Genomic DNA, 72,089 nt, shown 5'->3' with positions numbered 1-72,089 from the left:
TGTTTACTCGACGAGGCGGGCAAGCTATTCGAAAGAATAATTGCCGCCCGCCTCGTCGAGCACCTGTCGCGGGGTGGTCCCGACCTGAGCGACAGCCAGTATGGATTCCGGAGGGGGCGCTCTACAATAGACGCATTAGAGCGTCTGCGCCTCCTCCGGGAAAGGGCTGTCGCTCGGGGCAGGGTGTTGATGGCTGTTTCGTTGGACATATCCAACGCTTTCAACACCCTGCCCTGGTCGGAGATAATGGGGGCCCTGGACCATTTCCAGGTGCCCCCTTATCTCCGGGAGGTGGTCGGCGACTATCTCCGCGACAGGGAGGTGGTGTTCACCGGCCGGTATGGCATGGTTTATACGAGGGAGACGCACCGCGGGGTTCCACAGGGGTCGGTCCTTGGGCCACTCCTGTGGAACCTAGCGTATGACGCGGTGCTGCGGGTTGTCCTCCCCCCGGATACGGGTGTCATCTGTTATGCAGATGACACCCTGGTTTATGCCGAGGGGGAGGACTGGAGGAGGACCAGGCACCTTGCTGAGGCCGCCCTGGACTGCGTGGTCGGGCGAATCCGCAGAATGGGTCTGACGGTGGCCGCCGCAAAGACCGAGGCGATCTGGTTATACGGATCGTCTCGGTCGCCGCGGCCACCCCGTGGTCGGGACCTGTGGATTCGCGTCGCTGAAACCTCCGTCGCGATCGGGCCCAGGATGAGGTACCTGGGCCTGATCATAGACGGCCGCTGGCGATTCGATGGACACTTCGAGCTCCTCGCCCCCCGACTAGAGAAGACGGCAGCCGCATTGGCGCGGCTGCTGCCGAATGTCGGGGGGCCGGATTTGAAAGTACGCCGCCTCTATGTGGAGGTGGTGCGGTCTATAGCCCTGTATGGGGCCCCCGTATGGCACCGCGCGCTCGAGGCCAGCACGCCTAGCCGCAAGCTCTTTGAAAGAGTGCGGCGGCGGCTGGCCTTGCGGGTCATACGGGGGTACCGCACCATCTCCACCGAGGCGGCGGGACTCCTCGCCGTGATTCCACCCTTCACTGTGGTGGCGGCGGAGCGGGCGAAGCTATACCACATCGCCCGCTCCTTCCGCCGCCCGCCGGGGGTGGAACTCACGCGCGAGGAGGAGGAGGAGCTCGAGGGCCAGAATCGCCAGGCCCGGACGGAAAGTTTATCGGAGTGGAGGGCGCTGCTAACGCCCTCCACACGTCCGATTGTCCGGGCCCTCCTGCCCATATTTTATATATGGTGCGGGAGGCGGGGAAGGTTGACCTTCCGCCTCACGCAGGTGCTCTCCGGCCATGGCTGTTTTGGAGAGTACCTGCACAGAATGGGGCGGGAGCCGACGGCGCAGTGCCACCACTGCGGCGAAGATGTCGACACGGCGCGGCACACTCTGGAGGAGTGCCCTGCTTGGGCCGGGCCGCGCCGTGTCCTGCGAGCCGCAGTGGGCGGGTGGGACCTCGCGCTGCCGACTGTGGTCGACCACATGGTCGACAGCGTGGGGTCGTGGAATGCGGTGGCCTCCTTCTGCGAGGAAGTTATCAAGCAGAAGGAGGCCGCCGAGCGGGCCCGGGAACGGGACCCGGGCTCCGCGAGGAGGGTGTGGGCGCGGGGACGACCCCCGCGCCGGCGTGTGCCCCCCACGAGGGGGGCGGTGAGGGATGGGAGGGCGCGGGGGTCTCCCCCGCGTCAACCATTGCCCCCGGGAGTGGGGGGCGGAGGGGGTTTGGCGCGGGGAGTATCCCCGCGCCCTGTTTCGCCCCCACCTGTGGGGGCGCTGAATTTGGGGGCCCGGGGTGCGAGCTGACCCGGGCCCCCGGGGGGAGTGTAGCTCCCCCCGTGATTGGCCGACACCCCCCGGGTTAGTTTCCCGGTTAGTGGGGGGTGTCGGTCCCCCCTCCCCCCGATAGGGGAGGGGGACCGTGGGGGGTTTTTGGGGAAAGGAAGGGTCGGGGCGTGCCGGATCGCGCCTCCGACGGCCCTTCCTTCCGGTGGCGGCGTCCTCTTGCTCTGGCCGGGGCTGGTTCCTTCGGGACACCGGCCCCGAGCGGGGCACGAGGACTCCGGGAGCTGTGGGTGGACCGAGCTGGGGCTCGGGAAGCTCAATCCGAAGGCTCCAGGGATGGGGACACCGGGCGGGTCCCTCCGCCCGGGGTCTTATAGCGTAGGCAGTGGGGGAGGTTAACCCCTCCCCCGGGGTATGATGATAGCTGGGGGGTGTCCTGTTGAGTACTCGCGTGATCCAGGCACCTCCCGTGTAGCTTAGGTGGGCGTGAGGTTTTAGTGGGTAGTCTCCGGGGGCTCGCCCCCGGGGAGAATCCCACATAACCCCGGCTTCCCCCAGGGAGTCGGGGTATGTATAAAACATTTCCTCACGATAAAAAAAAAAAAAAAAAAAAAAAAAAAGGGTTAGGGTTAGGGTATCGGGCCCAGGATGAGGTACCTGGGCCTGATCATAGACGGCCGCTGGCGATTCGATGGACACTTCGAGCTCCTTGCCCCCCGACTAGAGAGGACGGCAGCCGCATTGGCGCGGCTGCTGCCGAATGTCGGGGGGCCGGATTTGAAAGTGCGCCGCCTCTATACGGAGGTGGTGCGGTCTATAGCCCTGTATGGGGCCCCCGTATGGCACCGCTCGCTCGAGGCCAGCACGCCTAGCCGCAAACTCCTCGAAAGAGTGCGGCGGCGGCTGGCCTTGCGGGTCATACGGGGGTACCGCACCATCTCCACCGAGGCGGCGGGACTCCTCGCCGTGATTCCACCCTTCACTGTGGTGGCGGCGGAGCGGGCGAAGTTATACCAGATCGCCCGCTCCTTCCGCCGCCCGCCGGGGGTGGAACTCACGCGCGAGGAGGAGTCGGAGCTCGAGGGCCAGAATCGCCAGGCCCGGACGGAAAGTCTTTCGGAGTGGAGGGCGATGTTAACGCCCTCCACACGTCCGATTGTCCGGGCCCTCCTGCCCATATTTTATATATGGTGCAGGAGGCGGGGAAGGTTGACCTTCCGCCTCACGCAGGTGCTCTCCGGCCACGGTTGCTTCGGAGAGTACCTGCACAGAATGGGGCGGGAGCCGACTGCGCAGTGCCACCACTGCGGCGAAGATGTGGACACGGCGCGGCATACCATGGAGGAGTGCCCTGCTTGGGCCGGGCCGCGCCGTGTCCTGCGAGCCGCAGTGGGAGGGTGGGACCTCGCGCTGCCGACCGTGGTCGACCACATGGTCGGCAGCGTGGGGTCGTGGAAGGCGGTGGCCTCCTTCTGCGAGGATGTTATGAAGCAGAAGGAGGCCGCCGAGCGGGCCCGGGAGCGGGACCCGGGCTCCGCGAGGAGGGTGTGGGCGCGGGGACGACCCCCGCGCCGACGTGTGCCCCCCCGGAGGGGGGCGGAGAGGGTAGGGAGGGCGCGGGGGTCTCCCCCGCGCCAACGTGTGCCCCCGGTTGTGGGGGGCGGAGTGGGGCTGGCGCGGGGAGTTTCCCCGCGCCCTGTTATGCCCCCACAACTGGGGGCGGTGAACTCGGGGGCCCGGGGTGTGAGCTGACCCGGGCCCCCGGGGGGGAGCATAGCTCCCCCCGTGATAGGCCGACACCCCCCGGGTTAGTTTCCCGGTGTAGGGGGGTGTCGGTCCGTCCCTCCCCGATTGGGGAGGGGGATCCGTGGGGGGATTGGGGAAAGGAAGGGTCGGGGCGTGCCGGATCACGCCTCCGACGGCCCTTCCTTCCGGTGGCGGCGTCTTCTTGTCTCGGCCGGGGCTGGTTCCTTCGGGACACCGGCCCCGAGCGGGACACGAAGACTCCGGGAGCTGTGGGTGGACCGAGCTGGGGCTCGGGAAGCCCAATCCGAAGGCTCCAGGGATGGGGACACCGGGCGGGTCCCTCCGCCCGGGGTCTTATAGCGTAGGCAGTGGGGGAGGTTAACCCCTCCCCCGGGGTGGCATGTATTAGCTGGGAGGTGTCCTGTTGAGTACTCGCGTGATCCAGGCACCTCCCATGTAGCTTAGGTGGGCGTGAGGTTTTAGTGGGTAGTCTCCGGGGGCTCCGCCCCCCGGAGAGAATCCCACATAACCCAGGCTTCCCCCAGGGAGTCGGGGTATGTATAAAACATTTCCTCACGATAAAAAAAAAAAAAAAAAAAAAAGGGTTAGGGTTAGGGTTAGGGTTAGGGTTAGTTTTCGGAGGGTTAGGGTTAGTTTTTTGAGGTTGGGGCTAGGTTTTGGAGGGTTAGGGTTACGTTTTGGTGGGTTAGGGTTAGATTTCGGAGGGTTGGAGTTAGTTTTTTTAAGGTTAGGGTTAGTTTGGGGAAGTTGGGATTAGTTTTCCGAGGGTTAGGGTTAGACTTTGGTGGGTTAGGGTTAGTTTTCGGAGGGTTAGGGTTAGTTTTTGGAGTTTGGGGCTAGGTTTTGGAGGGTTAGGGTTAGGTTTTGGTGGGTTAGGGTTAGATTTCGGAGGGTTGGGGTTAGTTTGGGAAAGTTGGGGTTAGTTTTCGGAGGGTTAGGGTTAGATTTTGGTGGGTTAGGGTTAGTTTTCGGAGGGTTAGGGTTAGTTTTTGGAGGTTGGGGTTAGTTTTCGGAGTGTTAGGGTTAGGTTTTGGTGGGTTAGGGTTAGTTTTCGGAGGGTTGGGGTTAGTTTTTGGAAGGTTAGGGTTAGTTTGAGAAAGTTGGGGTTAGTTTTCGGAGTGTTAGGGTTAGGTTTTGGTGGGTTAGGGTTAGTTTTCGGAGGGTTGGGGTTAGTTTTTGGAAGGTATGGGTTAGTTTTTGAAGGTTAGGGTTAGTTTTTGGAGGTTGGGGTTAGGTTTTGAGGGTTAGGGCTAGTTTGGGAAGGTTGGGGTTAGGTTTTGGAGGGTTAGGGTTAGTTTTTGGAGGGTTAGGGTTAGTTTTGTAGAGTTTGGGTTAGTTTTTGAAAGGTTAGGGTTACTTTTGTAGAGTTAGGGTTATTTTTTGAAGGTTAGGTTTGGTTTTGGTAGAGTTAGGGTTAGTTTTTGGAAGGTGAGGGTTAGTTTTTGGAGGTTGGGGTTAGGTTTTGAGGGTTAGGGCTAGTTTGGGAAGGTTGGGGTTAGGTTTTGGTGGGTTAGGGTTAGTTTTTGGAGGGTTAGGGTTAGTTTTGTAGAGTTTGGGTTAGTTTTTGAAAGGTTAGGGTTACTTTTGTAGAGTTAGGGTTATTTTTTGAAGGTTAGGTTTGGTTTTGGTAGAGTTAGGGTTAGTTTTTGGAAGGTGAGGGTTAGGTTTTGGAGGGTTAGGGTTAGTTTTTGGAAGGTGAGGGTTAGGTTTTGGAGGGTTAGGGTTAGTTTTTGGAAGGTTAGGGTTACTTTTGTAGAGTTTGGGTTAGTTTTTTGAAGGTTAGGGTTAGTTTTTGTAGAGTTAGGTTTAGTTTTCTGAAGGTTGGGGTTACTTTTCGGAAGGTTAGGGTTAGGTTTTTGGAGGGGGTTAGGGTTAGTTTTCGGAGGGTTATGGTTAGTTTTGCAGGGTTTGGGTTAGGGTTAGTTTTGGAAAGGTTGGGGTTAGGGTTTCGTAGGTTACGATTATGTTTCCATGGTTATGGTTAGGTTTTCGATCGTTAGGATTAGATTTTCCGTGGTTAGGGTTAGGTTTTCCATGGGTAGGGTTAGGATTTCCATGGGTAGGGTTAGGATTTCCATGGTTAGAGTTAGGTTTTCGAAGGTTAGGGTTAGGGTGTCGGTGGTTAGGATTAACTTTTTAGGGTTAGGGTTAGGTTTTCGATAATTAGGGTTAACTTTTAGGATTAGGGATAGGTTTTAGGGCTAGTGTGAATGGTTAGGGTTAGGTTTATTGTAGGTACGGTTAGGTTTTTTTGTTGGTTACGGTTAAGTTTTTAGGGTTAGGGTTAGGACTATTGTGTGTAAGGAAACTTCTCTGTAGGAAGTCATTAGAGAAGAAAGTTAGTTAGAGTTTTGATATTGCATAAACCGCGAGTGGAGTAGAGTAGAAATATTGAGGAATGAACAATCTCAGTGTTTCTTAATAATTTTCTAAAGAAAATAAAATAAAGTGGTATAGTAGGGAGTGATATCAATACACACATCAATAGTTTATTAATAGCTACCAATTGTGAGCGGGGAAAAAAAAAAAAAAATAAAAAAAAATTTTTTTTTGCGGCTACGCATTGTCGATGCTAAACCAATACGTCACGGCGTAGGAGGTCGGAGGGAGTAAGAAAAAATTTCCAAAAAGTGCTTAGAAATAGCAGGAGGATGCTTTTTCTCGGAAACGAAGGATTTTAGGAGAAAAAAGGAAGGGGTCGAAAAGAAGGAGAAGGACGCACAGATGAATTTAAGACTTGTTTCGGAAGATTAGGCCCCTCCTCGGCGCGAAGTCGCTGCATCGCGGCGACTTTGCGCCTCGTCGGCTTCGCCGACTCGGCTTTTATCTCTCCTAGAAGCTAAAAAAAAAAAAAAAAATTAATTGAGAAAAGCAGATTAGATTTCTAAACTGGAGGGGGTAATCCGGGGCAATTCGGCAATGAATTCGGGGTGCGTTGGTGTGGACTGGGGGTATTCAATTTCGGGGTTGCAACGTCGCTAGATTTCCGCGGGCGAAATTACAACTGTGGGCCCGATGTTCACCGGCCGGGGACAGTCGGATGGTCCCGCGATGCCACCTTTGTAAGTCCACGTTTTATGACAGTAGGGTTAACTGTTGAGGGCGCGAAGAAAATTCTACTGGGCAATTAAGAAAGGTTTCGTGAAGGCGACTGTCTCAAAAACAGCCCTAGAGGCCCGTGTCATAAAACGTGTTGACCATCTGCACGTCAAATGTTGGGTCGTGCCGATTTTTCAGCCGCGAGTAAAACGATAAAGCTACTGTCAAAGGGATCGGTCCCTGGTCCCACCTTGAAATAGCGGTGCCGCGGATTTTCAAGGGGATCTCCCGTTAACTCGCGGCTGAACAGCGAACTTATAAGAATTTCTTCAGGGGAAACACAAATAGACAGGGACAAATTAAGAGTGGAAAATATAAGTTCGAATATTTAATTAAGTACTAATAATTTATAATTTTGCACTTGGAAAAATTCTTAAAGTTATAAAATAAGACTAGGGTAGATATAAAGTAAATATAAATAGTAATCAGTAAGAAGAGCTAGAAATACTAAGTTGAAATATGTGGTATCACGTATAATTAATTATTTATTTATGGAACAGAAAAGAAATAGACTTACGTGTACAATAGTTGCGCGCTTAAGTACTAACCGTTAATCTAAACTACACGACGACAACTATACAACTTCAACCCTCAACTTCTTACAACTTTCGGATAACGACTACTACTTTCAGACAACGACTACGACTGACTCCCCTAACTCATCCCTCATCTAGCAAGACTCGGTTCATCCCCATTTAAATTAATTATGAATAAATATATGTCGTAGATTTAAGCGTTTATTAGGTTAAGCATTTGCCGTTAGAAGTTGCCGGAGTGGGTTGCCGAGTGCTCGCGCGTGTATTTACATTGTAGCGCGGCCGAGACGTTTGATCGGCCGCGACAGTTGGGATCGGTTTCCATTACACGCGGCCGAAACGTTTGAGCGGCCGCGACAAACAAAATCGGCTTCTTTGTAATGCGTACATGTGGATGGAGTTACTCTGCGGAGTGGGGAAAATGGGAGGCAAAGCCCTCGATGGCCCGAGATGGGGCAGCAGATTTTGTTTAGCTCTCGAGGAATCAAGAGTGTCTCCGCAGAGTGAACCTGTCAGAGTAACTCGACAACTCGAACTCGACAAAATGAAGCGCACGAACACGAGGACGCGTCACAATGTTCATGAAACGACATATATAAATAGTTTATAATATGGAACGTATAAAATTCGTAAAATTTTAGAATAAGAGTAGAGTAGTTGTATACAAATAAGTGTAGAAATCTTGGGAAATGGGGAGATTAATCTCTTCGAAACACGTTGCTGAATACTAATATATTTAGAAGAAATAACGATATATAACGCTGACACGATTAACGCTCTTTCTCGCAAGGCAGTCGCAACTCTACTCTCTCCGCTCTTACCGAACATCCACGCTTTATAGTCTTTCACCCCCTTGCATTCATCTCGCTTGCACGCTGTTTCTTGCATCCATCGCTTTCATTCATAGAAATACACAAACTCTCCTATCACTTAGACCTAAACACTTTTCATTCACGCCTCTTCAGTCACTCGAGTTTTCCAAACATACCGGCGCCGGACCGTCGCAACATGATCCGGTCGCCCGCACGCACAATGAACTCCATTCATCCCACATAAGTTTAGACAGGATACAACAGAACAGTGCCGGTTTTAATGTGGAAAAAAAATGTAATAACCGCTCATTCATTTCTACCCCCACATACACATACACTCTTCACACAACCGCCATATTTATTTATTTCATAATTCCTACAATAGTACATTTAAACATTTTGTTGACCTAAGACACTGTCTGTAATTCATCGCTCATTCGTAGCTACTACATGAGCACACACACTCGTGCTCTTCTATGTGTAAGTAACGACTATGCAAAGCACATGGGAAATCACATATCGATTAACTAACAGTCAACTCGATAACATCGACCGTGAACCTATATGCATACAACTAGACTATGCGTCCTGCGGCCACTAGAGCCGAATATTTTACATCAGCTACTCTCCCTTAGCATTATTTATAATAATATAATAAAATTCCATCACTACCGCATCAAAGGAACATGTGCTTTTAAGGCACGAACTAAAGTGTCCGAGATGTGAAACGGTACCCAACCGTGTAATACCTAATGGCTCACCCACACGGCAACGCACGGCCATAGACTATACACCTGACAGAACCTGTATCAACTTTTTAGCCTGGACCAGTAATTGCATCATCTTTTTAGCCTGTATTAGAATCTGCATCATCTTTTAGGCTGGATCAGAGCCTACATAGAGGAGCCTCTTTTAACATAGAATTAGCATTCACTCTATCATTATTTGGAATCCGCTGCTCATGATGCAGGGAAGATGATGCAAGTTCTGGTCCAGGCTAAAAAATGATGCAGTTGTTGCGTCGCAGTGTGGTGGGATAGGGACTTTTGTTGTGGGTTCGAGTGCCCGTGGAGCGCTTGTAGCGTGGCCAGTTGACCACGCGAACATAGCTAGATATATATATAGCATCGATTAATGGCGCGGAGAGGGAAATTTAAATATAAGACGTAATCGCGTATTTCATACATACGTATTTTATTTGGGCGCGATAGTTTAGAGTAGGTAAAGAAAGACCGGGAGAGTTCCATAGAGATCCTTGACGAAATTCGAGTCGGCGAGACTAATTGAGGAATTTAGAGAAAGTCACGCAGCCTCTTAGAGTAGCTTCTCCAATTCTACATAAATTAGGGATAGTCGAAGTCCGGAATCAGTTAAGGACAAGAGGTCATAAATTCCGAGTCAAGGACCTCTTGGAACTCCCTCGGACCTCTCTCTCGTTCGGTCCCACATGGCCCCACGTCCCTTGTTTTGGCGGGGCTTCACCCTCATGCGTACCCCACTCCCGTGCGTGCGCTATTAAGATCCATCCACTGCCAATCACCATCAAGCAGCAACCGGAAGACGAGTGATCCGACGAATCAACGCCTAGCCAGAAGATCCCAATTTTCCTATTGGCTAAGGAAGCGAGAAGGAAGAAGCTAAAAAAGGGATTCGAAGCTCCAGGACGACAGAACTCATTATAGAACCGAAGGAGTTACATCTCCAAGACTTTCTAAATAAATCTCTAACAATTATTTTCGCCATTTTACTCTGTGTACGAAGTTATTTGTGAACCTCCACGAGCAGAGCGCTTCAGCGCTCCACGGGCACCCGAACCCACACCAAAAGTCCCCATCCCACCACACGGCGACGCAACATAGCTAAATTTTGGTGACAGCGGTGGGATTTATTAAAAAATTTTGGAAAATCAACTGGACCATACATTTGATGCCGGCTTGTGGAAGGCTCTGGAAAGGTGCAATCTCTCTCTCCTGGGTTTTCGTACGGTTTCCCCAGGAGCTTGGGTAAATACCGGAGAGCGAGTGACGTCAGCGGCCGTACAAGACACCCTGCCTGTCACGTGCACCCTTGAGGAATTCAAATCATCGAGAGGATCCAACGATAAGGAGAATCCAGCCGGGAGAATTCAACGACGGGGAACCGGAAAGGAGAATCCAGCCGGGAGAATTCGACGACGGGGAACCGGAAAGGAGAATCCAGCCGGGAGAATTCAACGGCGGGGATCCAGGAAGGAGAATCGAGCAACAGCTGGATAAGGAGACATCGCAAGGCCAGGAAAGCGTGATTGGTGGTGGATCATATTGGTGTAACCCGGGCAGCGCATCCCTCGTAAGTCTAGAACATAAATTTTATTATTTTCGCCACGCGTAGAATGTCACGTAGCTTTAAAATGTCGCGTAAGGGTAGGAAAGTGCGTAGGATTAACTTGAATAGTAGTGGTAATTCCTTTATTGTTGACGATATAACGTTTGTGTCACCTTCAATAGAAACTACGGTTGCCCTCCCTCAAGCAAGCTCTTTGCCATCTCATAATACTGTTCCAATACAGAGTACCCCGACTAATTCTTCTATCTTTTATGATACAACCGCTTCCTCGAATGGTCCCGCAGCCATCGAAATAAGTCCTGTTAATGAATCTGAGCGTTCTTTTCTGCCACTGAAACTTGCTATCGACCTTATACCTCAGTTTGATGGACAATCTTGTTCGGTGACGAAATTTATAGGGCAATGCAAATTAGCCAATGATAGAATCAAACCCGCCGATAAGGATAATCTTCTTGCTCTGATTAGGAATAAAATCGTGGGGCATGCTGACTTCTTAATTTCGGGCCACCGCGAAATTAATAGTTTTGATGAGCTAATAAAAATCTTGAAGGAGTCATTCGCGCGATTTTTCAAGGTAGATTCGATTCATAACGAACTGAGAAACATACGGCAAGTAGATAACGAGAGAGTTGAAGTTTATGGGGCCCGAGTTAGCGAAATTCTAAGTAGGGGAATTGAAGCGGCAAAGGAGAAATATACTGCGGAAGAATTTATAGGCGCGAAGGTTGTCCTCAGTCAAGCCGCGGTAACGGGTTTCACTAAAGGATTAAGCGACCGCGTAGCACGAATGATAATTTTAAAGGATAATTTACAGACTTTAGAATCCGCTATAAAAGTAGCAGTTCAATTAGAAGGTGAAACTTTTGAAGAATATCGACATACCCCTCCGAAACTCACTGCACGCGACGCTCGATTATACGTGACCAATACGCGACCTGATAGAAGGTGTTTTAGATGCGGCCAACCAGGGCATGACCGTGTTCATTGCACCGATAACCTCCCCAATCACCCCCAGAATTCCCGGGAAATTAGATGCCGTTTATGTAGAAAGACCGGTCATGTAGAGTCCCAGTGTTACGCGAACGTCTCAGGAAATTCTCAGGGAAATAAATTTAATCGACCTTCAATATCCCGGTTTAATGGAAACTCGCAGTCTTTAGACTTGCGAGGACCACCGCGTCAAAGCGCACCGCGGAACGAAGCCCTTATCGCGCGCGCCGGTTCATCCGAATCTGCTTAAATCTTGACGCCAGCGAGATTGTCCAATCACCCGCTATTACGTTGAAACACCAATCTTTTAATGAAGTAATTGCTTCTTTCCTCATAAACACAGACGCTTCCAATTTCGCTGTAGGGGCTGTATCGAGCCAAGGGCCTGTAGGGAAAGACCTCCCCATCGCGTATGCATCTAGAATTTTAAATGAAGCAGAATGTAATTATTCTACTATAGAAAAAGAATTGTTAGCAGTTCTATTCGCAGTAGACCATTTTCGACCTTATCCCTACGGTCATCAATTCACCCTGATAACTGATCATCGCCCGTTAGTTTGGTTACACAATGTCAAAGATCCCACATCAAAACTTATGAGATGACGAATTAAATTGAACGAATATGAGTATAACATTGTGTACAAACCTGGTAAGGTGAACTCCAACGCAGACGCATTGTCCCGAAACCCTGTAGACCTCCAAAATAATTCAATGTTCCAAACAAACTTAATAGATCCTTGTCTGGAGAATTCGGGGGTGGCTCTCGCAGGCGCCGGCGAGGTGTTGCTCACGAACCTCCGGACAAACCCAAATCCTACCTCAGACCAAAGCATAGAATATTACGGTGAGGAACGGGTTGCCTCTGTTTTCCTTGCGCGCGGGGAAGCAGTGGTTGGAAATGAGGTCGAAGACAGTTGCAAAACTTTTGGTAGTAGAGACAGCGATAATGACGACAGTGACGATTATCATACTGCTGACGAAGACGAAACGCCTTCACCCTCAATAAAATTCCATGTAGGAGGGAAGGAACCACTCTCTGATCTGTACGAGGTCGTTGAAAGACACGACAACCGTGAAGAGAGTGTAGATATTCGGATTCTGCCTCGGGCATCGTTGGCTTGCGGCGACTCGGGCGTCTGGAAAATCGGCAAGCCGGAAAACCTCCTGACCCCGTTCCAGGCACCGTTAGGCGCAAGGACGATGCTTTCTCTTTCTATCCCTTCTTTTCGGCGCTCTGGCTGCCCTGAGAATATCGGCAATCCGGAAAACCTCCTGACCCCGTCTCAGGGAGCTATCGCTGGTGGTGTATTGCGTGGTAAAGCGCAGATTCTTCAGGCTGAGGAGCCGGTTATAGGGGCACAATCCGAGATAGGGCCGACCTCATTCAAACCTGAAACACAGATAGAGAATCTATATGATACAACGCAGAAAGCGAATAAAATATTACCTATTAGAGTCACGGACAGTATATCCAACCCCCATCCTACTTTCCTCCCGACTTTTAAACATTCTAAGGATTATCTCTACATGCGTAAAGATAACCTTATACATTTCCTCCCTACTGATTGTTCATCTGCTACAGAGACTAGCAAGGATCTCCTGAAACGGGAGAAGTTTCTTATCCATCGAGTAAAAGAGTACAATGTTAATGTTGGAGAAGCCTTAACCATACCCGGGGATAGATTCTATATATTTCACTTATTCATTAAAACTACCTCTGAAGAGATACCTGACTTTCAGAATGTCGTAGCCTCATTGAAGTCCCTCAAATGCCTCATGGATAGGACAAACACAAAAACCCTTAGCATTTCTAGAGTACACAATGGATTAGGAACTATTGGTTGGGATCTCCTCGAACAATCAATAAAATCCATACTTACTGACCCCCAATATATAATAACCATTTGTTCCGGAGAAATAATCATCCCTGAAATATCGGATAGACTAAAAATTATTAAGGAACATCACGATACTACCATCGGTGGTCATCATGGTATGACCAAGGTATACGACAGTATTAGAGAAAATTTTTATTGGCCTAGGAGTAGATTTGGGATGTTTTCATATAACACTTCCGTACATGAAGCTACAGGATTTACCCCACACGAATTAGTTTTTGGTGTTAAGGCTATAATTCCTTCTGAATTTGCTAAGCCGGAAACCCCTCGGACATTCTTTCATTACTTAAATGAATTGTTTACAAAGATTACCACTACTCAAGCTATGGCAGCAACGAATTTAAATCGAGCAAAGGAAAAAAGTAAACGACTGTACGACAAAAATGTTAATCCTCGTAAATTTAATGTAGGCGATTATGTTTATCTAGCTAAGGAACCAAAAACGTCCAAATTTGATACCGAATGGGCAGGGCCATACCACGTAGTTAATGTATATAACGACTTAACAATAGAGATAGAGATAAGTAATAATAAATTTAAAATGGTCCATGCGAATAAGTTGAAACTAGCCTGTATACGATTAGATTAGTAAAGCGACTGAGTATAAAACTGTTGTATAAATAAACTGAACCCACCTTAAACGATTTTAATGTAAATATATACATCAGGAACTCCGAGTGTAGGTACACCTGCGCACACACACATATATAGTTATTCTGAAACAGACTCAAATCATGCGCCGTCTATATAATTAATTAGAATAGAGTAGTATCAAGTAGTATGTAAAAGCTGTTCCCATAGGAAACACCTTTTCGATAAGGGGGAAGGTGTAGCGTGGCCAGTTGACCACGCGAACATAGCTAGATATATATATAGCATCGATTAATGGCGCGGAGAGGGAAATTTAAATATAAGACGTAATCGCGTATTTCATACATACGTATTTTATTTGGGCGCGATAGTTTAGAGTAGGTAAAGAAAGACCGGGAGAGTTCCATAGAGATCCTTGACGAAATTCGAGTCGGCGAGACTAATTGAGGAATTTAGAGAAAGTCACGCAGCCTCTTAGAGTAGCTTCTCCAATTCTACATAAATTAGGGATAGTCGAAGTCCGGAATCAGTTAAGGACAAGAGGTCATAAATTCCGAGTCAAGGACCTCTTGGAACTCCCTCGGACCTCTCTCTCGTTCGGTCCCACATGGCCCCACGTCCCTTGTTTTGGCGGGGCTTCACCCTCATGCGTACCCCACTCCCGTGCGTGCGCTATTAAGATCCATCCACTGCCAATCACCATCAAGCAGCAACCGGAAGACGAGTGATCCGACGAATCAACGCCTAGCCAGAAGATCCCAATTTTCCTATTGGCTAAGGAAGCGAGAAGGAAGAAGCTAAAAAAGGGATTCGAAGCTCCAGGACGACAGAACTCATTATAGAACCGAAGGAGTTACATCTCCAAGACTTTCTAAATAAATCTCTAACAATTATTTTCGCCATTTTACTCTGTGTACGAAGTTATTTGTGAACCTCCACGAGCAGAGCGCTTCAGCGCTCCACGGGCACCCGAACCCACACCAAAAGTCCCCATCCCACCACACGGCGACGCAACACGCTGAAGCGCTCTGCTCGTGGAGATTCACTGTTGCGTCGCAGTGTGGTGGAATAGGGTGTAGCGTGGTCAGTTGACCACGCGAACATAGCTAGATATATTTTGTATCGATTAATGGCGCGGAGAGGCAAATTTAAATATAAGATGTAATCGCGTATTTAATACATATGTATTCTATTTGGGCGCGATAGTTTAGAGTAGGTAAAGAAAGACCGGGAGAGTTCCATAGAGATCCTTGACGAAATTCGAGTCGGCGAGACTAATTGAGGAATTTAGAGAAAGTCACGCAGCCTCTTAGAGTAGCTTCTCCAATTCAACATAAATTAGGGATAGTCGAAGTCCGGAATCAGTTAAGGACAAGAGGTCATAAATTCTCAGTCAAGGACCTCTTGGAACTCCCTCGGACCTCTCTCTTGTTCGGTCCCACATGGCCCCACGTCCCTTGTTTTGGCGGGGCTTCACCCTCATGCGTACCCCACTCCCGTGCGTGCGCTATTAAGATCCATCCACTACCAATCACCATCAAGCAGCAACCGGAAGACGAGTGATCCGACGAATCAACGCCTAGCCAGAAGATCCCAATTTTCCTATTGGCTAAGGAAGCGAGACGAGAAGGAAGAAGCTAGAAAAAGGATTCGAAGCTCCAGGACGAGACAGAATTCATTGTAGAACTGAGGGAGTCACATCCCAACGAACCACAAATAAATCTACAACAGTTTTTCGCCTTTAAACTCTGTGTACAAAGTTTATTTCTTAACTTCCACGAGCAGAGCGCTTCAGCGCTCCACGGGCACTCGAACCCACAACCAAAATCCCTATTCCACCACACTGCGACGCAACAAGGGATTTTGGTTGTGGGTTCGAGTGCCCGTGGAGCGCTGAAGCGCTCTGCTCGTGGAAGTTAAGAAATAAACTTTGTACACAGAGTTAAAGGCGAAGAACTGTTGTAGATTTTATTAGAAGATGTAACTCCCTCAGTTCTACAATGAGTTCTGTCTCATCCTGGAGCTTCAAATCCTTTCCCAGCTTCTTCCTTCTCGTCTCGCTTCCTTAGCCAATAGGAAAATTGGGATCTTCTGGCAAGGCGTTGATTCGTCGGATCACTCGTCTTCCGGTTGCTGCTTGATGGTGATTGGTAGTGGATGGATCTTAATAGCGCACGCACGGGAGTGGGGTACGCATGAGGGTGAAGCCCCGCCAAAACAAGGGACGTGGGGCCATGTGGGACCGAACAAGAGAGAGGTCCGAGGGAGTTCCAAGAGGTCCTTGACTCAGAATTTATGATCTCTTGTCCTTAACTGATTCCGGACTTCGACTATCCCTAATTTATGTAGAATTGGAGAAGCTACTCTAAGAGGCTGCGTGACTTCCTCTAAATTCCGCAATTAGTCTCGCCGACTCGAAATTCATCAAGGATCGCTATGGAACTCTCCCGGTCTTTCTTTATCTACTCTAAACAAATAAAATTACATCTTATATTTAAATTTGCCTCTCCGCGCCATTAATCGATGCTATATATATATATCTAGCTATGTTCGCGTGGTCAACTGGCCACGCTACAATGCCATGCAGCAGTGGTTTTGGCACAGTTACGTGACCCCACAAAAGTGGGCCACGAAAATACATTGGATGATAGGTCTATCCTATACCTCGTCTGTGGTATTTATATTGATTTCTGCCACGGAGCGCTCGAAAATGACCGCTATTTGATTTTTTTAACTATGTGCCCCCACTGAAAAATCTGAAAAATTATGTGTTAACAACCATAATGAGATCCCAAAACTGTAAAAATATAAATCGGAATTTCAAAATTTTTTCATTTTGTAAAATTTGGTTTCGAAGCTAAAAATTCTGAAAAAAGTCATAGATGAGCATTCTAATTGCTCAAATATGTCTGATTTTTTCAGAATTTTCAATTGAAGAGGATAAGAGAAATTGCGGGAAAACCTGATTTTCTTTGTCATCCCATTACTACCTCCCATGTTGACATGTAGCGTTGAAAATTGGCACAACGTATTTTCTTTGAATAAACTATCGAATGGCCTATTGCAAATTCAATTTGGTTTAGGGGCAATTTTGACTTTCTTATCCGGCTATTTCCTTTATTGCTGGAAAAATTAATAGCTCAAAGTATTTAGAAATGATTGATGAACAAACGAACGCGTCTGCCACAAGTGTTGCTAAAGATATATCCACTTTCCATCACAAAAAAACACTGCGGTTTATACTGCAAAGGTAGTGAAGGAATACTTTCCCTAAAGTAATTCTAATTTCAGATTGACCGGCAAGATTTGTTGATCTCAACATTATTACAAATAGTTCAAGAAATCTTGTCAGGGTAGTATACAAAAATAGCAGACAATTTGAAACTATTGAATGATTTTAAATAATGTACTCAAGATAAGTGGGAAGAATTTATCCAGAAAAGTATTAAAAAATTATATAAATCTTCACCCAACAGAATCACTCCATAAAAAAAGCGCAACAAAATATTAAATACACAATATCATTCACTTTGTAGATATTTTAAGTTTCTATACACGTGTGCTATCATTTTGTTCCGCCAGATATTGGCAAAAATGTTATTTTTGTCAAATAAAACTAAACAGGTTGGTAAAATCCAAATTGATTTTACTTATTCAATATATGTTATTAAACGTATCTTGAAATAGTCTATGGAAACAAATTTCAGTTGTAAAGTGAAAACAAATTAAAATCATGTATTGGGATTTGGGGTGTAAATATAGGAGACGAAGTATTTGATAAGTTAGTTTTCTTTTATTATCCTGTAATATAAGATACATTGTTCGACAAACGATTATACAGACGTATAGTACTCAGCAATTTGTTTTTTTTTTTCTTTTTGGAGTATTTACAATGACGCCGATTGCGCTCCCATATCGTTTACTTCCTTAACTATTTACAAATTATTAATTGATGTTTATATTTCTTACACGATACCAACTGGAAACACTGCTTCATAGGTTCCAAATAGTATTCTTCCTCTCTGTTTCATTCGCTTTCACACATACTTCTGTCAATGTACATATACCGCCGTTACAAAAATTGGGCGCTGATATAAGCGATTTAATGAAAAAGTGTGGGAGACGTTCCAATGTGTTTCATACACCACGATTTTCGCAAAAAATCTGAAGACTAAATGATACGTACAAAGATAACGGATGAAAGGAGAAATTTTCATAAGTGAACGAAACTGCATAACTTGATGATAAATAAATAAATCTTACGTATAAGTATGTATGGCACTCGGCCTCCATCTTCCACGAAACTCATTTTGATCGACGATCCGCGGCAAGTTTGAAAGAAATATTTGTTATCGTATTTTTATTCTTTCGGTATGTCGTTTGCCATTCTTTTAAACTCGTTCGATTTGTACAAATATGTGAGATGATTTATTAATGAAAGTGAGGGTATGGGGGAACTGTGAACATTATTATTGTTATCGTTCTTAGCCTAACGTTCTTAGGATCGGCGTATTTCTCCATTCAAACGTTTGGTATTTTAAGTTAATGTAATAAAATTCAAATGCGACTGTGCAAATGCTACAGTGCTTTTATAATAAAAACGACAATTCATAAAATATATTTATATGTGTACAATTTAACATTATGTCAGTGAGTACTTGGCTTCTCTCCCTCTTTTTTAATAGACTGTTATGAACATTTTGTTGTACATAATCGAATGCGTCAAAAAGTGTAAAAGTGATGTTTATATAAATTTATAAAATTAGGAGCATTTGCTTGTTAATTTCCTTTTCGAAATTTCCACACTTTTATACAACAATATGATTGTGTAATAGATGCCCAATCGTTTGCGTATTTAATATTAATTTCTATAATTTCGAACGAAATGATATAATTATGCTCACTGTCATCATCGTGTAAAATATTAACATCAGTTTCTATTAATCATACACGTGCGTACATTACACAAATAAACAAAACGGTACTAAAAATTAATGGATTGTTTGTGAAATAGACTTTAACAACGATGTAAATAAACTTTAATGCTATTGTTAATACCATTTAATTCGAGACATTGATCCTCCTGTACAAAGATTTACATTCAATGGAACGAGTAATATAGTGAATTCTATGAAGTGCATAAAAGTGTTCTTTCGGAATGTCGATAAACCATGATCAGTCTATAAGAAACTTTGATAGCACGTGTTTATATGAGTCCTTACAGCTTTTGTTTAGACGAAAATGTTTCCAAAGTGAAAATAGAAATTTAGTCCTAATGTATCGATAACGTTTCTCTAACATTAAATATTACGTTATGTATCGTTCATATTATACAACGTTCAATCTTATATACAAGGTATTACAGAAGAGTTCGGCAACGTTTCATCTCGTTATGAGTATCAATGTCTGTCTACGACCCGTTAATAATGTTTTCCATCTGGCAATCATTTACCAATTAATAATACGTGCTTATCCTCGAGTGCTTACAATTAGTTACATTCGGCAGAATGTCGAGTCGAGTTTGAGTACAGTATGTACGCCGCGATTTCTTATAGAATTCGCCGCATCGGAAGGACGGTAGAAGCAAATCCCTCCAATTCGATAACTGTGCAAATTGAACGGGCAGAAAGTTATTTCTATCATTTCTCTTTCCTTCAAACATCCTTTCCGTCTAACACCTCATTCGCACCTTCGCTTGAGCAATGGACACACATTATCTTTTGCATTTTTTTAGTTTTAGATTATAAAAGAATATTGAACATCAGTGGCCGTTTTTCTAGACAAAACAAAACTGAATAATCTAGAACAGAGCCGGGGAACCGACCGCCCAGAGCCGCCAGATCAGGGCAGTTGACTCGAATTGAGGGGAAACATGTACCTTGTCTCTGCCAGTACCGGATCACAACAGATTATTACAACGGATTACAGTGGCAGAAGCGTGGGGTAATAGCGTCGTAGAAGGGGAAGGGTAGAGTGGAGGACAAGTCTTAATCTGGTGACTCTTGACCCACGAGACACACACTGCTTCTTTCCCCTGTTCTCGTTCTCAGTGCTTACCAGCGTCTTCCACCATTTGACTGGTATCGTATGATAGAAACAGCGTGCGACCCGCGTGCCGCCGCGCCAGTTCCCCGCCTCTGAAGATAAAGTCAAGCTAGGAGTGGTGCTGAAGAGTGGGAGGACCCGAAAATTAATGGCGGGGGTCAAGCAGAAGAAGTTCCCCGGCTATGATTTATGATCTAAAATAAATAAAAATTATATTATCAGTAGACTGCGGATCTCAATGCAAAATAAAAATTGTCTGCATCAATTGTCAGAAGTAGTAGCTGTATAGATGTTTCGTCCTTTCTTTAAAAATTCTAATAAGTTGCAAATGATATGTTGACATTCTTAAATTCTTTCAATGTTTCTACCGTTTTAAATTGCTCCATCTCGATCTTGTCATGAATGCATAACATCCGTATTGTAATGATCGGGTGTAACAGTAGACATTAAGTTGATGCAATGCAAAACGAAATAATTTAATTTGATTTTCTGACATTCGTGTAGTACAATACCCAAACATGAAAAATGACTATAAAGTTTGGTTAAAATTTAAATTAATTTAGATTTGAATGTTCTTCTGAATAAATTCACAGAAACACAAGATATTTAACCAAAATTGTATTAAAGTGAATGATATCTCCGGTGGAGTATTAAAATGATTCCCTTTGGAAACTACAAACAGCGCAGTAGATTTATTAACTCGGTAAGGTGGCCAGACGATGTTTAGATTTTCCTGTTTGTTTCGAAAGCGAAAATCTATAAATTAGAATCTGGCTGGACACTTTCTTTGCAAAATTATTGCGTTAAACTTTCACGGCGGTCGACGAGTGCTTTGAATTTGGTTATATTTCTCTCTCAGGTATAGGGGAAGAAGCTAGAGCGTAAGGACGCAAGGTCAAGAGATTTGTGGGAAGAAAATCTTCAATGGGAATACACGCTGGACCGGAACATGATAATAGTATACGATCATGAAAAAGATAGTTCTTTTGTGAAAATGGATTCGACGTGTCGGTATTGTTAACCGCAGTATGCGCTTCTGTAAAATAACATTGGAACTACTTAATCCCGATAATGCTAATAGAAAAATTTTATCAGATTATAAGGGTGATTCAGCTAATGAATGTGCTCTTTTATCGAGATATAAAGGTCACCTTGAGTTTCTTTAAAAGGTTCTTTCAAGGACTTCTTCAAGGTTCTTCAAAGACTTTCAAGGAATTTGATCATTACTTGCATTAAAAATCATTACTAGAGAAATAATATCTATCTATCTCTAATCTATATCTATCTATTTATCTCAGTAACTATTCATTTTTCATCCCACATACACTTATAGTTTTGTTTATTTAGGATTCATTTCTCCCTTTGACCAGAAGATTACCCTTCACGATAAAGAAACTTGAAGGTGACCTTTATTTCTTGATAGAAGAGCAAAACGGAAAACAACTAATTATTCTACTCTTGATAGTATACAACTTTCATTTGAACCATTTTTTCATATACCAAATAGTTTACATATAATTTAGGTGGCACACTTAGTTGAATCCTGTATAGCTTTTACAAGAAAACTTGCCGATACATACTTACATAAGATTACTTGTTGCTGTTCAATATGAATTTTTTGTATTTCACAGAAAACGAATTTTGTTATACTATATACTATATGTATACCAGAGTGAAGAAGGATAAAGGCACAGTTTTTTTATCTTTGAAGAAATATTAACAACTTCAAGTGAGGCAATACGGAATAGCAATTGTAAGATAAAATAAATATAGATGTTAGACATTGTGACCAAATCGTTAGAGTAACCCCATGAAGAAAGGAGCTGCATGTAAAATAAGTTAAGAATGATTCTACGTAACATACAGAAAGATATATACGTGTATTCACATATATGCCATATTTTCATACGGAGATTAATTTTCAAATCAGTAACTATCAAAAATTTGACTAATGGACATGTATTGGTGCTTATAATAAGTAGAAATACTATACAATAAATAATTCTTTTAGATAGACCTTACCTAATAATACACATATCTACCCGTTTAAAATCGAAACTTAATTTTTTTTATATTTCAAAATATGGAAAAATTTAATTCTAAAACTATTTCTAACGTTCAATTATCAGCATAGATTTAAAAACTGCCATTTGCAATACCTTCGGTGATTTCATTGATAAACAAATTAAGTAAAGAGTGTTTAAGATAGAATGTTTGGTGTGTTCGTATACATTTGAAAATGAGTGATCTTGTTTCAATTTCATTGTGCAAATTGGTATACTCAAGGCATAACAAGTTTACAGATTGGAAAACTGTAGACAGAATTTTATCGCTACCTGCTCCAATGTTCGTGTCAAGTGACTCGACATAGTTAATTTGTGTACCGACACTGATAGGGATATTTCATATATTAATATAATGTGCATATTTAAAGTCAAATGAGTTGCTATCGTCACTGTACACAATATCAAGCTAAAGTACTTAGCACAAGTACATTAGAATAGATTGATTATCCACTTGGGAATTATTAAAGTTTAATACTGAGCCGAGAGAGGAGATATTATTGAAACTGCGAATGTAGTTCCAAAATTATGTAGGTCTGCTGTGGATTGTTAGTTCAGGTTTGTGAACGTGTGTCAGGCAGAGTTTAGTGAATATAGATTTACGCTAATTTTAACAGAACCAAATCACGGAAAAAGATATTTGTTTAATCAACGATATTGATTTAGAGAGGAACCGACTAAGATAAAAGGACATAGATCGTGTGTTATAAAGGAACACTGTTATTAGTTATACAGGGTGTCCCAATAATATTGTACTTCCCCGTAAGGGGTGATTTCCAAGCTCATTTGAAGTGACTTTTTCCTTTGAGAAAATCGTCTCCGCGGTTTTGTTAAGGAGTTATTACCGAAAAACACGAACCAATCAGAGCGTGGCTACAGTGGACAGATTACAACTCGGCCAATGCTAACGCCACACTCAACGTGAGGCGCTGTAACCGCGTTCTTATTGGTACGTGTTTTTCGTTAATAATTCTTTAACAAAGCCACGGAAAACATTTCCACACAAGAAAAAGTTACATCAAATGACCTCGGGAATCACCTCTTTCAAGGAAGTACAACATTTTTGGGACACCGTTATAATCGAAGTATAGTGTAGCGGTACGAGATTCGCATCGCAAGATGTTAGAGTTGACCGCCTGCAGATGTTAGGGTCTAAGGTAATAAAACCTACCTTGACTTTTGCAGGATGGCAGAAATTATTTTATTTCCGAATGACTTTACGGGTGTAGAAAATTTAACTACCCCATCATAAACGTTGCCAGCCGAGTACCGCTGGGCCTGTCCGACCGCGCGGCACGCGCGGTCCCGACAAGACCTTTTTTCCAAACATTTGGCGACCACCTTTGCCAGTGACCATAAACAACAGATGCGGGATTTCCTACCCCCGCGAAGCATAGCTCCGCCTTCCTATCTTCGGAAAGGTAACGCCTTTCGGAAGATCAGGATATAAAGGGAGGAAATCCAGAAAATCTACTTCTTGTACCTCTTGCACTTCTCGCGCTTCGTGTCTACGTACTTTGTCTGTCGGTCTCATTGTACATTGAACACGCGATTAAATAAACAGACTATCCTGTTAAATAAACTGACTCTGTTTTGTGGTAACATAACCACAATAGTATCAGATGCATAGTTGTTTGGCGATTGAAGTAAGAAACAGACTGATATCTTTTTAAAAAGGCTTACAGTTTTCTATGTCGAAGTTGTAACAAAATATACTTAAGCAATGCTATTCGAACAATTAACCCTTTCGGTACGAGTGCTCTGTCGCCGTGACACTCCGGCTGTACGAAGCGAAGCACACTGCGGACAAATGGCCTATTTTTGGGCAGTTCTCTAAAGGTCATTAATGTATATATAAAGGTAATTCTTCACAGAAAATGAAATTTACCAATATAATTAATAAGTTTAACAAGAAATTAACAATTTTTATTGAAAAAAATGTATTTATAAAAACTAAAAAATTAAAATAAATAAATAAATAAATTAACCATACGTAAAGTTAATAATAAGAAACTTAAACAAATTATAATAGTAGTAAACAAAATTAACAAACTTAACAAATCGCTACTCGCTATCCGACTCATTCTCAGTACTTTAAATGTGATCATAAAATAAAACATATATTAAAAACAAATTCAGAATGCGTAAAAATGATTATTATTTGATTATTAATAATAATTCGTGATATACACGAATATTGAATTTTTCTATAAAAGTAAATTCCGCACTGTGAATGTGGCGGATAAATGGCAAAATTTTCGACAAAAATCCAAATTTGTTTGGAAACAGAAAATTAAATTTAACAATACAACTAATATATTTAAAAAGAAAATTAAAAAATTTTCCACAATAGATCCTAAGCAAACAAAACTATAACAAGTAATATATCCGAATAAGAATCTCAGGATGTATTTTGCCGTTTTTGTTATATGTTAATTTGAAGTTTTATATGCAATTAATAAATAGAACCACCGTTGAAAATTTATACAAGTTTAATGTACATGTAATGGTAATTATTCACAAAAAATGAAATTTAACAATTGTAGCCATGAGTAAGGATTTAATCAGGGTATGCTGGATAAAAGAATTTATTTTTGGGTTAGGAACAGGGGTACAGGAAAGTGAGGTATATGTATAAATTCATTCAATTGCTCGCATTATAAATCACAATCATGCAAACTTTCTCTCATCACACGTATACTCTAGCTAGGTTCCGTGGTATTTTCGCAACCGATCCGAAGATGCTCTGTCCTCTCTCGCTCGACAAGGCGTCCAGGTATTATCGCCGTACTCTCCTTGTCGAGACGAGCGGCCAGGAACACTCTTCCGTTCCCTCTCGGCAGGCGTCCAGGTATTGTCGCCGTACTCTCCATGTCGAACGAGCGACCAGGAACAGACTCCCGTCCTCTCCCGTTCTCCCGACAGGCGTCCAGGTATTATCGCCGTACTCTCCTGCCGGGGTGCTAATGCTAACCAAGAGCGGCCGTGGTCCTTACCTCGTCCTCTCTCTCGGAATAGCAAATAGGCCGAGTCCCTCCGTGATCCCTCTATTTATATAAATTCGTTGCTATCCGCGAACGTGAAATCAACACCCGGTCGTTAAGCGTGATTCGACTTTTCGAGCGCTCCCCTCGCGTCGCTTCCCCGCGTGATTGCCTACAAACTCCCTTCGCGAAACTTCTAGAAGCTTGTCGTTCCGCGTTTTGTTTTACTTTTCCGTCTCGAATTTTCTATACATGCTACACAATAAAATTAATGAATTAAAAAAAATTAACAATATGTATGTATAAAATTGATTGTTAAATGATTGCTCAATGATTAATAATATCAATTTCCTCCTAATATGCAATTTGCCAAAGGAATTTATCGTACATCGTGATATGCACGTGTAGTGAGATACATATGTATATCCCGCTTGTCCACACTGTGCGCCGCTCCGAAAATGCACACATAGCGCGTGGTCAGTTGTCTTTTGTATGAAGATTTTCCTAAACGTTAAATGAGAACTGTGTTTAATTAAACAATGTTTCCTCTAACAAGTGGCGTTTATAGTTTTAATATTAAAAGGCATTTATATAAAATCCGCCATTATAGATGGCGCTCGTGTATACAGGCTGTCACATGGATGCCGGATATATCCGACGCTCGTACACACACAGGTCATCAGATGGATGCCGGATATATCCGGCATTCTTGCCGAAAGGGTTAACAAACTAATATTTTAAGAAGTTAGTTTTAATAATACACATATATGCCTCATAATTTTATTTTAATTCTTATTGTGGCCTAATTCCGGGATTTACATATTGTGTTGCAACACCAGAAATTATACTACAAGACGATCAAAGGGTGTACATATTTTTAGCGAAATTAACATTTTTTTGCAGAGAGTTTTAAACGTAATTTTTGCCAATCTAAGAAGGCAATTCCAAATATCGTTTGACTCAATGGGTACTTGTTGACAATTTTGCAAATTCAAATTAGAAATACAATTGTTGTAAAACTAAACTTCTTACATCTCTGCAGGTATGAAATTCAAGATATTCGTCATTAATTCTTTTTAATGATGCATATGCTCATAAATTTAATTTAATTATTAGACTGCGGATTTTTATGCATTTACGAAAAATTGGCCGAGCGTTAAATAAAACAGTAAAAGATTAGAACAATCTAAGAGGATCGATACGTTTTTTTCAATGTATCAAAATTATTAAGGGATGAAATACATTTTATACGATTCCTGCTTCTCATAATCGATGAAGAACATGTTCGTTTTGAATAAAGTTTCGCAGTCTAGTAATTATTTAATCTTCAGTGTTTCATCTTCCCTTATTCTAGTATGTTAAGATGAAAAATTTTATCAACAGATAAAGCGTTCTCTAAACAGAACATGTAATTTCATAAAATAATTTTTACTTCATATTTATAACAATTTGAAAAAGGGAGATTACTTGTTTGAATAGTAGAATTTTACAACTTTTTTAAACAAGTTCCGTTGTCAGACCGTATAACGTCTTGAAGCAGCAGAGAAGCGTACGCCATCAATCCTATCGTTAAAACTGAAATAACTTAACGAAGCTTCTAAAACATATTCCTTACGTTCTGATATCAAATTTTATGCGACGTATAAACGAGTACGTTGGTACTATAAACTTTCCTTTACTGTTTACTTCGATAGCTATGCTCGCTTTACTTCCGGACCGTCTGCAGTTTCAAGAATTTTATTGGATACTCTGAATTATTTTGAGGAAAGAATTTTGGTTCACCGAACAAATTCGACGAAGTTGTCCTTAAAAAGAGTAATCTTAATTGCTTCAGCTTAGATTTAGTTTCACCTTATCCGAAAGACGAATGGTTCCGATTGCTATAGAAAACAAATAAAGTTCGTTAAACAAATTTCGTTAAAAAAATATTGCAACAATCTAGCTGTACTACTCATTTTAAAGATAGAAGCCTCTACTTTTGCCATCCGCCGTTCATTTTTATTTAAGATATCTTTGTATGTCACAATCGCTGGTAAACTGAAAATATCTGTGGTCTCCAATATGTTGCAAATTGAAACGTCTGAAAAAACATTGACAAATTGTTCCCGCGACTGAAACCGCTGTGGATTTAAAGATTGAAGTTCCCTCTTTACAACGAATGCTTAAACCTTGATTTACGATTTTTTTCTAGCCGATTTACAGAAATTCGAATGGAAGGTCTATTGCCATCTTTGCAATAATATAAGGAACAATATCCTCACACGATGAAACTCGTTACTCATTTTTGTTTTATAAAAGAGTCAGAAGAAAATCGTAAATTAAGTTTGAAGCAGTCGTTATAAAAGGGAAGATTGAATCTTGAAATCTGTAATCGATTCATTCAGAAAACAAAATTTTTTATGCTTTTTCAGACTTTTCAATGTATAGCATTTTCGACCAAAAACTCGTCCTCAGTTGTTCACCTCTCATATTATGCACAAGTATCCTAAAAAGAAATGAATGGTGGTCTGCGAAAGTAGAGGCTTGGAGCTTTAAAATGAGTCCAGGTGTATGTATTGCTGTACTATTTTTTTAAACAAAATAATCCAAATATTGACAATTTGTTCATGTACTTTTTTTACTGTATTTATATAAAATTATGTTAATCATCGCATAAATGGATAAAGAATCAGTACATAAATAAACACGGCCACAACTGTTTCAGAATGACTCTGAATGTACTATATGAGGATTAAGATTGTTTCACAAGTGTGCCTGTCACAAATCTTTAAACTTAACGAAATCATCGATATGTCCGCTGATTCGTTGTCTCCACTGTTACGAGATTAAAAGGGAAATTACTACTCCTGGTAGAGTAGTTCCAATCAAAATTAATGTGGGAGCGCGAGCGTTCCCTCTCGAAGGTGTCTCGATGCGACGTTTCGGAACGTTGCGATGGGAGGCTTCGAGAAGCATGGCGACCGTTACGATCATGGAAAATTCGAGAACTCGGAAAAACAAATAAAATGCTCAGAGGTGCCGGGCCTCGCGGTCTTTTGTCGCCGAACCACGAGCGTGAGAGGTTGATTGTAACGTTGATCATATTTTCTGGACATTATATAATAAAATTTTGTTTTATTAAACAATTTGTTAGCCCATTACCCGTCTCAATCCTACATTAATTAGGCGATAACTGAAGCAATTATTTGAATGAATACGGTAAGAGACTCAATTACTGTACCTACATTAATCAGACGTATTTTTAAAGCATAATGAATATTAAAAAATATGTATATATCAACTGATTTTAATGGAAAAAATGTAATATATCTTTTTTATATTCATTATGCTTTAAAAATAAGTATAACTGATATAGGCGCACAGTAATTCTTACCGTCACAGTAATTGGGTCCCTTACCCTGTTCGAAATGAAAAATGATCCTTTCGTAGTTTAAAGAAATAGAGAAGAACAGTCGGCCATATACAAAGAAAACAATCAGTTTCACTTGAATGTGAACGTTACAGAGAATGATGTAAGCAATGTGATAAATATAGACCACTTTTAACCCTTATTGCTTCGATTATTTTTTCGTACCACCGAGAAAAAGGAAAACATATTTCTAAATTAACGTTTTATTTTTACTAAAGATGGCCATTTCATTAGCATTGAGATTTTGTATGTGAATAATGTTTAGAAGAGATGCTCGATTTATTCGGTGGAATACTTTCCGACAGAGGTAGTATAATTGTGACTCACACTTATAAATTGTCGAAATGTCGGCACCTAGAAACGCGCGTATGGTCTTTCACAATGATATCGAATGAGTGTGAGGAAGTTTGCTCGGTTAGCTGGGTTGAATCGGTGGCTGGATGGGCTGGTGCAAGTACCAAAGTAAAGTTTGGCTTGGTTACCGTCCGTGATCCTCCATCGAATCACCAACGGAGTGATAACGATAACTCTAGCAACTGCTCAAGCTAATATCGATTGTTATTAGACGCCGCCGTACGAAATTCGCTTGCCAATTTTGCTGCACAGTCGAAACCAATGGCCCGATGCTAGGCGATCCAAAGATTGGGACTGTGTCGATTGTTTTATCGGTCACTTGTTTCTTCTTCTCCTCCTTTCCAATGCGAAAAGATCTCAGCATTTCATTCGCTTACATCTTATGATATGTTACAAGAAACAGAAAAAGGTCACTTCTAAGTCACCACTACACACTAGGTTTTTTCGTCGGACGTACCGAGCAGATGCCACACACACTATTTTCAGGATTGCAGAATAATCGTTTATCCTTTATTGTAGGCTCGTTAGAATTAACTCTCCTTTTGCAGATTAATCGTGCAACATACATAGCTCTGGTATTTAAGTTTGGCGTAGTTTAAGTGACGTAGCGCATTTTACCATACTATGTTACCGTCATCAAGGTAATCTTAGCAATCTATTGTAGTATGAATTTTGGATGACTAAAAAGTTTGCTTGTTAGTAGGAAAATGCCAGAACGTTGAGCACATATTACCTCAATAATTTTGCCGTGTGTCATAAGATTGATTGATTATAAGTAAAATGTTGATGAAATTACTGTTTGTATTACGTGGTGCACTGTGTTTTTATTGGATTTCCTCGTAGCTAAAATATCAGAAATTAATCGAATATTCTTCGATTTGTAAAAGTAATATTTTAAAAGTTACCGGCAAGGAGAAGGAAGGAAAACAATTGCATTGTTATAATTTAGCAAAAAAAAGTTCTGCAATTTATGCGATCTGCATTGTACTCGACGAGGACAACAGTATTTTACAGCTAACTGTAACAGACTATACATTACGCACTCCATAATCTCATAGTCTATGACAAATATCAATATTAAACAATATGGGTAGTTTCATACGCAACACTCTTAAAGATTAGTGCTTATCTTGTAACAGTACTTTAGTTATTGTTCTTGAGCACAGTAGTGGAATGTGATTTCATTTGTCACAGATAATTTCTGCGTCTAGTCGTTGGCTCGGTGGAATATTTATACTAGGAGTGATCGATTCCATTCTCATAATTGTTATTTGATTATCGATCACGGTATTGTGGGCAACCTGCGAACTTATACTACAAACAATTTGTTAAAAGTATTATAGAATATAAAAACTTTCGAGTAAAAATCGATAATAATGGTAGATATGTACAAAAGTTAAAGTTTCCTTGAAAAATTGAACTTTTACAGATTACGGGTATAAAAGCTTACCGAATTCCCTTCCTCGTAGAAAATTCATCCGTTACGGTATTAGATTTATCAGCGCTTATACGTTAAAATTCGTACAGGTAACAGTTTTTGTTTACGGCAGTGGTGGAGAATATTTCAATCAAATCGTTTGTATGTGAACAATCGTTTAATGCGTAGAACATGAGAAACACTGGTACATGTGTATACGCATGCATACACGTATTTTATTACATAGAAACGTTCCATCTCACGGACTAGACACAGAAATTAATACAGTTATATTACAAGTAAGAATGTTTTTATTTTGCGAATGTTTAAATATGGAGTTACAAGGTTTATCTGTGTAGGGATGTAATGTAAAAACATTGAGTCCGTTTCAATGTAAGTTGGTATGTCATTTCCGAGTGCCGAATAGAAACAACTATGCAGCTGCTGAACTCACATTAAAAAGAAAATCGTTCGATATTGTTATACCAGCGATATTGTTATATCACTTTTATATCAGCAGTTAGAAAATATTTCATTTGATTTCTCATGTCGTCATTCATTTTCAAAACTGATGTACAGTAACAAAGTTCGTTAAGAGCAATCTTGAATTAACGTAGAAACGTTTGTAGACAGTTCTCGAAATTCGTGGAACATTTAGGATACACTTCGTGCACCTTCAAGACATCCTACTTGCTGCTAGAACTTCTACGGTACCATTACCGGACTTATCAAACATGGTGCCGATGAGTATACTAGCTCTATATGCTTAAGCTTGAGCTCGGTTTACACGGATATCGCCATTTCGATTGGTTGACTGAAACAAATGAACTTGGCTGCTATATGTTTTCGATATACCAATTGATCGGTGTAATTGGTGGTACAACTGAAAAGGGGGCGATTCTACGTAATAAAATAAGTCGAAAATGTAGAATAAAATTTGTTCACACGAGGCTTTGTATTCGAGAAAATTGTCTTTGAAAACCCGTAAAGTCCGCGCGCCTAGCATTTGCAGAGAGTAGAATCGGTCGGTCGTGAACAGACCTGTCACATGATACCTATTCAACAGAATATGACATAATTTCATTCTACATTTCCCACTTATTTTTTAAATGTGGAATCACCCCTTTTCTTATCGTAACACAAAAGTTGAAAAGTAATTGTAAAAAAAGTTTGATGCTAGTTTGTAATTGTGAAACATTGTATTCGATAAGAGCGACAAGATTGAAATTGACTGGGATAAAGAAGCACTTTTATGTTAATCTCGGAACCGACATTGCACTTACGTACTTTCTTTGAAATCTCTGTGTTTCTCGTGTGCAATGCGAATACATTGCTTGTATTTTGCGTTTCGCTCGGAATTATTTCTTCGGAGCAGTTAATGTACAGTCGAAAATAACTCTGCACGACAACGCTAGTTAAATATCTGTTATTTAAATGAGTGTTTAAAAACAATGGATTCCTTGATTCTCTAGAATAGTGCTGGGCACGTTTGGGGCCCCTCGAACGCTTGCTTCCCCCATCAATCGGTCCTCCGTGCAGCGCACGCTTTCGTCGCGTTCGCTGGTGTCTCGCGTTTTCGTTGCCCCACGGTAACGGCGCTCACTGGAAGGGGATAGTGGGCGGGCTATGGTGGGGACGATTTTGCCTGAATTGAAGCAAACGTGCCCGGCACTGGTCTAGAAGGAGTATTTCTCTTCCCGAGAAGATTCAGTCGGAAAGACGATTGAAAAAAATTGTTCTTGCGATCAACACGAACGATGAACTTTATCGAACGACCTTTCGCTATACGCTGAAGCACGCGCGTGCACACGTTATATCGTTATAATAGAACGAGTATTACTCTATTTTTAACATACATATATCTTGCGTTTCATCTATATCCGCTGGGTTACTTTTCACATTGTTGCCTAGATCAAGCATACTTGTTCGGACTACAAGAAGTGTAAAGTTTTACATCTCCGTATTCTCCTCGGTCTCTTCGTCAACTTTCGGCAACATGTAAACACTAGGAATCGACGGCACGTGATCCTCGAGCTTCAGAATCGGCTTGCAGTCTCTAGTGACGTCTACCTGATTGAAACAGTCCTTTAAGATATTGATTTCGTTCTCGTGGGCGAACAGACTGGTAGGTGGATCTGTTCCGCATATGTCGTTCTCGTCGTTGCCGTTCCTGTGGCACAGGTTGCCAGACGGAAATTGTCACGAGGTCAACGCGAAAGGATCCGTTGACAGCTCGTCCACACTTGGACTGGCTTTGATCGGCTCCGGTTTTTCCACCTGATGGCTGAGCCTATGGACGATCTCATCATGGAGGATGTTGAAGCACATCGCGGTGATTGCGATCCCAGACATTATGTAGCAGGAGCAAAACCAAATGGTTACGTTCCTCGACTCGTAAAGATTCTGACGGGGGTAGGAACCGGGAACCATATCGCCGAACCCAATCGTGCTCATGCTCATGAAGCAGAAGTAGCTTGCATCTGCGATCAAATAAGAAACAAGACGGTTAAATGCACAATATAACCCTTTCATTGCTGGCGTAATCTTAAATGAAAATCTATCGGTTCTTCAATCAAAGTGCCTTCCGATTCTAGATTTAAGGGGGTATTTTGGTTTTGAACTTTCGAAGAATCCATTTTCTTTAATCCTTAACATTAGGATTACGAAGCGTTAAAATGGGATACTTTACAATACTTTATAAAAATAGCAAGAATTTATCTATTAAATTTTGAGCCATTATTACAATAATATATGCCCAAAGAAATAAGTTTGTTGAACAAATTCTCATAGATGCATCGGTACAATCTCAATAATTGTACATTATTAATATTACAACTGAATATATTAAAAATACAATTCAATTCAATTCTATCGAATATTCATTTCAGATAAATCGTCTAAATACACAAATGTTTATATCATTAAGGGCGAAGGGTAGTCACGTGTTTGGTATGTGTCGTGGTTTGGATGTTAAATAGAGAATTCACCCAATATACCAATAAACATTTATTAAATGAACAACAAAAACTTAACGACGTAACAAGCAACAACAAATGAAATAACAATGAAACAACTGACCTTACAGACTGACCTGAACTAACTGACCTTACAGACTGACCTGAACTAACTGACCTTACAGACTGACCTGAACTAACTGACCTTACAGACTGACCTGAACTAACTGACCTTACAGACTGACCTGAACTAACTGACCTTACAGACTGACCTCTTCATCCGTCAGAATCCGTGCTTATATCTAGTCCCCCGCGCCTCCAGAAATTTCCTTCGAACAAGGAAACTTCTGGAGTGGGGATGTCGCTTCCTGTACGTGCCCCTTGGAGAAAGTTCGTGTCCTTGCACCGAACATCCGTGTCCTGGCGAAAGTCAAGGGTTGGCGGCCAAATGTGCACGCCAAGGAAAAACCCCGAACCTGGTCGCCAAATGTGCACCCCAGGTAGGAAAAGACTTCCGGCGACTAAGTGTGCGCTCGGGAAGAGCTTGGGCCTGGCGACCAAGTGCGTCCAAGGTCCCAGCCTGCAAACGACGCTCCTACCTGGGTCCGATGAACCCTTCTCCAAGGGGTCCGCCACATCACCCCCCTACCAGTGCCAACGACCCTAATAAACGAGATAATATATATACCTATATTCTACACTATTGCTGTATTCTACCGTGAATATAAATCAAAGTACTAACCCTAACCTACAATAATACAAACTTAACCACTACTGTTGGGTAACTACCTAAATACAGAATAACGAATAGAGTATATACAGAAACTCTTATTTCTAAAAAGCGGCCTGGTACCTATCCGGAAATCGAACGCGCCTACCGCTGCGAGTTGTAAATCGCGCATCCGTTGGCGCTTGATCTCGATTGTTGACTCTACTTCTATTTTCGGTATAAACAATAATTTCGCTGTGAGGTACCTGACTATGGGGGCTTTGCTCAATATTGCTATTATTGTCATCGTCAGCCAATACAAACGCAGGTTTAATCCTGTCGATGGAAACCGTTACTCGTTTTCTACCGATATCTATTACGAAAGTTTTGTCGCCACGTTGCAGTACTTTATATGGGCCATCATATGTTGGATATAATGAGCTTTTTAACGCATCGTGCCGCAGGAACACATATGGGACAGTATCCAATTCTTTAAAAATGAATGTTTTGCGCTCGCCGTGTCGAATCACTGGGGAAGGTCTCACTTTCGACATTCGTCTCCGAAACTCTTCAACCCATACCGACGATGCTTCAATCCTGGACGAAACGAAAAATTCGCCAGGTAACCTGATACCTGTCCCATAAACCATTTCTGCGGCCGTTGCTCCCAAATCCTCTTTAACACTTGACCGTACACCGAGCAGGACCACAGGTAAGGTCTCTACCCAATCATCGGTCGCGTGGCATTTTATTGCTGTCTTAAGCTGACGATGAAACCTTTCCACCATACCATTTGCTTGCGGATGGTAGGCGGTCGTTCTAAGGTGGTCTGTCCCTATTATCTGTGCGAGCTCTTTAAACAGGTGCGACTCGAATTGGCGTCCCTGATCTGTTGTAATTCTCAAAGGTACCCCAAAACGTGCAATCCATGTACTAATAAAAACGCTCGCAACGGTTTTCGCGTCGATTTCTGCAATCGGTACGGCTTCCGGCCACCGCGAAAAACGATCGATCATAGTAAAAATATACCTAAAACCGCGACAATAGGGTAATGGACCAACTAAATCTATATGTACATGTTCGAATCTGCTGCCGGTGGTGTCGAAATTTCCAACCGGAGCGGACACATGTCTTGATACTTTCGCGCGTTGGCACTGGATACAACAACGCGCCCATTTTCTGCAGTCGACGTTAACCGATGGCCAAACGAACCGTCGCGAAACTAATTTCTGCGTCGTCCTAATCCCGGGATGCGACATCCCGTGCAGCGCATCAAAAATGCTGCGTCTCAAACAATTAGGAACGTACGGTCTGACCCATCCGTTAGCAACGTCGCATACTAAATAAACATTTTGGTCCGGAAAATATATTTTGTTCAACTGAAGGGATGTTGAATTTGTATTAAGCATTTCTGTTAATTCAAGATCGCTCTCTTGCTCTTTTGCTAAAACACTATGATCGGGAATTGCTGTAATTGCCTCTATCCTCGACAATGCATCTGCAACACTGTTGTCTATACCTTTAATATGTAATATCCGTGTAGTGAATTGTCCAATAAAGTCTAAATATCTAAATTGTCGAGGTGAACATTTATCCAAATTCTGTTGAAAGGCGAACGTAAGAGGCTTGTGATCGGTAAACAAAATGAAATTTCGGCCTTCTATAAAATGCTTAAATCTTTTTACCGCTATGTAAGCTGCCAGCAATTCTCGATCATATGCACTGTACTTTTTCTGTGCTTCCGTAAGGGATTTTGCGCTGAATGCCAATGGTTGCCAAATTTTGTCAACCTTCTGCTGAATCACTGCTCCAACAGCAACGTCCGATGCATCTACCACGATGCTAATCGGTGCCCCTGGAGCAGGATGCACTAGCAAAGTTGCATCAGCAAGAGTCGTCTTAGCTAATGCAAATGCTTTTTCACTTTCGCTAGACCAGGCTATAGTTTCCGAACTTCTCTTTGATCCCTTCAGTAAATTATTTAATGGATGCAAAATGTTTGCTACGTTTGGTATGAAACGGCGATAGAAATTAATCATACCCAGGAATCTACGTAGCTCTTTAATTGTTTGCGGACGCGGGAATTTGTTAATGCTATCGACCCGTTCAGCCATCGGTTTGACGCCTTCCTTATTCACCGAATACCCCAGGAATGATATTTCCTCGACCCCGAAAATGCATTTTCCGGGGTTAATAACGACACCGTATTCTAAAAACCGGTCAAATAAAATTCTCAAATGTTTTTCGTGTTCCTGGTCGTTATTCGATGCAATAAGGAAATCGTCGACATACGCGTAAACAAAATCTAAATCGCGTATGATTCCGTCTACGAAACGCTGACACGTTTGCGCCGCGTTTCTCAACCCGAATGGCGTAACTAGAAATTCAAATAACCCGAATGGCGTCGCGATTGCCGTTTTTTCCACGTCCTGCGTCGCGACAGGAATCTGATGATACGCCCGAACTAGATCGATTTTCGAAAAAACTGACTTCCCGTGAAGTCTCTGCCCGAAATCTTCGATGTGTGGAGGCGTATATCTATCTGGTACGGTTCTCGCGTTTAGTGCCCGGTAGTCGCCGCACGGACGCAATGTCCTGTCCTTTTTTAAAACTACGTGTAACGGCGAGGCCCATGGGCTTTTGGAGGGACGGATAATGCCTTGCCGAAGCATGAGGTCAAATTCCGCCCTCACCTCTTTCAAACGATCCGGTGCCAATCGTCGTGGCTTACAATAAACCGGCGGTCCCGACGTTGTCTCGATATAATGTTCCACGTTGTGTCTTACCGCTTTTCTCCTGAAGACCGGCGGTCGGGTCAACTCTGGATATTCCCTGAGTAGACCGTGGTACCTCGAATCCCCGGTGATGGTCCTTATTGTCGGCTCGCTCCCTGGTGCTGGTGCTCCTGCCACGAACAATGACGTTGTCGCGTCGATCAAACGTCGATGTCGTGGATCCACCAGTAGGTTGTAATGTGCCAGGAAGTCCATTCCTATGATCGGGGTTTCCACATCCGCGATCACGAAATCCCATAGGAACTCCCGACGTAGCGAGAAACTCAATCGCATGGCCATGGTACCATACGTCTTGATTCTCGACCCATTTGCGGCACAAAGTTCATACGCGTCTTCTTTCACGCGCCGGTCCACACCTGAACGCGGGAAAACACACAAATCCGCACCAGTGTCTATCAAGAAACCTGTCTTCGTAATGGAGTCCTTTACAAATATCCGGCCGCTCTTAGGACCACCGCACGCAGCCGCCTCAGATGACGACGGTCCCGTTAGTTTTCCTGCCAATTGCAGGGTTTGATGCAACGGTGTGCGTCCTTTCCAAACTTGAAATGGTACTTGCATAGCCATTTATCGGTTTTCATTTTCTCGCGGATGGAAGATCGTGAGGAACTCCTTTGTCTTCTTGGGAAAAATTTCTTTCGCTCCCTGTCCCGTCCACGGGACAATGCATTAATCTGCATTTGCATTTCCTGCATTTTTGCTAGGAGCATCTTCATATCCGCGTTGTTTCCCTCGTGCTCCGACACTGTTGCCACCTTGTTCCTTCCAGGTTGGATCTCGTGGACCTTGTCTGCTATGGCAGCCAACGCGTCACCTGACGTTTCCTTAGTTGCCGCCAATACTTGTTGTGTCCAGACAGGAAGACGATTCTTCCATATCTCGGTCAGGAATTCGTCATTGACCGAGGTGCCCACCAACTTCTTGATGTGCCTCCAAAATTGTGTTGGAGTCCTGTCACCAATTTCTTCGGCTTCTAAAAGTTTACGAACTCTTGTGCCGTCTGAGTCGGACAACCTCTTGATCAATGCTGTTTTTATTTGCTCATATTTGTCCTCGGCGGGAGGTTTGCAAATAATGTCTTCGACCTCTTCCGAGTATTTCAAGTCCAGTTGCGAAACCACGTAACCGAACTTCACCTCGTCCTTGGTTATTCCTCCGATCAAGAACTGGGATTCCAGGTGGTTGAACCAAAGTGCAACTTTTTCCGGCCAGAACGGCGGAATCCGCATCGTTGTGACGATCGCGGACGTCGTCTCACGACCCGTAGATCCCGAAGAGTTGTTCCGTGGATCCGTCATCGTTCGCTTGTTACGGACCGTATTCGCGCAAGAAACAAAAAATAATATACGTGCACAAACACGGGGTCACCAATTTGGTATGTGTCGTGGTTTGGATGTTAGATAGAGAATTCACCCAATATACCAATAAACATTTATTAAATGAACAACAAAAACTTAACGACGTAACAAGCAACAACAAATGAAATAACAATGAAACAACTGACCTTACAGACTGACCTGAACTAACTGACCTTACAGACTGACCTGAACTAACTGACCTTACAGACTGACCTGAACTAACTGACCTTACAGACTGACCTCTTCATCCGTCAGAATCCGTGCTTATATCTAGTCCCCCGCGCCTCCAGAAATTTCCTTCGAACAAGGAAACTTCTGGAGTGGGGATGTCGCTTCCTGTACGTGCCCCTTGGAGAAAGTTCGTGTCCTTGCACCGAACATCCGTGTCCTGGCGAAAGTCAAGGGTTGGCGGCCAAATGTGCACGCCAAGGAAAAACCCCGAACCTGGTCGCCAAATGTGCACCCCAGGTAGGAAAAGACTTCCGGCGACTAAGTGTGCGCTCGGGAAGAGCTTGGGCCTGGCGACCAAGTGCGTCCAAGGTCCCAGCCTGCAAACGACGCTCCTACCTGGGTCCGATGAACCCTTCTCCAAGGGGTCCGCCACACGTGACTTTTTCAGAGTCAGCAGGTCGGTAACTGCTGTATAATTTCCGTTCACAGTCTTCAGACACAGACTTAAGATCCGTTTTGGTTTGATCCGACGGGTCGTTGTCACATGTTTTGCTCTGCATTATCGATATGTATTATGAATTCTGACGCCAGAAACGTGTTTCAAGTTTTTGGCTTTATTTCGCAGAGAATCAAGACAAAAAATAGCTCAATTTGTTTCTGGAGATATTTTCTAGCGTGCGCTACTCTCGATTTCCTCCAGAAAACTAATCCAATGGCATAAAAATGCTTGGATTGCACGGCATGTACATTGTGCGGTTTTTGGTCTACTTCTAATATTTATATTGCCAAATATCTGCATAGTTTCGTCCGTTCATGACCAGAGCGTTAGATTGAACACTCCTCTTTAGAGTGAGCCCTTCCCCAGTGAAAAATATTCTCATATAAGGACGAAAAGTTGAGACACGTAAAATCATGTTCCGCCTAATTTTGTCGGTAACGTAGTCACTCTACCTCATTGTGAATTACGGAGTCTTGGCTCTTAATAGTTACACATTAAATAATGATATTAAACGCGGAGAAATATTACAAAAATCAAAATTGAAAATTCCTCCATTTTGTAAATAATCAAGATTTTCAATTTATTTTGATTCGGACTTAGTCACATTTATGTGTACTGATTAAATATAATTCATCATTTTTTGGTTTTCAACCAACAGAAGCAAAAGGACCAGAATCATGGCAACGCTCAACAAATATTTTCTAAAACATACTTCATAAAAATGTATATAACTCGTCATTTTTATTGTTTTTGATTAAAAAAAAAAAACAATTTATGTACTTCAAATACCCATAAATGTGTGCGCAAAATCGTAATGTAAAAAGTATAATAGTTCTGCTGAAAAAATTTCTTCCAAAAATAAGTTAATTTTGGGATTTTTCTAAAAAAGTTTGGCCTCATTTTCTAGAAACATTTTACAGGTATCAAAATCTCAATTTTGGAAAAATTGGACTCTTTTTGTTACTGATTTTCAACACACAATATTGCTATTAAAATAAAGGACCACAGTGTAATGTCCCTATAAATATATGGGAGAGAAAAATTTTCCCACGATAGTATGACATGATCGTTGAGACATTACTAATGTAATGACAAAACTTTATTGGTTTTACTTATTTTTTCATGAGATTTTCACCACTATATTTGTGACATTTTTCTGAACATAAAGAGGCCAAACTTAATACGATTTGGATCATATTTATTTGTTTAATTGACGATGTAGCATAAGCTCGATTATCCGAACCGATGCTATCTGAATTCTTTATCGTCCGCATTCAATCAGTAAATCAGTAAATATTTCATCAGGTAATCGTTTTTAATTGGAATATACTAATCTCTATGAAAATTAGAAATTCACTTCCGTGGTAGGTAAGGCACGTTAAATAATTTTTGACATTTTCTGATGCATATCGTTGACTATATATCCCTTTTGAGGCAATGCGTTTCGTTCGGGAAAAATCGGGATTCTCTTTTGCAACGTACCCACAAAGGACCAGTCGTCCAACTTGTGCAGAGTAAAAGCGCCTGCCACAATGTAGCACAGTATTGCACCGAGACAAATGCTGATTGGTGCGAGTATAGTAACGTTTGGCCTGTCACCGGAGCCAAGACTCGACACTTCGTCCTTTGGGCTGGCCACTGTGCTCGTGAACGTTGACGCATTTGCGCGGACATAAAAGGGCTCCTGTAACTGCAATTGCTGTTGCTGCTGAGCCACTTCTTCCTGCTGCCTTTTCTTCCTCATTCGTCTCTCCTTCTCCTGGGCCCATGTCAATTTAAAAGCAATTTTAAGATCGATCTACCAAGAAAGTGCCTTCACTTTCCCGCACTGTTTTGCAATATTCCTTTCCAAATTGATCTTATCAAGATCAACATGGAAAGATAAACTTTGTGTACACGGATTTGCAAATAAAAAAATACACAAATTATTCGAGGATTACATACATCTAGAGACGCCAAAGGAAGGGTTATACTTGAGGATTGTTTCGTGAAATTTCGATCGAACAAATTCTTCTATGCTTCTATTATTATCATTATTCAGTTTTTCAATATGGAAAATATTTTCATTTACGACGTCATCTCTTTCATCTCGACGTCAGCAACAATTCTATTATGTCCAAAACGTGTGGTGCCATTTAAAAAAGTCAAGGTGACCTTTACTTTTTTACGTAAACAGCATTTTTTTAGATTTAAGAATATGCGGACGTGTAACTCGCCAAGTATTGACAAACTTTTGTCTAAAAACATTTTTTAATTGCACTATCGGAAATGCCTAAAAAATGGTGACATAACTTAACGGGGGGACCCTGTATATATGTATATTGATCAAAATAATATATGTATGAATATGATGTAGGTACCTTTTTAACATTACGTAAATAATAAGTGTTGTATTTCATGTATTTTAAAATATTTAATCTCTCATTTGCTCTACTTATCAGTTATTGTTCCTCTGAGAAATATAACTCCACTTTCCTGCTGTACCACAGTTTACATTCACTCTGTATAATAGTGAAGATATTCATATTTTACCGTGCAAGAGAAATGTATCGCTTTTCGGTCTCATGAGGATTGAACATCATACATCTTTTCATGCATCAGTACCTACAGTCAGTCAAAAAAGTCTCCGTACACCGTACAAGAATTTATTTAATGTTGCACAATTTTAAAGGAAATGGTAATAAATAAATAATTCTTGCGTTATTATGTTCACAAACGTAACATTTATTAACAGTGCAAAAAAGCTATATTACATTTATTTGTTAACAAATAAACAAAGGAAAAAGTAAAACTCAACGAAAACGAGGTCAAAAAAGTCTCTGTACATGTAACACTATTATTCATAATTTGTTAATTAGTGATCAGTTGGGCCGCCTTTTAATTTTATAATTTCTTGCATCCTCTTTGGCATTGTTTGAACTAATTTTTGTATTGTACTTGGCTGAATATTTTCCCATTCCAACAATATATTAGATTTTAGGTCTTCCTTGTTTTTTATTGTGTATTTTTTCAAATTTCTTTTTATTTCTCCCCACAAATGTTCGATTGCATTAATGTCGGGAGATTGTGGAGGTGTATGCAGCTGTTTCGGGACATTGTATAATACCCATTCCTTTACTTTCTTAGCCATGTGCTTAGGGTCGTTATCCTGCTGGAAGATAAACGACTCTTCAAGATGTAATTTTCTGGCACTGTTTTTTAAATTTTCTTTCAAAATGTTCAAATATTCATGCTGATCCATTATACCGTCAATAAAGACTAAATTTCCCACCCCTGCTACACTCATACACCCCCACACCATCACGCTGCCGCCTCCTTATTTAAACGATGGGAGTTTTTTGAGTTTCATCTGTTCATTTGGTTTTCTCCACACTTTAACATTTCCCTCCGAAGTAAAAATAGTGAATTTACATTCATCACTAAATATAACATTATTCCAAAAGCTTTGATCCTTATTAACGTGTGCCTTTGCAAATTCAAAACGTTTTCTTTTATTAACTTTACTTACGAACGGTGTTCTCCTGGCTGTACGACTATTGTATCCAGCTTTTCTCATAACATTTCGAATAGTTTCAGACACTACTTTTATATTATAGTCATTTTCTATCATACTGGCCAATATTGGTGCACTCGTTTGTGGATCACAACGAATTGTTCGTAGGATTGCACGTTTATGATTAGTATCTAATTTTTGTGGTCGATCTGTACGTTGTAAACTTTGAATAGATTTAGTTTTTGCGTATTTCTCAAGAATATATTGTACCGAAGAATGTGTCCTTTTTACTATTTGACCTATTTTTCTAATGGATAATGAATCTTCTCTTAATTTTATAATTAAATCTTTGGTCGCAAGTGGTACTTCCATTTCGGAGAAATTTTTTCGCGAAAACGTCTTTTATTCTTGCTAACAGCCAAGCAACTAAATTATACTTGACCATAGAGTGTTTCCTTGAGAGTTATTTGTAAACATTCAGCTGAACCGTTAACAAAGGAAATAAATTTACACGCTCACAGTCTCTGTACGGAGACTTTTTTGACCTCATTTTTGTTATGCTCGTCATTTTCGTTCGTTTATTTGTTAACAAATGCATGTAACATCTTTTAGTTTGCACTAATAATTAATGTTATATTTCTGAATATAATAACGAAAGAATTATTTATTTATTACCATTTCCTTTAAAATTATGCAACTTTAAATAAATTCTTGTACGGTGTACGGAGACTTTTTTGACTGACTGTATATACATATGCCTAAGGAATTTACGTGTGCAAGACTCTCCACTATTTTCTTTTTTTTCACGATCGTTTTGAATTCCTCTAAAATTAATAGGTTATCACATTGTTTTACTAAAACTTCCAATAATTTCTAATAATCTTTAAATTGTAATATATTCATTTATAAACAGCAAATATATTTCCTTGTCCTTTCGTTCCTGTACGAGTGCAGAGTTCATGCAAAATCTGTATCTATTTGGGATACAAATGACTTCCACCTATCAAGACATTGTTAATTGTAAGAGAGCAACAAAGCAAAGAGCAATATATGTATTGTATATGTATGAAAAGTAAAAAATCTTTAATCAATACTCGTTTGAATTCGAATAATATGGAACTTCCAGAGTTTAGATTCGGGACAATGTAATAGTTAATTGTACCTGTAGTATAGATGTGTTTCATTTGACATTTTACGAGAAATATTCTATCAATTAATGTTTCTTCGCTCACCTCCATTCTTCTTTCATCGTAGCAACAATAGCCGCAATTCGAACAAAGGCAGCAGCAAAGAGCATGTGTAAAGACACCTCTGGCACATCTGGATAACAGACCTCCGGCGCTCGATAGGTAAACCACAGTCAACGGGATCCCGAGGCTGGCGTAACCCATGGTCGCGATTTTACCCCACGTGGATTTCGGCGTTATGCTACCGCAACCTGGAGAAAGATCATTAAGTATTTAGATAGGGTAAGTATTGCCGAAATTACGTTAGGTTTCCCAAGTAAGTACACACTGAATGGAAAGTGTGTTTTTATTCAAGTGAAGCTTGAGTAGCTTCCAAAGTGAAACTTTTTAAGTTTTCAATGAACTTCATCAGTTTATTAAAGAGTCGAAACGCCTTTCACGTCTTTAACCCTTAAAATATCAATTATCTGGTAGCCTTTCAAGCGTTGAATTTTTTAAAAGAGATACTTCAGGTCTAAATTCTTAAAGCGTTTTTTTCAGTTTCAAAGTACAGCGGTACCAGAAGGCATAATTGAACAGTAAATTTCCAATTTTCGATAAGTTGTCGATATTTAAACTATTATATTTTCGTAAAAAGAAATCGTATAACAATAAACCGTGGATAATGCTGATGCTTTTATAACCCATCAATCATTTTTCTCAGATGTGGTGGATGATGTAGTGGGTGGAAAACTGAAGACACGGTTTTTCTCGAAAATATTATAAATTGAAACTTAGTAAAGTGTAAACTATACAGATTGAAAAGTTCATGCACGTTTTTATACAGGGTGTTTTACATAACTCGAGCATCTAAAATATCTCGCTTGTTTTTTATGATAGAAAAAAATGTCAACGGAAAACATTAGTTGCTTCAGGGGGACAAATATTACGATAAGCAACAAAATGTGTTCAAGGTTATATTTTTTGAGATTTCAAGATCATCGAAGTTTTTTTCAATGGAATGATATATTTTTAGTATCGCTATATGATATCCGAGGTCAAGACGAATCCAACGACCTGTAATATTATCACCTTCACGTGACGTCGAGTACGAAAAATTCATAAAAGTAGGACACTTGACCTAAATAGTGAAACAACGATGACATGTCCCCTAGGGTTTCACGAAATGTTCTTGAACTTTGACTATTGACTGTAAACACGCTTACAATAAATTGTAAACACTGATACAAATTCTTCTCCTTATGATGACTGATATCAGTACGTTTAAGAAATTCTTCGGGATTTATTTGATTGTGAAAGATAACGTTACTTCTCTGAAACGATAGTGTACAGTGATGCAGAAAAGATAGAGATGATTTTAGTTTATGGGTGAGGCTAAAAGTAACTCAGTACAATCATCTCAACTGTACGCAGAAAGATACCCTGAGAGAAATCATCGTCCTCGACAAAGTTTTGACCGCATTGTTCAATTGTTTTGTAGAACAGGGAGTGTTAAACCACTAAACAGAAGACGAGCAAAGCCTGCTACTGGAGAAGGTGCCGAAACTTTTGTATTGGCTACAGTCAATATTGATCCTACTACAAGTTGTCGAAAAATTGGACGTTCTTAGGCATTTGCAAAGCAAGTGTGTCCCGAATATTGCAACGTCATTTTCATCCATACCATATTTCCTTACATCAGGAGCTTGGTGGCAATGACTTTGAGAATCGTGTTGCTTTTTGTACATGGACATTGCAGCAAATACAAAGAAATGAACATTTCTTTTATGACGTTCTCTTTACTGACGAAGCTACTTTTTCTAACCATGGACAACTGAATACACATAATATGCATTATTGGTGCATTGAAAACCCGAAATTACTTCGACAAGTTGTACACCAGCGTCTATGGAGTGTAAATGTGTGGTGTATAATCGTTGGTGATAACAAACTCAAGGTTCACGCGGAGGTGATAATATTACAGGTCGTTGAATTCGTCTTGACCTTGGCTATCATATAGCGATAATAAAAATATATAATTCCATTTAAAAAAACATCGATGACCTTGAAATCTCAAAAAATATAACCTTCAACAATTTTTTTGCCTATTATAATATTTGCCCCTCTGAACCAACTAATGTGTTTTCCTCTGCAATTTTTTCTGTCATAAAAAACAAGCGAGATACTTTAGATGTTCGAGTTAGGTGAGACATCCTGTATATGAATTTATAAAAAAACATTTCAATACTTTTATTCTACTGTGTTTTTGGTCACGCGTTTTTGGTCTAATAATGACAATGATATTTATGACCAAAAATGCAAATTAAATACACTATCAGAATCTGATTTGATTTTGAGGGATCAATGAACATGGAAGGAACAACGGGAGAAAAGTGGAGGGAAGAGAATGACAAAACCGTTAGATAAAAATTAATTATCTTTAATATATATAAAATGAATTGTAATAAATGAATGATAATAAATTAACAACAAATATTAATTACAAAAAGTTACTTATCACTGAAACAACGATCATTATTACAGTGATTTCAAGATGCGATTATCATTTCTTTTATTGACCAGTGAGACAATCAAAATGCATAACTAGGCAACGCCTTCAAATGGAGTGCCGTTAGTCCCTCTTATTATTATCTATCGTTAATTTATTATTATTTATTTATTATAGTTTATTTTTACATATTTTTTTCACTTCTCTTCTTTCGTTTTTCCGTTTTTGTTGCAATTTTGCGACAGTGGTCCAGTGAACGAAAACTTTGTTTATTTAACGTAAAAAAATTATTATTAAATTTTTTATTTAAAAAATTAATTCTAATTAACTATTTCAGATTTTCCTATATTATTTATGATATATCCTTAAAAAATTTCACCTGAAACATTAAATAATCGTAACTTCCGCGCGATTCATTCTTGGAAATTCTGAAAGTTGATTTTTAAACTTACATTGCACCCAAGGGTCTCAAAGTTAGATCAGTATTACACCTTGCCAAAATGATTAGTGTCACATCGATTTCTCTTAAAGGATTTTTTGTATTCCTGCATAAATGAAAAATGAGCGCAACGCAACGTGGCTTCCGGTTAGTCTATATTACTTACTGTTAAACAACATTTGTGAAAAATTCATTTTGCCAGTTAATAGTTTAAGCTATTTGTAATAACCCATATAACTTATAGACCCCTAAGTATTCAATTATAAGCGGAGTAATTACATAACTATTGCTCTGAAAACTGATGAATTCCCAGGAGAAAAAAGGTTATTTCCCAGGCGTGTATCTCCGAAAAAAAATTTAATATTAGGCTATTCAAAAACAATTTTTTTTTTCATAAAAATCAAAAATTTGTCTGTGCGGCGCATTGTAGCCGGTTTAGAAAAAAAAAATATGTATATATAAATGACATTTAACATTTCGCGAAAATGAAAATGCGAAGGAAGGAGGCCCTTACGAGGGAGGAGGGACGGAATCAGAAAAAGGAGAGTGGCGAATCGATTGGTCTGACGCCGCTAAAGATAATGGATCGCCTATTGGAATTGCTCTGGACCGTGCATGATAGCGGTTTCGAGTCCATTGCCAATGGAATTGTACTCGCGAAAACCTCGCGGAACTGCACGGAAGCCTATTCGTCAATGTCGTTCCGCCTTATCGTTCACAACGGTGTGACTCTTTTCGTATCCGTTATCTGTTACCATTTGTTAGAACCTACGGTAGATTGTCAGCTCGAGTTTTATTAGTCGAAGAGCAATAATGTGTAGAGCAAAAATGAAACTAGAAATCCGTAAATAGTTCGATTCACGAATGCTTCTTAGGGGAAGTCTTATTACAATGCCCCTCTCCCTGATGCTGAATTCTATTAGGTGTGTATTCAAGAACGCATTAACATACGTTTAAATTATAATTGTGTTTATTAAGTATTTAGTAAACACAGAATAGGGAATCAATTTTTAAGTACCACTTAAGAAAGGTACGTTTGTTTAAAGATGTATAGTGAATCCAAAAAGTATTTGGTCACAAATACAACACATATAATAGTCCCTAAACCAGAGCTGATCAATGTCTGCACGTACGGGCAGCGATCTTCTTGCCCCGAGGACAGTGTCGCCAGAAGAGGGGAAGGAGCACAAGTTGAGGGGAAAAACTTACCCTCTCTCTGCTCGTACCGGAGTATGCACGACAGAGACGAAACGTGTCACGCGACCGGGCAGCGACGGAAGTGTGGGGAATAGCGCGGTAGAAGGGGAAATTAGAGTGCGAGAACAAGTCTTGATCTGGCGACTCTGCTTGGGCATATACACAGAACGGCACGGCGGACGCGAAGCCACGCCTCTGCGGGCAAGGCTGCATGCATTTGTCACACGCATTGTCACAGCTACGTGGCCAGCTACGGCTGAGCTGCCGACTCCGCTAATTGTAAGTCACATGTCCGTAGCTTTGCCCGTTGCTGTACCCACTGGCATCGGCGTGCCCACTTGCCCGCTAATACACTCCTCGTCGAAAAGATAGCCCAGGTGTGCTATCTTTAATTTCTCAATGACGCATGTAAAATTTTTCGTCTGTAACGTACAATATCAAAACAATATTATGAGCTCAGAATATGCGGCTTGCTGGAAATAAATCACAATGTCGTAGATGTTTGTATACAACAAAGAAAAACTGTTCCATACTAAGGTCGAAATGATAGCACACTCTGTTAATATGTTTAGAAATGCTCAGTATTTCATGATCTATCAACGAGTAAAGATTACAGTACAATATTATATAAATTTGTAAGTATGGGACGCGGAAAAAAATTAAACGAGTCTGAAAAAAAGCAAATTCTTGAACTAAAACAGCAACAGTTATCAGTAGCGAAAATATCGAAAGTAATAAAAAGAAGTCGTAAAGTAATACACAATTGCTTAAAAAAATGTTGAAGATTATGGCAAAAAGAAAAGTACTGGTCGGCCGTCATCGAGCAATTATGCGTGTAGCTTCCAACTCGCAGTTAACAACGAAGCAAATAATGGAAAATCTAGTGTTAGTGCCAGTGTTTCGAGTGTTCGTCGAGTTCTATTATCCTGCAAAAATATTAAGAGGCTAAAATTAAAAAAGAAACCTCCGTTAACAACGAAACACAAAGCAGAACGTTTACGCTTTGCAAAAGAAAGAGTGCATTGGGAAAAAAATGGAAAAGAGTACTATTTTCGGACGAAAAAAAATTTAACCTGGATGGTCCTGATGGGTTCGAATATTATTTTCATGACATAAGAAAAGGGACAATGTCAGCAATCCGACGACAAATGGGAGGAGGCAGCGTAATGGTTTGGGCCGGCATCGGTTATTTCGGCACGACAAGTATCAAGTTCATCAATGGGAGAATGAATAGTGTCCAATACATAAATTTAATCAAAGAACAAATAAATAATCATGCAGAATGCATCTCTGGACCTGATTACATCTTTCAACAAGATAATGCATCTGTACACACATCAAGATTGGTCCAATCATATTTTAATGAAAATAATATATCTGTTTTGCCGTGGCCTGCACGCTCCCCGGACCTTAATATTATTGAAAATTGCTGGGCAGAACTTGTTCGCGGCGTATACCCGAATGGAAAGCAGTATCAACACGTACAAGAATTGAAAAATGCAATTGTACGCGAATGTCAAAATTACATCCAAAAACTATATAAATCGATACCAAATCGTACAATAGAAGTAATAGAAAATAAAGGAGGATGTACCCATTATTAAATAAGTATATATGTTTGATAAGTAATTATTGTTAGTTAAAATTTATATTCATTATTATTTTCTTATTGTACATGTGCTATCATTTCTTTCTTAAAGTAAAACAATTTTTTTTTGTTGCACACTAAACCTTATAATATTTTTAATTATTTTCAACGACCCGCATATTCTGAGCTCATAAAGTTTTGATATTATACGTCACAAACGTAAAACTTTACATGCGTCATTGAGAAATTAAACATAGCACACCTGGGCTATCTTTCTGACGAGGAGTGTAGGCATATTGAGCAGCTCTGTTCTAAACTGTTCTTCTTACTTATTTCACCTCTGTAGTCTTTAATTTTCCTATCCCCCTGTCACTTCATTGCATTAGCCTCCCTCATTTTACTAACTGGTTAAATATAATTCATATATCTAAAAATTAAAAATAATACGAGTTGATAAGAGACGATCGATCTTACTATATCCAGGATTTAGAAAAATGTGTCTCCACGAAACTTTGACGAATTTTTGTTTGGCTAAGATTGGTCACCGTCACAAAGTGAGATGCTTGTTCATGCTTTACGAGTTCGAATTCACTTGAACGTGGTGTAGCGAAACTCAAAGAACTCATTGGGAACATGTTCAAGTTTAACAAGTTGTCTGATTGTTCGACCAAGAAACTCGTCCACTTTTGAACTTCCACTCGATCCCGGTAAATGACAGTTGATTTCAATTAAACATATCCCAGATCAATGCTCCAGAAGAATGTTATTCGCTGTACACAGTGAAAATGCAGCAGAAATCAAATATGTTTAACCCTGTGCCTAATTTCAAGTCCCAGTTTTGTACAATGTAATGGACCCCATAACAACAGAAACACACGCAACTCCAGTCTATACTACATGCAGTATAGCACGCAGGGTGTCTTGTCTAACTTGAGCAGTTAAAATATGTGGCTCGGTTGCTTTTCATGATACGGGAAAAAATATTCAGAGAGAATGACCGGTGCAAAGTAGCATATAGTCTGATTGAGAAACATGTGGTTGACATATAGTCTATTATGATATTTTTGTCAGTAATTTTGTTTCCTTTAAGAACTTAATAGGGTTTTCCACCCTTCAGCTCATAGAAAGGCGAGTTCAACGATACAAATTTATGTTGACCTTCACACGACCTTAAAGGAGAAAAATCATATTTATTCCAAAAACAATCTAAACTTTATATACTGTAGCTGTTTGTTGATATTTTATTTCAGCTTATCGAAATTTTATTTCGATAATATACTAGATTCGTATTGCGCATAGTGGTCGAAGACAAAACAAACTTGTGAGACAACCAAATAGGTTCGATAACTAATTATGCTTTTATAATTCCTCAGAAGATAGAGGAATCGTACGATGCTAAAGTTGATTACTGTCGAAAGAATTTGACTGTTGTATAAGTTTGCGCGTGCAGTTCGTTTAGGAACATACGAGTTCTAATTCAGTTTAACACTAGGTTTACGGAGCACTAAAAGCGACTATTTTGCATTACTTCATAAAAATAACAAGAACGTGCTACCCACATTTTTAGTAATATTTTTAAAATAATATATACCTAAAGAAATAAATTTGCTAAATAATTTCTTATGTATGCATCCTTAGAATCTTAATAATATTTAATTAAAAATATTAGAACCCGTCATTTTGACCGGTCCCGTAAATCTAGTGTTAATGTACTAGCCCCACAACTTCAACTCTGCCAACGGAATTTAGTCGGTAGTAACGACATACGATGAGAAATCAATTAAAGGTCTTTACATCAGGCTGTACGTAGCGTATTGATACCGAAACTTCCGGAGCATCGTCGAAAGCATAGGACGATGTGATGTTACGGAGTAAAGTTTGCAACAACTGCTCCTGACGTTGCTGCGTTTCTATAATATACAGTAAGTACATAGGTCTGAAAGTTTGACCCCTTCTCGAAACCGTTGTGGTAACCGAAAGTTCATAGTTCATTCGGATTACTTTCCTTAAGAATTTTAAAAAATCTGTTATAATGGCAAGGACAACCGTCTGAATCACTTCTATTCACACTTAAAAGCATGTGGACCACGTGTCTCTTTTTTCGCGTTAAGAACGTCAATATTCGTTTTATTATTTTCATTCAGAAACAGAATGATTCATGAAACTTTTAATTTATGGTAGTACACATGGATTAGGTACGCATACACGTATACAGCTAGATACACTGTCTGGCATAACTACAGCACCACTAAAATTATCAAGCGATTTGAACATTTATACATATAGATTTTCAAATGATAACAGCGTTACGTGGAAAGAGTTAAAAAGAAATTATAGAGGGTAGGTCTCCGCATATTACCACTTGATTTACATGGTATCAAGAGTGGCACATTCTGATGTTAATAGTTTTTTTTTTATAGGTGGACACGTACAGGATATATAAAGGTCATTAACTTTTTTAAAAATGGAAACATATATTTCTTGTTGTAACACTTAACGAATCTTGATAATCTTTACAAGAAAGTGTTAACCTACTTATGTGAAAAAATCGATACTTCTTCATTATTTGTCTTCCCTTCTCTTCTTCTCTTCTAAAATACTTCTCCAATATTTGCGGATGTTAAGTTGTAAATGATCGTCACATTGAACCTCTCATATCTCTTAAATAAATCATTTTTTCATGAAAGTAGGTTAACACTTTCTTGTAAAGAATATCAAGATGCATTAAATGAGGCAACAAAATAGGTTTCCATTTTTTGAAAAAGTTAATTATCAAATGTTAATTAATAAAAAGACTGTTAACGTCAGAATGTGCCCTTCTTGATACTGTGGTGGCAATATCACCACGTACGCCAATGCATATATTTCTTCTAAGAATTTCTCTTTCCTTTCCAACTCTGTCACGCTATTATTCTCTATTTCCTGTCTGCTAGTCGTACGTTTGGTAACCGGCCCTTCACGAATTTCCAATGCATCCTTGAGAACGTCGCCAGGATTCTGGTTTTCGTTAGTCTCGGTCCTTCGCCTACCTCTTAGCTTTCTCTGTTTATGACTCTTTTCCGCTGTCCCTATCGCTGTCACTGTCTTCTCAAGTTTTCCTTTTCTATTCTCTTTTCTTTTTCTCCCCTATCTTTTTGCCTTTTCTAACTCCGTCGTGTTTAAGATTACAACGAGAGTCGCCAGTCGATTGTAAGCTTCTGGATATTTGGGCTGTTCGTTTTTAGGAAGAAATTATGCGCGCGTTTGTGTCAAATAGAGTTTATTTCAAACTTAACAAATGCCCTGTCACCGGCCGAACTAACCTTGGGTGACTAGTTAATTTGGATACAATGAATTGTAGCGGTGGTACGGTATGGCGCGATTACTGACTCGAATACTTGTGGTCTGATTCTGAAGCCGACTTTTTCTGATGCCGACTTTGCTGATTCTGCCGCTCTGCTCCGAGGCCCGCTTACTTGTCACCTCGGTGGTGACGCGATTTTTTGGCCATGGGCCCGTTTTCGGGGGAAGAATCATCCCCATTCGTTGATTTGACTTGAGGGCGGAGGATCTTCTGAAACAGCCCTCACCGGTGGAGGAGGAAGTCCCCACCTCAAGTCAATAAGGGAGAGTTCCCAAGATGCGCGATTTATGGGACCCCGGAGCAGCGCGACGAAGGCCTAAGTGGCCCATGTACGCCGTGCTAGCCAAGTGGCTAGCAGCTAATTTATTGCCCCTTGGCCGAGGTCCGGTGACGAAGACCAAGGGCTGGAAAAAATGTGCGTTTACTGTCTCTGGTTTTCGTCCGTTTGACGAAAACCAGAGACACGGTTATTGGGGTTGTAGCGCAACCCGAGCGTGCCTCGCGTCGTGCGGAAGAGGATTTACGACCCCTTCCAGAATGTTCGGAACGTTTACAACATCGCCGGTTGGCACAGCGGTTAGGGCGTCGGGCTACGGAGCGGATACGCTGGTGTTCGAATCCCGTCGGTGGGAAAGTTTTTTTTCCATACGTCATCTTTATTTTTTCAATTTCTTATATGGTTTATTCATGTGATTTTAACAATATTTTTTTAATGTTTTAAAAATATTGAGGTAACATTTTTAACTAACTTTTATTTATATCACTCCGATTTTACTTCGAATTTAATGATATTATTTTCTTGGATTAGGCAATAAATTAATATTTATATTATTATGTTCGTCCACGATTTCTGCCTGATATGAAATTGCTTGTGAAAATTGGTAAGATTCCGTGAAAAGAATTTTTAAATCTACTTCTGTCATTTCCAGAAAATCAAGAGTATCTACCGAGGATACTGTTCGAAATGGAGTCTTTTTGCAGTTCCAATTGTTTCCAATTTTTGGAAAGGTTTTGTTGTCTACTCGTTTGTGTAGAAGCTGGTACTTTTGACCTAGTATACTATGAATTGCCTCTGCATCCCACCGAAAATAATGAACTTCCTGATCCGTATCATAAATGTCCACAGAACAAGTCTCTCATTCAAGTAACTATAAACGGGAATTACTTCCTCATGTACCTTACAATAAAGAGGAATGGCTTAGGCTTGTAACGAGTCCGTTTCCCGGCGGATCTCGTCACCACGGATTCCTCGCGGCCGGATTTGGCTCGCCGTGCCAGGGTTCTCGCAGGATAACGCGAGGGTTACGGCGGGGTCGCGGACGGTCGGGCACGGGTGATTAACGACGCGAGTATTTCAAACGTTCGTCACTGTCCCGGCTTCGCGTTTCGGCGGTCGGCGCGGCGGTCGCGGTTCGTGCCTCAGGTTACGGCGGGGTCGGGGCCGTACGCGGCGGCGTATCCGGACCAGGGTAGTTTCGGCGGGCGGAGAGCCCGTGCCCCAGGGCGGCCGGCGAGGGGCCGGCTGCGGGTGGTTCGCTCTCCGTGGGTGTGTGGGCGGGAGCGGAGGTATCGGGTTAACGGGAAGGTAAGGTACTTACCCGGGGTCCGGTCCTCGATCGCTCGGCGTTCGGGGCGGCTCTCCAGGTGATCTGGCACGCAGCGGCGTAGATCGGTGTTCGCGGGTCGCGAATAACTCGGCACACTCGCGGTTCTAAGATTCGCGGGCAAACTAGTATTCCGCGAGAATCGGCGGGCGGTTTCTCGGCGTCGGAACAGCGCGGGTCGATCGTATCCGGGCGGTCGATATCGGCGGCTAGTAAATACGGTTCGATCCTGCGACTGATCGCTATCGCGGCGGAAAACCAAAGAGACCGTTTTCCGGTCCGTCTCTCTCGTCTTGCCGGGCGAGGGGGTGCGGTGCGGTACGGTTCGCGGCCGGCTTTTCCGGTGTCGTCACGCATCCGGCGCGCCGGTGTCGCATCATGGCGGGTTCCGGTTCCCGCCAAGATCGGTTCGGTGATGCGGGGCTCGCGGGGGCGCTCGCGGGTACCGGCGGATCTCGGTATCCGTCGGTCGTGTTCGGGGGCTCGGATTCGGGCGCGTGCGGTCAGGAACAGGCCTGGCGCAGCCAGGTCTGTTACAGGCTTATTTGTACCTGATACCTCACTTTCAAAATAGTGGTAGTATGTAGCCCTTTTCTCTCAATTTGACAAAAACCAATACTTTGCTGCGTGTTATTTATTCAGAGTTCTTCTTATTTCCTCCCTAATTTCTGAAGACGCAAGGCTTAGAAACTAGATTAATGAATTTTAATATTCACAATGTTAAACAGGACCGCACTGATGAACATATACAATTAGAGAATCGAGGAAATAATAGATACTGCAAAACTATTTTTGTATGTATTTTAGTTAAAAATGTTACCTCAATATTTTTAAAACATTAAAAAAATATTGTTAAAATCACATAAATAAACCATATAAGAAATTGAAAAAATAAAGATGACGTATGGAAAAAAAATTTTCCCACCGACGGGATTCGAACACCAGCGTATCCGCTCCGTAGCCCGACGCCCTAACCGCTGTGCCAACCGGCGATGTTGTAAACGTTTCGAACATTCTGGTATATATCGCACAAAATAAAATCCATTTTTTCTCTTAAAACATTTCTTAGGTCAAACACTTACTTGTTTCAATGTAATAATGTTTAAAATGACTTAATATATACCTGCGATAAAACCAACAAGTGTAACTTTCCTCCTAATAGCAGAAACGGCGAAAAAATTCGGTTTTTCTTGTCTGGACAAAAAGTGCCCACAAGAAAAAATCTAAAAAAAAATTGAGGACACTGCCTGTTATGGTACTTTGTCGGGGCACTAAACAGCAAAATAGCATGTTTTCATATTTTTGAGAAATGTACATTTTTCCGATTTTTTTGAGGTTTTTCATTTTTTACGACCACAGTTTGCAAGAAAAAAATCTGAAAAAATTCTCAAAAATCTGCCTTAGAATCCAAAATATGTCACATTTTTTTCAGAATTTTAGGAAGCATCAGAGTGTGGGAAATGCGCGGAAAAGCGCGAAATCTAATTTACCCTGTAACTACCCTCACGGGCAAGATAGGGGGTTGAAATTTTGTTCAGAGGCGTTTTTTTGGGTTAGCTTTCGAATGGTTCATTAATCATTGAAAAACCTCTAAGGGCAGTTTTGACCATCTTAATCGGCTAGGCCCTTTATCAGTGAAATGTGTTCTATACATTAATACGTGCGAATATTCATGGTTCAAAAGTTACTCTGTATCTCGAGTTCTATTAGGTATTTTTACTAAAAAATTAGATGGCAAGATGGTCAAGGAATTGCTTGTTGATACCATTACCAAAAGAAATTGTTATAAACATTAAACAGTCAGAAATAATAAATTTATCAGTGAAATGTGTTCGATAAATTAATACGTGCGAATATTCATGGTTCAAAAGTTACTCTGTATCTCGAGTTCTATTAGGTATTTTTACTAAAAAATTAGATGGCAAGATGGTCAAGGGATTGCTTGTTGATACCATTACCAAAAGAAATTGTTATAAACATTAAGCAGCCAGAAATAACAAATTTATCAATAATTACTATCGCGGCGATCGAACTCTGGCGAAGTTAGTTTGGGGTGGGGGAGTTGCGCACCGCGCACCCCACCACGGCGTCCGCGCTCAGTCAGTCAGTCGTGGTGTGTACTCAGGACGGAACGGGAGGGCTCCGGGACCAGAAGGACGAAGGACCTTGCAGTTGACCAGAGGTTCTCCAGGACTGCCCTGGCCCACCCTGACCACCCTGGCCTACCCTCACCTACCTTCGAGTGGACCAGGGATCCTCCAGAGCTGCAGTGGACATCACTGGTCAACCCTGGTCCACCTTAAGCTGGTTCGCGGTCGGACAGCGGTTCCTGAAAGGCGTCTCCGCTCACCTTTTTTTTTTTTTTTTTATCGTGAGGAAATGTTTTATACATACCCCGACTCCCTGGGGGAAGCCGGGGTTATGTGGGATTCTCTCCGGGGGGCGGAGCCCCCGGAGACTACCCACTAAAACCTCACGCCCACCTAAGCTACATGGGAGGTGCCTGGATCACGCGAGTACTCAACAGGACACCTCCCAGCTAATACATGCCACCCCGGGGGAGGGGGTTAGCCTCCCCCACTGCCTACTCTATAAGACCCCGGGCGGAGGGACCCGCCCGGTGTCCCCATCCCTGGAGCCTTCGGATTGGGCTTCCCGAGCCCCAGCTCGGTCCACCCACAGCTCCCGGAGTCCTCGTGCCCCGCTCGGGGCCAGTGTCCCGAAGGAACCAGCCCCGGCCAGAGCAAGAGGACGCCGCCACCGGAAGGAAGGGCCGTCGGAGGCGCGATCCGGCACGCCCCGACCCTTCCTTTCCCCAAAAACCCCCCACGGTCCCCCTCCCCTATCGGGGGGAGGGGGGACCGACACCCCCCACTAACCGGGAAACTATCCCGGGGGGTGTCGGCCAATCACGGGGGGAGCTACGCTCCCCCCCGAGAAAGGTCTCCGCTCACCTTGGTCAACTTTCAACAGCTGGTAAGTGACAATAGAAATATACATTTTCTATTTTGGTATACGTGTTTATTCAACGAAAGCCGTCAATTATTATTTCTGTATTTTTAATTCGAATTTGCTTCGGAATTTTTCACAAGTTTCTTTTCTTGAAATTACATTATATTATATTTTTGACATAAAATTGGTATTTTGAAATTTTATTATATTATATTATATTTTTGACATAAAATTGGTATTTTGAAATTTTATTATATTATATTATATTTTTGACATAAAATTGGTATTTTGAAATTTTATTATATTATATTATATTTTTGACATAAAATTGGTATTTTGAAATTTTATTATATTATATTATACTTTTGAAATAAATTTGGTATTTTGAAATTATATTATATTTTTTACATAAAATTCGTCCTCTGAAATATTATATTTTTAACATAAAATTGGTATTCCTCCGAACGGAGGTCCCTAAGGGGCTCACTCACGGGCCGGGCCCGTGGGTGAGTACGGGTATTAACGAACTCGGGGCGACCCGAGCTTGTAGGTCGTTGCGCCCCAATTTCGTTCGATTTATTTTTGCTTCGGATTGTCCATCTTTTCGATCGAATATTTATTTCTAAACTTTCAAAAGTTCTCCTTGTAAAATTTGTGTTTATGGTTTAAAATTGGTATTCCTCCGAACGGAGGTCCCTCATGGGCTCACTCACGGATGCGGCCGTGAGTGAGTACGGGTATTAGCGAACCCGGGGCGACCCAAGCTTGTAGGTTGTTGCGTTCTAATTTCGCTATATTTATTCTTGATTAAAATTGTTCAACTTTCAAATTAAAAATTATTTCTGAACTTTCAAGAGTTCTTCTTCTAAAATTTATATATCTGGTTTTAAATTGGTATTCCTCCGAACGGAGGTCCCTCAGGGACTCACTGCTGTGGGTGAGTACGGGTATTGGCGAACCCGGGGCGCCCCGAAGCGCCACCTCAGTAGATTGAAGTTCTGACTTCATCTACTCTTAGTTTCTTGTCGGTTAGGCCGTACTTGTGTACGGGGTTAGTTTGGCTCTCGTGAGCCGGTTAGATTTCGCACTCTTGTGCGTGATAGGTAGGCCGCACTCGTGTGCGGGGTTAGCTTGGCTCTCGTGAGCTGGTCTTAGGATGGCTCTCGTGAGCTGGTTAGATTCGCACTCTTCTGCATATTAGGTAGGCCGCACTCGTGTGCGGGGTTAGCTTGGCTCTCGTGAGCTGGTCTTAGGTTTGGCTCTCGTGAGCCGGTTAGATTTGCACTCTTCTGCATGTTAGGTAGGCCGCACTCGTGTGCGGGGTTAGCTTGGCTCTCGTGAGCTGGTCTTAGGTTTGGCTCTCGTGAGCCGGTTAGATTTGCACTCTTCTGCATGTTAGGTAGGCCGCACTCGTGTGCGGGGTTAGCTTGGCTCTCGTGAGCTGGTCTTAGGTTTGGCTCTCGTGAGCCGGTTAGATTTGCACTCTTGTGCATGTTAGGTAGGCCGTACTCGTGTACGGGGTTAGCTTGGCTCTCGTGAGCTGGTCTTAGGTTTGGCTCTCGTGAGCCGGTTAGATTTGCACTCTTCTGCATGTTAGGTAGGCCGCACTCGTGTGCGGGGTTAGCTTGGCTCTCGTGAGCTGGTCTTAGGTTTGGCTCTCGTGAGCCGGTTAGATTTGCACTCTTCTGCATGTTAGGTAGGCCGCACTCGTGTGCGGGGTTAGCTTGGCTCTCGTGAGCTGGTCTTAGGTTTGGCTCTCGTGAGCCGGTTAGATTTGCACTCTTGTGCATGTTAGGTAGGCCGTACTCGTGTACGGGGTTAGCTTGGCTCTCGTGAGCTGGTCTTAGGTTTGGCTCTCGTGAGCCGGTTAGATTTGCACTCTTCTGCATGTTAGGTAGGCCGCACTCGTGTGCGGGGTTAGCTTGGCTCTCGTGAGCTGGTCTTAGGTTTGGCTCTCGTGAGCCGGTTAGATTTGCACTCTTGTGCATGTTAGGTAGGCCGTACTCGTGTACGGGGTTAGCTTGGCTCTCGTGAGCTGGTGTTAGGTTGGCTCTCGTAAGCCGGTTAGATTCGCATTCTCGTGCATGTTAGGTAGGCCGTACTCATGTACGGGGTTTGTCTTCTTTTCATCGTCTTCCATTTTGGTTCCTTGATTTTATTGTGTCTAATTATTATTAGTCTGTTTCAGATAAAGGATAACAGATGTGAGCAAAGTTATCGTCGAACGAAGACACCGCATCGATCGAAGATTTCACATTATTTATAAGTTAGTATTAGTTGTCGAGCAATTATTGTGTTAGACTCAGTTTGTTAAATTCGCTAGTTGATTTGGGTCATAGCCTTCTGCTCTGATTATTTTATTGTTGCCTCGCGACTCAGAGCCTTCTGCCTGATTCGTTTTTCATCTCCCGTGAATCGGAGACTTCTTCTCCGATTCACACCTTTTACTCCGCAATAATTACTCGATATACGCTAAATGGTAAAGTGACCTTTTCCGTCTGTGGAAAAGTAATCTTTCCCATTTAGCGAACTGCGAAATAGAGAATAATATCGAGCTAATAGCTGCTCATTTATAACTTTGCGATAACATTTGAAAATAGAATTTAAGACTTGCTAGTTATAAAAACTTGTGTATGTAATTGAACTGTGTCTGAATTTACTTTAGGCTACCTCGGGATGAGCTGAAGGTCCTTCAATGCTCTCCTTGTTTACTCTTGGCCCATCTTCACCTTCAAGGCAGCTCTCTTTCAATTATTAATCGAAACACGCAGTTTTTGTTTCAGAATACCTTTTCATTCAATGAAAAAGAGTTAGTTTGGCTCTCGTGAGCCGGTTAGATTTCGCACTCTTGTGCGTGATAGGTAGGCCGCACTCGTGTGCGGGGTTAGCTTGGCTCTCGTGAGCTGGTCTTAGGATGGCTCTCGTGAGCTGGTTAGATTCGCACTCTTCTGCATATTAGGTAGGCCGCACTCGTGTGCGGGGTTAGCTTGGCTCTCGTGAGCCGGTTAGATTTGCACTCTTGTGCATGTTAGGTAGGCCGCACTCGTGTGCGGGGTTAGCTTGGCTCTCGTGAGCTGGTCTTAGGATGGCTCTCGTGAGCTGGTTAGATTCGCACTCTTCTGCATATTAGGTAGGCCGCACTCGTGTGCGGGGTTAGCTTGGCTCTCGTGAGCTGGTCTTAGGATGGCTCTCGTGAGCTGGTTAGATTCGCACTCTTCTGCATATTAGGTAGGCCGCACTCGTGTGCGGGGTTAGCTTGGCTCTCGTGAGCTGGTCTTAGGTTTGGCTCTCGTGAGCCGGTTAGATTTGCACTCTTGTGCATGTTAGGTAGGCCGCACTCGTGTGCGGGGTTAGCTTGGCTCTCGTGAGCTGGTCTTAGGTTTGGCTCTCGTGAGCCGGTTAGATTTGCACTCTTCTGCATGTTAGGTAGGCCGCACTCGTGTGCGGGGTTAGCTTGGCTCTCGTGAGCTGGTCTTAGGATGGCTCTCGTGAGCTGGTTAGATTCGCACTCTTCTGCATATTAGGTAGGCCGCACTCGTGTGCGGGGTTAGCTTGGCTCTCGTGAGCTGGTCTTATGTTTGGCTCTCGTGAGCCGGTTAGATTTGCACTCTTGTGCATGTTAGGTAGGCCGCACTCGTGTGCGGGGTTAGCTTGGCTCTCGTGAGCTGGTCTTAGGTTTGGTTCTCGTGAGCCGGTTAGATTTGCACTCTTCTGCATGTTAGGTAGGCCGCACTCGTGTGCGGGGTTAGCTTGGCTCTCGTGAGCTGGTCTTAGGTTTGGCTCTCGTGAGCCGGTTAGATTTGCACTCTTGTGCATGTTAGGTAGGCCGTACTCGTGTACGGGGTTAGCTTGGCTCTCGTGAGCTGGTGTTAGGTTGGCTCTCGTAAGCCGGTTAGATTCGCATTCTCGTGCATGTTAGGTAGGCCGTACTCATGTACGGGGTTTGTCTTCTTTTCATCGTCTTCCATTTTGGTTCCTTGATTTTATTGTGTCTAATTATTATTAGTCTGTTTCAGATAAAGGATAACAGATGTGAGCAAAGTTATCGTCGAACGAAGACACCGCATCGATCGAAGATTTCACATTATTTATAAGTTAGTATTAGTTGTCGAGCAATTATTGTGTTAGACTCAGTTTGTTAAATTCGCTAGTTGATTTGGGTCATAGCCTTCTGCTCTGATTATTTTATTGTTGCCTCGCGACTCAGAGCCTTCTGCCTGATTCGTTTTTCATCTCCCGTGAATCGGAGACTTCTTCTCCGATTCACACCTTTTACTCCGCAATAATTACTCGATATACGCTAAATGGTAAAGTGACCTTTTCCGTCTGTGGAAAAGTAATCTTTCCCATTTAGCGAACTGCGAAATCGTGGACGAACACAATAATATAAATATTAATTTATTGCCTAATCCGAGAAAATAATATCATTAAATTCGAAGTAAAATCGGAGTGATATAAATAAAAGTTAGTTCAAAATGTTACCTCAATATTTTTAAAACATTAAAAAAATATTGTTAAAATCACATGAATAAACCATATAAGAAATTGAAAAAATAAAGATGACGTATGGAAAAAAAACTTTCCCACCGACGGGATTCGAACACCAGCGTATCCGCTCCGTAGTCCGACGCCCTAACCGCTGTGCCAACCGGCGATCTTGTAAACGTTACGAACATTCTAGTATATACTGCACAAAATACAATCCATTTTTTCTCTTAAAACATTTCTTAGGTCAAACACTTACTTGTTTCAATGTAATAATGTTTAAAATGACTTAATATATACCTGCGATAAAACCAACAAGTGTAACTTTCCTCCAAATAGCAGAAACGGCGGAAAAATTCGGTTTTTCTTGTCTGGACAAAAAGTGCCCACAAGAAAAAATCTAAAAAAAATTGAGGACACTGCCTGTTATGGTACTTTATCGGGGCACTAAACAGCAAAATAGCATGTTTTCATATTTTTGAGAAATGTACATTTTTCCGATTTTTTGGAGGTTTTTCATTTTTTGCGACCACAGTTTGCAAGAAAAAAATCTGAAAAAATTCTCAAAAATCTGCCTTAGGATCCAAAATATGCCACATTTTTTTCAGAATTTTAGGAAGCATCAGAGTGTGGGAAATGCGCGGAAAAGCGCGAAATCTAATTTACCCTATAACTACCCTCACGAGCAAGATAGGGGGTTGAAATTTTGCTCAGAGGGGTTTTTCTGGGTCAGCTTTCGAATGGTTCATTAATCATTGAAAAACCTCTAAGGGCAGTTTTGACCATCTTAATCGGCTTGGCCCTTTACCCTGTAACTACCCTCACAGGCAAGATAGGGGGTTGAAATTTGGCTCAGAGGGGTTTTTCTGGGTCAGCTTTCGAATGGTTCATTAATCATTGAAAAACCTCTAAGGGCAGTTTTGACCATCTTAATCGGCTAGGCCCTTTAGTTGATAAGATAGTAAATCGTCGTTGTAAGAAAGGGAGTCAGAAGGAAGCGTATTGAATTCGTTCTGGCTTCCTTTCGGGTCTCTTGCGCAGCAACCTCCTCGTGGTGAGACCCGGGCAATCGGTATTATTCTCTATTTGTAAGAACCTCTAGTAATCTTATAAATGAGCAGCTATTAGCTCGATATTATTCTCTCTTAACTTTGCGATAACATTTGAAAATAGAATTTAAGACTTGCTAGTTATAAAAACTTGTGTATGTAATTGAACTGTGTCTGAATTTACTTTAGGCTACCTCGGGATGAGCTGAAGGTCCTTCAATGCTCTCCTTGTTTACTCTTGGCCCATCTTCACCTTCAAGGCAGCTCTCTTTCAATTATTAATCGAAACACGCAGTTTTTGTTTCAGAATACCTTTTCATTCAATGAAAAAGGGTTAGTTTGGCTCTCGTGAGCCGGTTAGATTTCGCACTCTTGTGCGTGATAGGTAGGCCGCACTCGTGTGCGGGGTTAGCTTGGCTCTCGTGAGCTGGTCTTAGGTTTGGCTCTCGTGAGCCGGTTAGATTTGCACTCTTGTGCATGTTAGGTAGGCCGCACTCGTGTGCGGGGTTAGCTTGGCTCTCGTGAGCTGGTCTTAGGTTTGGCTCTCGTGAGCCGGTTAGATTTGCACTCTTGTGCATGTTAGGTAGGCCGCACTCGTGTGCGGGGTTAGCTTGGCTCTCGTGAGCTGGTCTTAGGATGGCTCTCGTGAGCTGGTTAGATTCGCACTCTTCTGCATATTAGGTAGGCCGCACTCGTGTGCGGGGTTAGCTTGGCTCTCGTGAGCTGGTCTTAGGTTTGGCTCTCGTGAGCCGGTTAGATTTGCACTCTTCTGCATGTTAGGTAGGCCGCACTCGTGTGCGGGGTTAGCTTGGCTCTCGTGAGCTGGTCTTAGGATGGCTCTCGTGAGCTGGTTAGATTCGCACTCTTCTGCATATTAGGTAGGCCGCACTCGTGTGCGGGGTTAGCTTGGCTCTCGTGAGCTGGTCTTAGGATGGCTCTCGTGAGCTGGTTAGATTCGCACTCTTCTGCATATTAGGTAGGCCGCACTCGTGTGCGGGGTTAGCTTGGCTCTCGTGAGCTGGTCTTAGGTTTGGCTCTCGTGAGCCGGTTAGATTTGCACTCTTGTGCATGTTAGGTAGGCCGTACTCATGTACGGGGTTTGTCTTCTTTTCATCGTCTTCCATTTTGGTTCCTTGATTTTATTGTGTCTAATTATTATTAGTCTGTTTCAGATAAAGGATAACAGATGTGAGCAAAGTTATCGTCGAACGAAGACACCGCATCGATCAAAGATTTAACATTATTTATAAGTTAGTATTAGTTGTCGAGCAATTATTGTGTTAGACTCAGTTTGTTAAATTCGCTAGTTGATTTGGGTCATAGCCTTCTGCTCTGATTATTTTATTGTTGCCTCGCGACTCAGAGCCTTCTGCCTGATTCGTTTTTCATCTCCCGTGAATCGGAGACTTCTTCTTCGATTCACACCTTTTACTCCGCAATAATTACTCGATATACGCTAAATGGTAAAGTGACCTTTTCCGTCTGTGGAAAAGTAATCTTTCCCATTTAGCGAACTGCGAAATTTAGTTGATAAGATAGTAAATCGTCGTTGTAAGAAAGGGAGTCAGAAGGAAGCGTATTGAATTCGTTCTGGCTTCCTTTCGGGTCTCTTGCGCAGCAACCTCCTCGTGGTGAGACCCGGGCAATCGGTATTATTCTCTATTTGTAAGAACCTCTAGTAATCTTACAAATGCTCATTTATAACTTTGCGATAACATTTGAAAATAGAATTTAAGACTTGCTAGTTATAAAAACTTGTGTATGTAATTGAACTGTGTCTGAATTTACTTTAGGCTACCTCGGGATGAGCTGAAGGTCCTTCAATGCTCTCCTTGTTTACTCTTGGCCCATCTTCACCTTCAAGGCAGCTCTCTTTCAATTATTAATCGAAACACGCAGTTTTTGTTTCAGAATACCTTTTCATTCAATGAAAAAGGGTTAGTTTGGCTCTCGTGAGCCGGTTAGATTTCGCACTCTTGTGCGTGATAGGTAGGCCGCACTCGTGTGCGGGGTTAGCTTGGCTCTCGTGAGCTGGTCTTAGGTTTGGCTCTCGTGAGCCGGTTAGATTTGCACTCTTGTGCATGTTAGGTAGGCCGCACTCGTGTGCGGGGTTAGCTTGGCTCTCGTGAGCTGGTCTTAGGTTTGGCTCTCGTGAGCCGGTTAGATTTGCACTCTTGTGCATGTTAGGTAGGCCGCACTCGTGTGCGGGGTTAGCTTGGCTCTCGTGAGCTGGTCTTAGGATGGCTCTCGTGAGCTGGTTAGATTCGCACTCTTCTGCATATTAGGTAGGCCGCACTCGTGTGCGGGGTTAGCTTGGCTCTCGTGAGCTGGTCTTAGGTTTGGCTCTCGTGAGCCGGTTAGATTTGCACTCTTCTGCATGTTAGGTAGGCCGCACTCGTGTGCGGGGTTAGCTTGGCTCTCGTGAGCTGGTCTTAGGATGGCTCTCGTGAGCTGGTTAGATTCGCACTCTTCTGCATATTAGGTAGGCCGCACTCGTGTGCGGGGTTAGCTTGGCTCTCGTGAGCTGGTCTTAGGATGGCTCTCGTGAGCTGGTTAGATTCGCACTCTTCTGCATATTAGGTAGGCCGCACTCGTGTGCGGGGTTAGCTTGGCTCTCGTGAGCTGGTCTTAGGTTTGGCTCTCGTGAGCCGGTTAGATTTGCACTCTTGTGCATGTTAGGTAGGCCGTACTCATGTACGGGGTTTGTCTTCTTTTCATCGTCTTCCATTTTGGTTCCTTGATTTTATTGTGTCTAATTATTATTAGTCTGTTTCAGATAAAGGATAACAGATGTGAGCAAAGTTATCGTCGAACGAAGACACCGCATCGATCAAAGATTTAACATTATTTATAAGTTAGTATTAGTTGTCGAGCAATTATTGTGTTAGACTCAGTTTGTTAAATTCGCTAGTTGATTTGGGTCATAGCCTTCTGCTCTGATTATTTTATTGTTGCCTCGCGACTCAGAGCCTTCTGCCTGATTCGTTTTTCATCTCCCGTGAATCGGAGACTTCTTCTTCGATTCACACCTTTTACTCCGCAATAATTACTCGATATACGCTAAATGGTAAAGTGACCTTTTCCGTCTGTGGAAAAGTAATCTTTCCCATTTAGCGAACTGCGAAATTTAGTTGATAAGATAGTAAATCGTCGTTGTAAGAAAGGGAGTCAGAAGGAAGCGTATTGAATTCGTTCTGGCTTCCTTTCGGGTCTCTTGCGCAGCAACCTCCTCGTGGTGAGACCCGGGCAATCGGTATTATTCTCTATTTGTAAGAACCTCTAGTAATCTTACAAATGCTCATTTATAACTTTGCGATAACATTTGAAAATAGAATTTAAGACTTGCTAGTTATAAAAACTTGTGTATGTAATTGAACTGTGTCTGAATTTACTTTAGGCTACCTCGGGATGAGCTGAAGGTCCTTCAATGCTCTCCTTGTTTACTCTTGGCCCATCTTCACCTTCAAGGCAGCTCTCTTTCAATTATTAATCGAAACACGCAGTTTTTGTTTCAGAATACCTTTTCATTCAATGAAAAAGGGTTAGTTTGGCTCTCGTGAGCCGGTTAGATTTCGCACTCTTGTGCGTGATAGGTAGGCCGCACTCGTGTGCGGGGTTAGCTTGGCTCTCGTGAGCTGGTCTTAGGTTTGGCTCTCGTGAGCCGGTTAGATTTGCACTCTTGTGCATGTTAGGTAGGCCGCACTCGTGTGCGGGGTTAGCTTGGCTCTCGTGAGCTGGTCTTAGGTTTGGCTCTCGTGAGCCGGTTAGATTTGCACTCTTGTGCATGTTAGGTAGGCCGCACTCGTGTGCGGGGTTAGCTTGGCTCTCGTGAGCTGGTCTTAGGATGGCTCTCGTGAGCTGGTTAGATTCGCACTCTTCTGCATATTAGGTAGGCCGCACTCGTGTGCAGGGTTAGCTTGGCTCTCGTGAGCTGGTCTTAGGATGGCTCTCGTGAGCTGGTTAGATTCGCACTCTTCTGCATATTAGGTAGGCCGCACTCGTGTGCGGGGTTAGCTTGGCTCTCGTGAGCTGGTCTTAGGATGGCTCTCGTGAGCTGGTTAGATTCGCACTCTTCTGCATATTAGGTAGGCCGCACTCGTGTGCGGGGTTAGCTTGGCTCTCGTGAGCTGGTCTTAGGTTTGGCTCTCGTGAGCCGGTTAGATTTGCACTCTTGTGCATGTTAGGTAGGCCGCACTCGTGTGCGGGGTTAGCTTGGCTCTCGTGAGCTGGTCTTAGGATGGCTCTCGTGAGCCGGTTAGATTTGCACTCTTGTGCATGTTAGGTAGGCCGCACTCGTGTGCGGGGTTAGCTTGGCTCTCGTGAGCTGGTCTTAGGATGGCTCTCGTGAGCTGGTTAGATTCGCACTCTTCTGCATATTAGGTAGGCCGCACTCGTGTGCGGGGTTAGCTTGGCTCTCGTGAGCTGGTCTTAGGTTTGGCTCTCGTGAGTCGGTTAGATTCGCACTCTTCTGCATGTTAGGTAGGCCGCACTCGTGTGCGGGGTTAGCTTGGCTCTCGTGAGCTGGTCTTAGGTTTGGCTCTCGTGAGCCGATTAGATTTGCACTCTTGTGCATGTTAGGTAGGCCGTACTCGTGTACGGGGTTAGCTTGGCTCTCGTGAGCTGGTGTTAGGTTGGCTCTCGTAAGCCGGTTAGATTCGCACTCTCGTGCATGTTAGGTAGGCCGTACTCATGTACGGGGTTTGTCTTCTTTTCATCGTCTTCCATTTTGGTTCCTTGATTTTATTGTGTCTAATTATTATTAGTCTGTTTCAGATAAAGGATAACAGATGTGAGCAAAGTTATCGTCGAACGAAGACACCGCATCGATCGAAGATTTCACATTATTTATAAGTTAGTATTAGTTGTCGAGCAATTATTGTGTTAGACTCAGTTTGTTAAATTCGCTAGTTGATTTGGGTCATAGCCTTCTGCTCTGATTATTTTATTGTTGCCTCGCGACTCAGAGCCTTCTGCCTGATTCGTTTTTCATCTCCCGTGAATCGGAGACTTCTTCTTCGATTCACACCTTTTACTCCGCAATAATTACTCGATATACGCTAAATGGTAAAGTGACCTTTTCCGTCTGTGGAAAAGTAATCTTTCCCATTTAGCGAACTGCGAAATTTAGTTGATAAGATAGTAAATCGTCGTTGTAAGAAAGGGAGTCAGAAGGAAGCGTATTGAATTCGTTCTGGCTTCCTTTCGGGTCTCTTGCGCAGCAACCTCCTCGTGGTGAGACCCGGGCAATCGGTATTATTCTCTATTTGTAAGAACCTCTAGTAATCTTACAAATGCTCATTTATAACTTTGCGATAACATTTGAAAATAGAATTTAAGACTTGCTAGTTATAAAAACTTGTGTATGTAATTGAACTGTGTCTGAATTTACTTTAGGCTACCTCGGGATGAGCTGAAGGTCCTTCAATGCTCTCCTTGTTTACTCTTGGCCCATCTTCACCTTCAAGGCAGCTCTCTTTCAATTATTAATCGAAACACGCAGTTTTTGTTTCAGAATACCTTTTCATTCAATGAAAAAGGGTTAGTTTGGCTCTCGTGAGCCGGTTAGATTTCGCACTCTTGTGCGTGATAGGTAGGCCGCACTCGTGTGCGGGGTTAGCTTGGCTCTCGTGAGCTGGTCTTAGGTTTGGCTCTCGTGAGCCGGTTAGATTTGCACTCTTGTGCATGTTAGGTAGGCCGCACTCGTGTGCGGGGTTAGCTTGGCTCTCGTGAGCTGGTCTTAGGTTTGGCTCTCGTGAGCCGGTTAGATTTGCACTCTTGTGCATGTTAGGTAGGCCGCACTCGTGTGCGGGGTTAGCTTGGCTCTCGTGAGCTGGTCTTAGGATGGCTCTCGTGAGCTGGTTAGATTCGCACTCTTCTGCATATTAGGTAGGCCGCACTCGTGTGCGGGGTTAGCTTGGCTCTCGTGAGCTGGTCTTAGGATGGCTCTCGTGAGCTGGTTAGATTCGCACTCTTCTGCATATTAGGTAGGCCGCACTCGTGTGCGGGGTTAGCTTGGCTCTCGTGAGCTGGTCTTAGGATGGCTCTCGTGAGCTGGTTAGATTCGCACTCTTCTGCATATTAGGTAGGCCGCACTCGTGTGCGGGGTTAGCTTGGCTCTCGTGAGCTGGTCTTAGGTTTGGCTCTCGTGAGCCGGTTAGATTTGCACTCTTGTGCATGTTAGGTAGGCCGCACTCGTGTGCGGGGTTAGCTTGGCTCTCGTGAGCTGGTCTTAGGATGGCTCTCGTGAGCTGGTTAGATTCGCACTCTTCTGCATATTAGGTAGGCCGCACTCGTGTGCGGGGTTAGCTTGGCTCTCGTGAGCTGGTCTTAGGTTTGGCTCTCGTGAGTCGGTTAGATTCGCACTCTTCTGCATGTTAGGTAGGCCGCACTCGTGTGCGGGGTTAGCTTGGCTCTCGTGAGCTGGTCTTAGGTTTGGCTCTCGTGAGCCGGTTAGATTTGCACTCTTGTGCATGTTAGGTAGGCCGTACTCGTGTACGGGGTTAGCTTGGCTCTCGTGAGCTGGTGTTAGGTTGGCTCTCGTAAGCCGGTTAGATTCGCACTCTCGTGCATGTTAGGTAGGCCGTACTCATGTACGGGGTTTGTCTTCTTTTCATCGTCTTCCATTTTGGTTCCTTGATTTTATTGTGTCTAATTATTATTAGTCTGTTTCAGATAAAGGATAACAGATGTGAGCAAAGTTATCGTCGAACGAAGACACCGCATCGATCGAAGATTTCACATTATTTATAAGTTAGTATTAGTTGTCGAGCAATTATTGTGTTAGACTCAGTTTGTTAAATTCGCTAGTTGATTTGGGTCATAGCCTTCTGCTCTGATTATTTTATTGTTGCCTCGCGACTCTGAGCCTTCTGCCTGATTCGTTTTTCATCTCCCGTGAATCGGAGACTTCTTCTTCGATTCACACCTTTTACTCCGCAATAATTACTCGATATACGCTAAATGGTAAAGTGACCTTTTCCGTCTGTGGAAAAGTAATCTTTCCCATTTAGCGAACTGCGAAATTTAGTTGATAAGATAGTAAATCGTCGTTGTAAGAAAGGGAGTCAGAAGGAAGCGTATTGAATTCGTTCTGGCTTCCTTTCGGGTCTCTTGCGCAGCAACCTCCTCGTGGTGAGACCCGGGCAATCGGTATTATTCTCTATTTGTAAGAACCTCTAGTAATCTTACAAATGCTCATTTATAACTTTGCGATAACATTTGAAAATAGAATTTAAGACTTGCTAGTTATAAAAACTTGTGTATGTAATTGAACTGTGTCTGAATTTACTTTAGGCTACCTCGGGATGAGCTGAAGGTCCTTCAATGCTCTCCTTGTTTACTCTTGGCCCATCTTCACCTTCAAGGCAGCTCTCTTTCAATTATTAATCGAAACACGCAGTTTTTGTTTCAGAATACCTTTTCATTCAATGAAAAAGGGTTAGTTTGGCTCTCGTGAGCCGGTTAGATTTCGCACTCTTGTGCGTGATAGGTAGGCCGCACTCGTGTGCGGGGTTAGCTTGGCTCTCGTGAGCTGGTCTTAGGTTTGGCTCTCGTGAGCCGGTTAGATTTGCACTCTTGTGCGTGATAGGTAGGCCGCACTCGTGTGCGGGGTTAGCTTGGCTCTCGTGAGCTGGTCTTAGGTTTGGCTCTCGTGAGCCGGTTAGATTTGCACTCTTGTGCATGTTAGGTAGGCCGCACTCGTGTGCGGGGTTAGCTTGGCTCTCGTGAGCTGGTCTTAGGTTTGGCTCTCGTGAGCCGGTTAGATTTGCACTCTTGTGCATGTTAGGTAGGCCGCACTCGTGTGCGGGGTTAGCTTGGCTCTCGTGAGCTGGTCTTAGGATGGCTCTCGTGAGCTGGTTAGATTCGCACTCTTCTGCATATTAGGTAGGCCGCACTCGTGTGCGGGGTTAGCTTGGCTCTCGTGAGCTGGTCTTAGGTTTGGCTCTCGTGAGCCGGTTAGATTTGCACTCTTCTGCATGTTAGGTAGGCCGCACTCGTGTGCGGGGTTAGCTTGGCTCTCGTGAGCTGGTCTTAGGATGGCTCTCGTGAGCTGGTTAGATTCGCACTCTTCTGCATATTAGGTAGGCCGCACTCGTGTGCGGGGTTAGCTTGGCTCTCGTGAGCTGGTCTTAGGATGGCTCTCGTGAGCTGGTTAGATTCGCACTCTTCTGCATATTAGGTAGGCCGCACTCGTGTGCGGGGTTAGCTTGGCTCTCGTGGGCTGGTCTTAGGTTTGGCTCTCGTGAGCCGGTTAGATTTGCACTCTTGTGCATGTTAGGTAGGCCGCACTCGTGTGCGGGGTTAGCTTGGCTCTCGTGAGCTGGTCTTAGGATGGCTCTCGTGAGCTGGTTAGATTCGCACTCTTCTGCATATTAGGTAGGCCGCACTCGTGTGCGGGGTTAGCTTGGCTCTCGTGAGCTGGTCTTAGGTTTGGCTCTCGTGAGCCGGTTAGATTCGCACTCTTCTGCATGTTAGGTAGGCCGCACTCGTGTGCGGGGTTAGCTTGGCTCTCGTGAGCTGGTCTTAGGTTTGGCTCTCGTGAGCCGGTTAGATTTGCACTCTTGTGCATGTTAGGTAGGCCGTACTCGTGTACGGGGTTAGCTTGGCTCTCGTGAGCTGGTGTTAGGTTGGCTCTCGTAAGCCGGTTAGATTCGCACTCTCGTGCATGTTAGGTAGGCCGTACTCATGTACGGGGTTTGTCTTCTTTTCATCGTCTTCCATTTTGGTTCCTTGATTTTATTGTGTCTAATTATTATTAGTCTGTTTCAGATAAAGGATAACAGATGTGAGCAAAGTTATCGTCGAACGAAGACACCGCATCGATCGAAGATTTCACATTATTTATAAGTTAGTATTAGTTGTCGAGCAATTATTGTGTTAGACTCAGTTTGTTAAATTCGCTAGTTGATTTGGGTCATAGCCTTCTGCTCTGATTATTTTATTGTTGCCTCGCGACTCAGAGCCTTCTGCCTGATTCGTTTTTCATCTCCCGTGAATCGGAGACTTCTTCTTCGATTCACACCTTTTACTCCGCAATAATTACTCGATATACGCTAAATGGTAAAGTGACCTTTTCCGTCTGTGGAAAAGTAATCTTTCCCATTTAGCGAACTGCGAAATTTAGTTGATAAGATAGTAAATCGTCGTTGTAAGAAAGGGAGTCAGAAGGAAGCGTATTGAATTCGTTCTGGCTTCCTTTCGGGTCTCTTGCGCAGCAACCTCCTCGTGGTGAGACCCGGGCAATCGGTATTATTCTCTATTTGTAAGAACCTCTAGTAATCTTACAAATGCTCATTTATAACTTTGCGATAACATTTGAAAATAGAATTTAAGACTTGCTAGTTATAAAAACTTGTGTATGTAATTGAACTGTGTCTGAATTTACTTTAGGCTACCTCGGGATGAGCTGAAGGTCCTTCAATGCTCTCCTTGTTTACTCTTGGCCCATCTTCACCTTCAAGGCAGCTCTCTTTCAATTATTAATCGAAACACGCAGTTTTTGTTTCAGAATACCTTTTCATTCAATGAAAAAGGGTTAGTTTGGCTCTCGTGAGCCGGTTAGATTTCGCACTCTTGTGCGTGATAGGTAGGCCGCACTCGTGTGCGGGGTTAGCTTGGCTCTCGTGAGCTGGTCTTAGGTTTGGCTCTCGTGAGCCGGTTAGATTTGCACTCTTGTGCATGTTAGGTAGGCCGCACTCGT

The 72,089-nt window shown here is 42.4% G+C and overlaps 1 protein-coding gene and 2 long non-coding RNA genes across 3 annotated transcripts; 1 reads left to right on the top strand and 2 right to left on the bottom strand.

The window, feature by feature from the left end:
- Nucleotides 1-4,675: 4,675 nt before the first annotated feature.
- Nucleotides 4,676-5,008, top strand: LOC143363930 (uncharacterized). Its single transcript, XR_013083947.1, has 3 exons — nt 4,676-4,717; nt 4,759-4,880; nt 4,962-5,008. It is a non-coding gene; the product is annotated as an uncharacterized LOC143363930 (long non-coding RNA).
- Nucleotides 5,009-12,171: 7,163 nt separating this feature from the next.
- On the bottom strand, nt 12,172-13,244 carry LOC143363929 (uncharacterized). Its single transcript, XR_013083946.1, has 3 exons — nt 13,198-13,244; nt 13,047-13,127; nt 12,172-12,707 (listed from the first exon to the last, which is right to left on the bottom strand). It is a non-coding gene; the product is annotated as an uncharacterized LOC143363929 (long non-coding RNA).
- An 18,955-nt stretch (nt 13,245-32,199) lies between these two features.
- Nucleotides 32,200-43,813, bottom strand: LOC143363928 (TWiK family of potassium channels protein 18-like). Its single transcript, XM_076804458.1, has 4 exons — nt 43,804-43,813; nt 43,290-43,495; nt 40,047-40,323; nt 32,200-32,558 (listed from the first exon to the last, which is right to left on the bottom strand). Exons 1-4 carry the CDS (start codon nt 43,811-43,813, stop codon nt 32,278-32,280), a joined length of 774 nt encoding a protein of 257 aa, XP_076660573.1. The 3' UTR covers nt 32,200-32,277.
- Nucleotides 43,814-72,089: the final 28,276 nt, after the last annotated feature.

This window comes from Halictus rubicundus, unplaced genomic scaffold, assembly GCF_050948215.1.
Source record: "Halictus rubicundus isolate RS-2024b unplaced genomic scaffold, iyHalRubi1_principal scaffold0175, whole genome shotgun sequence".
Taxonomy (NCBI): domain Eukaryota; kingdom Metazoa; phylum Arthropoda; class Insecta; order Hymenoptera; family Halictidae; genus Halictus; species Halictus rubicundus.
This window is presented reverse-complemented; position numbering and strand designations above follow the sequence as displayed.

What these genes read in the sequence shown, in the direction of transcription:
- LOC143363928 (XM_076804458.1), bottom strand. An exon ending in ACGATGAAAGAAGAATGGAG is followed by an intron (nt 40,324 to 43,289) that starts GTGAGCGAAGAA and finishes ACATGGGCCCAG; the next exon opens with GAGAAGGAGAGACGAATGAG. An exon ending in GGACGACTGGTCCTTTGTGG is followed by an intron (nt 32,559 to 40,046) that starts GTACGTTGCAAA and finishes ATTTGATCGCAG; the next exon opens with ATGCAAGCTACTTCTGCTTC.